The following is a 72,089-nucleotide window of genomic DNA, read 5'->3' as shown; positions in this document are numbered from 1 at the left end:
GTAAAAGTTTTTCTGTACTACGCTTCCGATACCGTTTTTTTTTCAACACTCTTCTATTCTTCACATTTTTGAAAAATTCTCGATATTGATGCATCTGGGAGCAAAAATGTTACAGACCATTGCGTTAAGGGCACAATTTGCTACAACTTTTGTAGTAAAAGTTTTTCTGTACTATGCTTCCGATACCGTTTTTTTTCAACACTCTTCTATTCTTCATATTTTTGAAAAATTCTCGATATTGATGCATCTGGAAGCAAAAATGTTACAGACCATTGCGTTAAGGGCACAATTTGCTACAACTTGTGTAGTAAAAGTTTTTCTGTACTATGCTCCGGACACCGTTTTTTTTCAACACTCTTCTATTTTTCACATTTTTGAAAAATTCTCGATATTGATGCATCTGGGAATAAAAATGTTACAAACCATAGCGTTAAGGGCACAATTTGCTACAACTTTTGTAGTAAAAGTTTTTCTCTACTATGCTTCGGATACCGTTTTTTTTTCAACACTCTTCTATTCTTCACATTTTTTAAAAATTCTCGATATTGATGCATCTGGGAGCAAAAATGTTACAGACCATTGCATTAAGGGCACAATTTGCTACAACTTTTGTAGTAAAAGTTTTTCTGTACTACGCTTCCGATACCGTTTTTTTTCAACACTCTTCTATTCTTCACATCTTTGAAAAATTCTCGATATTGATGCATCTGGGAGCAAAAATGTTACAGACCATTGCGTTAAGGGCACAATTTGCTACAACTTTTGTAGTAAAAGTTTTTCTGTACTATGCTTCCGATACCGTTTTTTTTCAACACTCTTCTATTCTTCAAATTTTTGAAAAATTCTCGATATTGATGCATCTGGGAGCAAAAATGTTACAGACCATTGCGTTAAGGGCACAATTTGCTACAACTTTTGTAGTAAAAGTTTTTCTGTACTATGCTCCGGATACCGTTTTTTTTCAACACTCTTCTATTTTTCACATTTTTGAAAAATTCTCGATATTGATGCATCTGGGAGCAAAAATGTTACAGACCATTGCGTTAAGGGCACAATTTGCTACAACTTTTGTAGTAAAAGTTTTTCTGTACTACGCTTCCGATACCGTTTTTTTTCAACACTCTTCTATTCTTCACATTTTTGAAAAATTCTCGATATTGATGCATCTGGGAGCAAAAATGTTACAGACCATTGCGTTAAGGGCACAATTTGCTACAACTTTTGTAGTAAAAGTTTTTCTGTACTACGCTTCCGATACCGTTTTTTTTCAACACTCTTCTATTCTTCACATTTTTGAAAAATTCTCGATATTGATGCATCTGGGAGCAAAAATGTTACAGACCATTGCGTTAAGGGCACAATTTGCCACATCTTTTGTAATAAAAGTTTTTCTGTACTATGCTCCGGATACCGTTTTTTTTCAACACTCTTCTATTCTTCACATTTTTGAAAAATTCTCGATATTGATGCATCTGGGAGCAAAAATGTTACAGACCATTGCGTTAAGGGCACAATTTGCTACAACTTTTGTAGTAAAAGTTTTTCTGTACTACGCTTCCGATACCGTTTTTTTTCAACACTCTTCTATTCTTCACATTTTTGAAAAATTCTCGATATTGATGCATCTGGGAATAAAAATGTTACAAACCATTGCGTTAAGGGCACAATTTGCTACAACTTTTGTAGTAAAAGTTTTTCTCTACTATGCTTCCAATACCGTTTTTTTTTCAACACTCTTCTATTCTTCACATTTTTGAAAAATTCTCGATATTGATGCATCTGGGAGCAAAAATGTTACAGACCATTGCGTTAAGGGCACAATTTGCTACAACTTTTGTAGTAAAAGTTTTTCTCTACTATGCTTCCGATACCGTTTTTTTTCAACACTCTTCTATTCTTCACATTTTTGAAAAATTCTCGATATTGATGCATCTGGGAGTAAAAATGTTACAAACCATTGCGTTAAGGGCACAATTTGCTACAACTTTTGTAGTAAAAGTTTTTCTGTACTATGCTTCCGATACCGTTTTTTTTCAACACTCTTCTATTCTTCACATTTTTGAAAAATTCTCGATATTGATGCATCTGGGAGCAAAAATGTTACAGACCATTGCGTTAAGGGCACAATTTGCTACAACTTTTGTAGTAAAAGTTTTTCTGTACTATGCTTCCGATACCGTTTTTTTTTCAACACTCTTCTATTCTTCACATTTTTTAAAAATTCTCGATATTGATGCATCTGGGAGCAAAAATGTTACAGACCATTGCGTTAAGGGCACAATTTGCTACAACTTTTGTAGTAAAAGTTTTTCTGTACTATGCTTCCGATACCGTTTTTTTTCAACACTCTTCTATTCTTCACATTTTTGAAAAATTCTCGATATTGATGCATCTGGAAGCAAAAATGTTACAGACCATTGCGTTAAGGGCACAATTTGCTACAACTTGTGTAGTAAAAGTTTTTCTGTACTATGCTCCGGACACCGTTTTTTTTCAACACTCTTCTATTTTTCACATTTTTGAAAAATTCTCGATATTGATGCATCTGGGAATAAAAATGTTACAAACCATAGCGTTAAGGGCACAATTTGCTACAACTTTTGTAGTAAAAGTTTTTCTCTACTATGCTTCGGATACCGTTTTTTTTTCAACACTCTTCTATTCTTCACATTTTTGAAAAATTCTCGATATTGATGCATCTGGGAGTAAAAATGTTACAGACTATTGCGTTAAGGGCACAATTTGCCACAACTTTTGTAATAAAAGTTTTTCTGTACTATGCTCCGGATACCGTTTTTTTTCAACACTCTTCTATTTTTCACATTTTTGAAAAATTCTCGATATTGATGCATCTGGGAGCAAAAATGTTACAGACCATTGCGTTAAGGGCACAATTTGCTACAACTTTTGTAGTAAAAGTTTTTCTGTACTACGCTTCCGATACCGTTTTTTTTCAACACTCTTCTATTCTTCACATTTTTGAAAAATTCTCGATATTGATGCATCTGGGAGCAAAAATGTTACAGACCATTGCGTTAAGGGCACAATTTGCCACATCTTTTGTAATAAAAGTTTTTCTGTACTATGCTCCGGATACCGTTTTTTTTCAACACTCTTCTATTCTTCACATTTTTGAAAAATTCTCGATATTGATGCATCTGGGAGCAAAAATGTTACAAACCATTGCGTTAAGGGCACAATTTGCTACAACTTTTGTAGTAAAAGTTTTTCTGTACTACGCTTCCGATACCGTTTTTTTTTCAACACTCTTCTATTCTTCACATTTTTGAAAAATTCTCGATATTGATGCATCTGGGAGCAAAAATGTTACAGACCATTGCGTTAAGGGCACAATTTGCTACAACTTTTGTAGTAAAAGTTTTTCTGTACTATGCTTCCGATACCGTTTTTTTTCAACACTCTTCTATTCTTCACATTTTTGAAAAATTCTCGATATTGATGCATCTGGAAGCAAAAATGTTACAGACCATTGCGTTAAGGGCACAATTTGCTACAACTTGTGTAGTAAAAGTTTTTCTGTACTATGCTCCGGACACCGTTTTTTTTCAACACTCTTCTATTTTTCACATTTTTGAAAAATTCTCGATATTGATGCATCTGGGAATAAAAATGTTACAAACCATAGCGTTAAGGGCACAATTTGCTACAACTTTTGTAGTAAAAGTTTTTCTCTACTATGCTTCGGATACCGTTTTTTTTTCAACACTCTTCTATTCTTCACATTTTTTAAAAATTCTCGATATTGATGCATCTGGGAGCAAAAATGTTACAGACCATTGCATTAAGGGCACAATTTGCTACAACTTTTGTAGTAAAAGTTTTTCTGTACTACGCTTCCGATACCGTTTTTTTTCAACACTCTTCTATTCTTCACATCTTTGAAAAATTCTCGATATTGATGCATCTGGGAGCAAAAATGTTACAGACCATTGCGTTAAGGGCACAATTTGCTACAACTTTTGTAGTAAAAGTTTTTCTGTACTATGCTTCCGATACCGTTTTTTTTCAACACTCTTCTATTCTTCAAATTTTTGAAAAATTCTCGATATTGATGCATCTGGGAGCAAAAATGTTACAGACCATTGCGTTAAGGGCACAATTTGCTACAACTTTTGTAGTAAAAGTTTTTCTGTACTATGCTCCGGATACCGTTTTTTTTCAACACTCTTCTATTTTTCACATTTTTGAAAAATTCTCGATATTGATGCATCTGGGAGCAAAAATGTTACAGACCATTGCGTTAAGGGCACAATTTGCTACAACTTTTGTAGTAAAAGTTTTTCTGTACTACGCTTCCGATACCGTTTTTTTTCAACACTCTTCTATTCTTCACATTTTTGAAAAATTCTCGATATTGATGCATCTGGGAGCAAAAATGTTACAGACCATTGCGTTAAGGGCACAATTTGCTACAACTTTTGTAGTAAAAGTTTTTCTGTACTACGCTTCCGATACCGTTTTTTTTCAACACTCTTCTATTCTTCACATTTTTGAAAAATTCTCGATATTGATGCATCTGGGAGCAAAAATGTTACAGACCATTGCGTTAAGGGCACAATTTGCCACATCTTTTGTAATAAAAGTTTTTCTGTACTATGCTCCGGATACCGTTTTTTTTCAACACTCTTCTATTCTTCACATTTTTGAAAAATTCTCGATATTGATGCATCTGGGAGCAAAAATGTTACAGACCATTGCGTTAAGGGCACAATTTGCTACAACTTTTGTAGTAAAAGTTTTTCTGTACTACGCTTCCGATACCGTTTTTTTTCAACACTCTTCTATTCTTCACATTTTTGAAAAATTCTCGATATTGATGCATCTGGGAATAAAAATGTTACAAACCATTGCGTTAAGGGCACAATTTGCTACAACTTTTGTAGTAAAAGTTTTTCTCTACTATGCTTCCAATACCGTTTTTTTTTTCAACACTCTTCTATTCTTCACATTTTTGAAAAATTCTCGATATTGATGCATCTGGGAGCAAAAATGTTACAGACCATTGCGTTAAGGGCACAATTTGCTACAACTTTTGTAGTAAAAGTTTTTCTCTACTATGCTTCCGATACCGTTTTTTTTCAACACTCTTCTATTCTTCACATTTTTGAAAAATTCTCGATATTGATGCATCTGGGAGTAAAAATGTTACAAACCATTGCGTTAAGGGCACAATTTGCTACAACTTTTGTAGTAAAAGTTTTTCTGTACTATGCTTCCGATACCGTTTTTTTTCAACACTCTTCTATTCTTCACATTTTTGAAAAATTCTCGATATTGATGCATCTGGGAGCAAAAATGTTACAGACCATTGCGTTAAGGGCACAATTTGCTACAACTTTTGTAGTAAAAGTTTTTCTGTACTACGCTTCCGATACCGTTTTTTTTCAACACTCTTCTATTCTTCACAATTTTGAAAAATTCTCGATATTGATGCATCTGGGAGCAAAAATGTTACAGACCATTGCGTTAAGGGCACAATTTGCCACATCTTTTGTAATAAAAGTTTTTCTGTACTATGCTCCGGATACCGTTTTTTTTCAACACTCTTCTATTCTTCACATTTTTGAAAAATTCTCGATATTGATGCATCTGGGAGCAAAAATGTTACAAACCATTGCGTTAAGGGCACAATTTGCTACAACTTTTGTAGTAAAAGTTTTTCTGTACTACGCTTCCGATACCGTTTTTTTTTCAACACTCTTCTATTCTTCACATTTTTGAAAAATTCTCGATATTGATGCATCTGGGAGCAAAAATGTTACAGACCATTGCGTTAAGGGCACAATTTGCTACAACTTTTGTAGTAAAAGTTTTTCTGTACTATGCTTCCGATACCGTTTTTTTTCAACACTCTTCTATTCTTCACATTTTTGAAAAATTCTCGATATTGATGCATCTGGAAGCAAAAATGTTACAGACCATTGCGTTAAGGGCACAATTTGCTACAACTTGTGTAGTAAAAGTTTTTCTGTACTATGCTCCGGATACCGTTTTTTTTCAACACTCTTCTATTTTTCACATTTTTGAAAAATTCTCGATATTGATGCATCTGGGAATAAAAATGTTACAAACCATAGCGTTAAGGGCACAATTTGCTACAACTTTTGTAGTAAAAGTTTTTCTCTACTATGCTTCCGATACCGTTTTTTTTTTCAACACTCTTCTATTCTTCACATTTTTTAAAAATTCTCGATATTGATGCATCTGGGAGCAAAAATGTTACAGACCATTGCGTTAAGGGCACAATTTCAACTTTTGTAGTAAAAGTTTTTCTCTAGTATGCTTCCGATACCGTTTTTTTTCAACACTCTTCTATTCTTCACATTTTTGAAAAATTCACGGTATTGATGCATCTGGCAGCAAAAATGTTACAGACCATTGCGTTAAGGGCACAATTTGCTACAACTTTTGTAGTAATAGTTTTTCTGTACTACGCTTCCGATACCGTTTTTTTTCAACACTCTTCTATTCTTCACATTTTTGAAAAATTCTCGATATTGATGCATCTGGGAGTAAAAATGTTACAGACTATTGCGTTAAGGGCACAATTTGCCACAACTTTTGTAATAAAAGTTTTTCTGTACTATGCTCCGGATACCGTTTTTTTTCAACACTCTTCTATTTTTCACATTTTTGAAAAATTCTCGATATTGATGCATCTGGGAATAAAAATGTTACAGACCATTGCGTTAAGGGCACAATTTGCTACAACTTTTGTAATAAAAGTTTTTCTGTACTATGCTCCGGATACCGTTTTTTTTCAACACTCTTCTATTCTTCACATTTTTGAAAAATTCTCGATATTGATGCATCTGGGAGCAAAAATGTTACAGACCATTGCGTTAAGGGCACAATTTGCCACATCTTTTGTAATAAAAGTTTTTCTGTACTATGCTCCGGATACCGTTTTTTTTCAACACTCTTCTATTCTTCACATTTTTGAAAAATTCTCGATATTGATGCATCTGGGAGCAAAAATGTTACAGACCATTGCGTTAAGGGCACAATTTGCTACAACTTGTGTAGTAAAAGTTTTTCTGTACTATGCTCCGGATACCGTTTTTTTTCAACACTCTTCTATTTTTCACATTTTTGAAAAATTCTCGATATTGATGCATCTGGGAATAAAAATGTTACAAACCATTGCGTTAAGGGCACAATTTGCTACAACTTTTGTAGTAAAAGTTTTTCTCTACTATGCTTCCGATACCGTTTTTTTTTTCAACACTCTTCTATTCTTCACATTTTTGAAAAATTCTCGATATTGATGCATCTGGGAGCAAAAATGTTACAGACCATTGCGTTAAGGGCACAATTTGCTACAACTTTTGTAGTAAAAGTTTTTCTCCAGTATGCTTCCGATACCGTTTTTTTTCAACACTCTTCAATTCTTCGCATTTTTGAAAAATTCACGATATTGATGCATCTGGGAGCAAAAATGTTACAGACCATTGCGTTAAGGGCACAATTTGCTACAACTTTTGTAGTAAAAGTTTTTCTGTACTACGCTTCCGATACCGCTTTTTTTCAACACTCTTCTATTCTTCACATTTTTGAAAAATTCTCGATATTGATGCATCTGGGAGTAAAAATGTTACAGACTATTGCGTTAAGGGCACAATTTGCCACATCTTTTGTAATAAAAGTTTTTCTGTACTATGCTCCGGATACCGTTTTTTTTTCAACACTCTTCTATTCTTCACATTTTTGAAAAATTCTCGATATTGATGCATCTGGGAGCAAAAATGTTACAAACCATTGCGTTAAGGGCACAATTTGCTACAACTTTTGTAGTAAAAGTTTTTCTGTACTACGCTTCCGATACCGTTTTTTTTTCAACACTCTTCTATTCTTCACATTTTTGAAAAATTCTCGATATTGATGCATCTGGGAGCAAAAATGTTACAGACCATTGCGTTAAGGGCACAATTTGCTACAACTTTTGTAGTAATAGTTTTTCTGTACTATGCTTCCGATACCGTTTTTTTTCAACACTCTTCTATTCTTCACATTTTTGAAAAATTCTCGATATTGATGCATCTGGAAGCAAAAATGTTACAGACCATTGCGTTAAGGGCACAATTTGCTACAACTTGTGTAGTAAAAGTTTTTCTGTACTATGCTCCGGATACCGTTTTTTTTCAACACTCTTCTATTTTTCACATTTTTGAAAAATTCTCGATATTGATGCATCTGGGAATAAAAATGTTACAAACCATAGCGTTAAGGGCACAATTTGCTACAACTTTTGTAGTAAAAGTTTTTCTCTACTATGCTTCCGATACCGTTTTTTTTTTCAACACTCTTCTATTCTTCACATTTTTTAAAAATTCTCGATATTGATGCATCTGGGAGCAAAAATGTTACAGACCATTGCGTTAAGGGCACAATTTCAACTTTTGTAGTAAAAGTTTTTCTCTAGTATGCTTCCGATACCGTTTTTTTTCAACACTCTTCTATTCTTCACATTTTTGAAAAATTCACGGTATTGATGCATCTGGGAGCAAAAATGTTACAGACCATTGCGTTAAGGGCACAATTTGCTACAACTTTTGTAGTAATAGTTTTTCTGTACTACGCTTCCGATACCGTTTTTTTTCAACACTCTTCTATTCTTCACATTTTTGAAAAATTCTCGATATTGATGCATCTGGGAGTAAAAATGTTACAGACTATTGCGTTAAGGGCACAATTTGCCACAACTTTTGTAATAAAAGTTTTTCTGTACTATGCTCCGGATACCGTTTTTTTTCAACACTCTTCTATTTTTCACATTTTTGAAAAATTCTCGATATTGATGCGTCTGGGAATAAAAATGTTACAGACCATTGCGTTAAGGGCACAATTTGCTACAACTTGTGTAGTAAAAGTTTTTCTGTACTATGCTCCGGATACCGTTTTTTTTCAACACTCTTCTATTTTTCACATTTTTGAAAAATTCTCGATATTGATGCATCTGGGAATAAAAATGTTACAAACCATTGCGTTAAGGGCACAATTTGCTACAACTTTTGTAGTAAAAGTTTTTCTCTACTATGCTTCCGATACCGTTTTTTTTTTCAACACTCTTCTATTCTTCACATTTTTGAAAAATTCTCGATATTGATGCATCTGGGAGCAAAAATGTTACAGACCATTGCGTTAAGGGCACAATTTGCTACAACTTTTGTAGTAAAAGTTTTTCTCCAGTATGCTTCCGATACCGTTTTTTTTCAACACTCTTCAATTCTTCGCATTTTTGAAAAATTCACGATATTGATGCATCTGGGAGCAAAAATGTTACAGACCATTGCGTTAAGGGCACAATTTGCTACAACTTTTGTAGTAAAAGTTTTTCTGTACTACGCTTCCGATACCGCTTTTTTTCAACACTCTTCTATTCTTCACATTTTTGAAAAATTCTCGATATTGATGCATCTGGGAGTAAAAATGTTACAGACTATTGCGTTAAGGGCACAATTTGCCACAACTTTTGTAATAAAAGTTTTTCTGTACTATGCTCCGGATACCGTTTTTTTTCAACACTCTTCTATTTTTCACTATTTTGAAAAATTCTCGATATTGATGCATCTGGGAATAAAAATGTTACAGACCATTGCGTTAAGGGCACAATTTGCTACAACTTTTGTAATAAAAGTTTTTCTGTACTATGCTCCGGATACCGTTTTTTTTCAACACTCTTCTATTCTTCACATTTTTGAAAAATTCTCGATATTGATGCATCTGGGAGCAAAAATGTTACAGACCATTGCGTTAAGGGCACAATTTGCTACAACTTTTGTAGTAAAAGTTTTTCTGTACTATGCTTCCGATACCGTTTTTTTTCAACACTCTTCTATTCTTCACATTTTTGAAAAATTCTCGATATTGATGCATCTGGAAGCAAAAATGTTACAGACCATTGCGTTAAGGGCACAATTTGCTACAACTTGTGTAGTAAAAGTTTTTCTGTACTATGCTCCGGATACCGTTTTTTTTCAACACTCTTCTATTTTTCACATTTTTGAAAAATTCTCGATATTGATGCATCTGGGAATAAAAATGTTACAAACCATTGCGTTAAGGGCACAATTTGCTACAACTTTTGTAGTAAAAGTTTTTCTCTACTATGCTTCCGATACCGTTTTTCTTTTCAACACTCTTCTATTCTTCACATTTTTGAAAAATTCTCGATATTGATGCATCTGGGAGCAAAAATGTTACAGACCATTGCGTTAAGGGCACAATTTGCTACAACTTTTGTAGTAAAAGTTTTTCTCCAGTATGCTTCCGATACCGTTTTTTTTCAACACTCTTCAATTCTTCGCATTTTTGAAAAATTCACGATATTGATGCATCTGGGAGCAAAAATGTTACAGACCATTGCGTTAAGGGCACAATTTGCTACAACTTTTGTAGTAAAAGTTTTTCTGTACTACGCTTCCGATACCGTTTTTTTTCAACACTCTTCTATTCTTCACATTTTTGAAAAATTCTCGATATTGATGCATCTGGGAGTAAAAATGTTACAGACTATTGCGTTAAGGGCACAATTTGCCACAACTTTTGTAATAAAAGTTTTTCTGTACTATGCTCCGGATACCGTTTTTTTTCAACACTCTTCTATTTTTCACATTTTTGAAAAATTCTCGATATTGATGCATCTGGGAATAAAAATGTTACAGATCATTGCGTTAAGGGCACAATTTGCTACAACTTTTGTAATAAAAGTTTTTCTGTACTATGCTTCCGATACCGTTTTTTTTCAATACTCTTCTATTCTTCACATTTTTGAAAAATTCTCGATATTGATGCATCTGGGAGCAAAAATGTTACAAACCATTGCGTTAAGGGCACAATTTGCTACAACTTGTGTAGTAAAAGTTTTTCTGTACTATGCTCCGGATACCGTTTTTTTTCAACACTCTTCTATTTTTCACATTTTTGAAAAATTCTCGATATTGATGCATCTGGGAATAAAAATGTTACAAACCATTGCGTTAAGGGCACAATTTGCTACAACTTTTGTAGTAAAAGTTTTTCTGTACTACGCTTCCGATACCGTTTTTTTTTCAACACTCTTCTATTCTTCACATTTTTGAAAAATTCTCGATATTGATGCATCTGGGAGCAAAAATGTTACAGACCATTGCGTTAAGGGCACAATTTGCTACAGTTTTTGTGGTAAAAGTTTTTCTGTACTATGCTTCCGATACCGTTTTTTTTCAACACTCTTCTATTCTTCACATTTTTGAAAAATTCTCGATATTGATGCATCTGGGAGCAAAAATGTTATAGACCATTGCGTTAAGGGCACAATTTGCTACAACTTTTGTAGTAAAAGTTTTTCTGTACTATGCTTCCGATACCGTTTTTTTTCGACACTCTTCTATTCTTCACATTTTTGAAAAATTCTCGATATTGATGCATCTGGGAATAAAAATGTTACAGACCATTCCGTTAAGGGCACAATTTGCTACAACTTTTGTAATAAAAGTTTTTCTGTACTATGCTCCGGATACCGTTTTTTTTCAACACTCTTCTATTCTTCACATTTTTGAAAAATTCTCGATATTGATGCATCTGGGAGCAAAAATGTTACAGACCATTGCATTAAGGGCACAATTTGCTACAACTTTTGTAGTAAAAGTTTTTCTGTACTACGCTTCCGATACCGTTTTTTTTCAACACTCTTCTATTCTTCACATCTTTGAAAAATTCTCGATATTGATGCATCTGGGAGCAAAAATGTTACAGGCCATTGCGTTAAGGGCACAATTTGCTACAACTTTTGTAGTAAAAGTTTTTCTGTACTACGCTTCCGATACCGTTTTTTTTCAACACTCTTCTATTCTTCACATCTTTGAAAAATTCTCGATATTGATGCATCTGGGAGCAAAAATGTTACAGACCATTGCGTTAAGGGCACAATTTGCCACATCTTTTGTAATAAAAGTTTTTCTGTACTATGCTTCCGATACCGTTTTTTTTCAACACTCTTCTATTCTTCACATTTTTGGAAAATTCTCGATATTGATGCATCTGGGAGCAAAAATGTTACAGACCATTGCGTTAAGGGCACAATTTGCTACAACTTTTGCAGTAAAAGTTTTTCTGTACTATGCTTCCGATACCGTTTTTTTTCAACACTCTTCTATTCTTCACATTTTTGAAAAATTCTCGATATTGATGCATCTGGGAGCAAAAATGTTACAGACCATTGCATTAAGGGCACAATTTGCTACAACTTTTGTAGTAAAAGTTTTTCTGTACTATGCTTCCGATACCGTTTTTTTTCAACACTCTTCTATTCTTCACATTTTTGGAAAATTCTCGATATTGATGCATCTGGGAGCAAAAATGTTACAGACCATTGCGTTAAGGGCACAATTTGCTACAACTTTTGTAGTAAAAGTTTTTCTGTACTATGCTTCCGATACCGTTTTTTTTCAACACTCTTCTATTCTTCACATTTTTGAAAAATTCTCGATATTGATGCATCTGGGAGCAAAAATGTTACAGACCATTGCGTTAAGGGCACAATTTGCTACAGTTTTTGTGGTAAAAGTTTTTCTGTACTATGCTTCCGATACCGTTTTTTTTCAACACTCTTCTATTCTTCACATTTTTGAAAAATTCTCGATATTGATGCATCTGGGAGCAAAAATGTTATAGACCATTGCGTTAAGGGCACAATTTGCTACAACTTTTGTAGTAAAAGTTTTTCTGTACTATGCTTCCGATACCGTTTTTTTTCGACACTCTTCTATTCTTCACATTTTTGAAAAATTCTCGATATTGATGCATCTGGGAATAAAAATGTTACAGACCATTCCGTTAAGGGCACAATTTGCTACAACTTTTGTAATAAAAGTTTTTCTGTACTATGCTCCGGATACCGTTTTTTTTCAACACTCTTCTATTCTTCACATTTTTGAAAAATTCTCGATATTGATGCATCTGGGAGCAAAAATGTTACAGACCATTGCATTAAGGGCACAATTTGCTACAACTTTTGTAGTAAAAGTTTTTCTGTACTACGCTTCCGATACCGTTTTTTTTCAACACTCTTCTATTCTTCACATCTTTGAAAAATTCTCGATATTGATGCATCTGGGAGCAAAAATGTTACAGACCATTGCGTTAAGGGCACAATTTGCTACAACTTTTGTAGTAAAAGTTTTTCTGTACTACGCTTCCGATACCGTTTTTTTTCAACACTCTTCTATTCTTCACATTTTTGAAAAATTCTCGATATTGATGCATCTGGGAGCAAAAATGTTACAGACCATTGCGTTAAGGGCACAATTTGCCACATCTTTTGTAATAAAAGTTTTTCTGTACTATGCTTCCGATACCGTTTTTTTTCAACACTCTTCTATTCTTCACATTTTTGGAAAATTCTCGATATTGATGCATCTGGGAGCAAAAATGTTACAGACCATTGCGTTAAGGGCACAATTTGCTACAACTTTTGCAGTAAAAGTTTTTCTGTACTATGCTTCCGATACCGTTTTTTTTCAACACTCTTCTATTCTTCACATTTTTGAAAAATTCTCGATATTGATGCATCTGGGAGCAAAAATGTTACAGACCATTGCATTAAGGGCACAATTTGCTACAACTTTTGTAGTAAAAGTTTTTCTGTACTATGCTTCCGATACCGTTTTTTTTCAACACTCTTCTATTCTTCACATTTTTGGAAAATTCTCGATATTGATGCATCTGGGAGCAAAAATGTTACAGACCATTGCGTTAAGGGCACAATTTGCTACAACTTTTGTAGTAAAAGTTTTTCTGTACTATGCTTCCGATACCGTTTTTTTTCAACACTCTTCTATTCTTCACATTTTTGAAAAATTCTCGATATTGATGCATCTGGGAGCAAAAATGTTACAGACCATTGCATTAAGGGCACAATTTGCTACAACTTTTGTAGTAAAAGTTTTTCTGTACTATGCTTCCGATACCGTTTTTTTTCAACACTCTTCTATTCTTCACATTTTTGAAAAATTCTCGATATTGATGCATCTGGGAGCAAAAATGTTACAGACCATTGCGTTAAGGGCACAATTTGCTACAACTTGTGTAGTAAAAGTTTTTCTGTACTATGCTCCGGATACCGTTTTTTTTCAACACTCTTCTATTTTTCACATTTTTGAAAAATTCTCGATATTGATGCATCTGGGAATAAAAATGTTACAAACCATTGCGTTAAGGGCACAATTTGCTACAACTTTTGTAGTAAAAGTTTTTCGGTACTACGCTTCCGATACCGTTTTTTTTTCAACACTCTTCTATTCTTCACATTTTTGAAAAATTCTCGATATTGATGCATCTGGGAGCAAAAATGTTACAGACCATTGCGTTAAGGGCACAATTTGCTACAACTTGTGTAGTAAAAGTTTTTCTGTACTATGCTCCGGATACCGTTTTTTTTCAACACTCTTCTATTTTTCACATTTTTGAAAAATTCTCGATATTGATGCATCTGGGAATAAAAATGTTACAAACCATTGCGTTAAGGGCACAATTTGCTACAACTTTTGTAGTAAAAGTTTTTCGGTACTACGCTTCCGATACCGTTTTTTTTTTCAACACTCTTCTATTCTTCACATTTTTGAAAAATTCTCGATATTGATGCATCTGGGAGCAAAAATGTTACAGACCATTGCGTTAAGGGCACAATTTGCTACAACTTTTGTAGTAAAAGTTTTTCTGTACTATGCTTCCGATACCGTTTTTTTTCAACACTCTTCTATTTTTCACATTTTTGAAAAATTCTCGATATTGATGCATCTGGGAGCAAAAATGTTATAGACCATTGCGTTAAGGGCACAATTTGCTACAACTTTTGTAGTAAAAGTTTTTCTGTACTACGCTTCCGATACCGTTTTTTTTCAACACTCTTCTATTCTTCACATTTTTGAAAAATTCTCGATATTGATGCATCTGGGAGCAAAAATGTTACAGACCATTGCGTTAAGGGCACAATTTGCTACAACTTGTGTAGTAAAAGTTTTTCTGTACTATGCTCCGGATACCGTTTTTTTTCAACACTCTTCTATTTTTCACATTTTTGAAAAATTCTCGATATTGATGCATCTGGGAATAAAAATGTTACAAACCATTGCGTTAAGGGCATAATTTGCTACAACTTTTGTAGTAAAAGTTTTTCGGTACTACGCTTCCGATACCGTTTTTTTTTCAACACTCTTCTATTCTTCACATTTTTGAAAAATTCTCGATATTGATGCATCTGGGAGCAAAAATGTTACAGACCATTGCGTTAAGGGCACAATTTGCTACAACTTGTGTAGTAAAAGTTTTTCTGTACTATGCTCCGGATACCGTTTTTTTTCAACACTCTTCTATTTTTCACATTTTTGAAAAATTCTCGATATTGATGCATCTGGGAATAAAAATGTTACAAACCATTGCGTTAAGGGCACAATTTGCTACAACTTTTGTAGTAAAAGTTTTTCGGTACTACGCTTCCGATACCGTTTTTTTTTCAACACTCTTCTATTCTTCACATCTTTGAAAAATTCTCGATATTGATGCATTTGGGAGCAAAAATGTTACAGACCATTGCGTTAAGGGCACAATTTGCTACAACTTTTGTAGTAAAGGTTTTTCGGTACTACGCTTCCGATACCGTTTTTTTTTCAACACTCTTCTATTCTTCACATTTTTGAAAAATTCTCGATATTGATGCATCTGGGAGCAAAAATGTTATAGACCATTGCGTTAAGGGCACAATTTGCTACAACTTTTGTAGTAAAAGTTTTTCTGTACTATGCTTCCGATACCGTTTTTTTTCAACACTCTTCTATTCTTCACATTTTTGGAAAATTCTCGATATTGATGCATCTGGGAGCAAAAATGTTACAGACCATTGCGTTAAGGGCACAATTTGCTACAACTTTTGTAGTAAAAGTTTTTCTGTACTACGCTTCCGATACCGTTTTTTTTCAACACTCTTCTATTCTTCACATCTTTGAAAAATTCTCGATATTGATGCATCTGGGAGCAAAAATGTTATAGACCATTGCGTTAAGGGCACAATTTGCTACAACTTGTGTAGTAAAAGTTTTTCTGTACTATGCTCCGGATACCGTTTTTTTTCAACACTCTTCTATTTTTCAAATTTTTGAAAAATTCTCGATATTGATGCATCTGGGAATAAAAATGTTACAAACCATTGCGTTAAGGGCACAATTTGCTACAACTTTTGTAGTAAAAGTTTTTTTGTACTACGCTTCCGATACCGTTTTTTTTTCAACACTCTTCTATTCTTCACATTTTTGAAAAATTCTCGATATTGATGCATCTGGGAGCAAAAATGTTACAGACCATTGCGTTAAGGGCACAATTTGCTACAACTTTTGTAGTAAAAGTTTTTCTGTACTATGCTTCCGATACCGTTTTTTTTCAACACTCTTCTATTCTTCACATTTTTGAAAAATTCTCGATATTGATGCATCTGGGAGCAAAAATGTTATAGACCATTGCGTTAAGGGCACAATTTGCTACAACTTTTGTAGTAAAAGTTTTTCTGTACTATGCTTCCGATACCGTTTTTTTTCAACACTCTTCTATTCTTCACATTTTTGGAAAATTCTCGATATTGATGCATCTGGGAGCAAAAATGTTACAGACCATTGCGTTAAGGGCACAATTTGCTACAACTTTTGTAGTAAAAGTTTTTCTGTACTATGCTTCCGATACCGTTTTTTTTCAACACTCTTCTATTCTTCACATTTTTGAAAAATTCTCGATATTGATGCATCTGGGAGCAAAAATGTTACAGACCATTGCATTAAGGGCACAATTTGCTACAACTTTTGTAGTAAAAGTTTTTCTGTACTATGCTTCCGATACCGTTTTTTTTCAACACTCTTCTATTCTTCACATTTTTGAAAAATTCTCGATATTGATGCATCTGGGAGCAAAAATGTTACAGACCATTGCGTTAAGGGCACAATTTGCTACAACTTGTGTAGTAAAAGTTTTTCTGTACTATGCTCCGGATACCGTTTTTTTTCAACACTCTTCTATTTTTCACATTTTTGAAAAATTCTCGATATTGATGCATCTGGGAATAAAAATGTTACAAACCATTGCGTTAAGGGCACAATTTGCTACAACTTTTGTAGTAAAAGTTTTTCGGTACTACGCTTCCGATACCGTTTTTTTTCAACACTCTTCTATTCTTCACATTTTTGAAAAATTCTCGATATTGATGCATCTGGGAGCAAAAATGTTACAGACCATTGCGTTAAGGGCACAATTTGCTACAACTTTTGTAGTAAAAGTTTTTCTGTACTATGCTTCCGATACCGTTTTTTTTCAACACTCTTCTATTTTTCACATTTTTGAAAAATTCTCGATATTGATGCATCTGGGAGCAAAAATGTTATAGACCATTGCGTTAAGGGCACAATTTGCTACAACTTTTGTAGTAAAAGTTTTTCTGTACTACGCTTCCGATACCGTTTTTTTTCAACACTCTTCTATTCTTCACATTTTTGAAAAATTCTCGATATTGATGCATCTGGGAGCAAAAATGTTACAGACCATTGCGTTAAGGGCACAATTTGCTACAACTTGTGTAGTAAAAGTTTTTCTGTACTATGCTCCGGATACCGTTTTTTTTCAACACTCTTCTATTTTTCACATTTTTGAAAAATTCTCGATATTGATGCATCTGGGAATAAAAATGTTACAAACCATTGCGTTAAGGGCACAATTTGCTACAACTTTTGTAGTAAAAGTTTTTCGGTACTACGCTTCCGATACCGTTTTTTTTTCAACAATCTTCTATTCTTCACATTTTTGAAAAATTCTCGATATTGATGCATCTGGGAGCAAAAATGTTACAGACCATTGCGTTAAGGGCACAATTTGCTACAACTTGTGTAGTAAAAGTTTTTCTGTACTATGCTCCGGATACCGTTTTTTTTCAACACTCTTCTATTTTTCACATTTTTGAAAAATTCTCGATATTGATGCATCTGGGAATAAAAATGTTACAAACCATTGCGTTAAGGGCACAATTTGCTACAACTTTTGTAGTAAAAGTTTTTCGGTACTACGCTTCCGATACCGTTTTTTTTTCAACACTCTTCTATTCTTCACATTTTTGAAAAATTCTCGATATTGATGCATCTGGGAGGAAAAAATGTTATAGACCATTGCGTTAAGGGCACAATTTGCTACAACTTTTGTAGTAAAAGTTTTTCTGTACTACGCTTCCGATACCGTTTTTTTTCAACACTCTTCTATTCTTCACATCTTTGAAAAATTCTCGATATTGATGCATCTGGGAATAAAAATGTTACAAACCATTGCGTTAAGGGCACAATTTGCTACAACTTGTGTAGTAAAAGTTTTTCTGTACTATGCTCCGAATACCGTTTTTTTTCAACACTCTTCTATTTTTCACATTTTTGAAAAATTCTCGATATTGATGCATCTGGGAATAAAAATGTTACAAACCATTGCGTTAAGGGCACAATTTGCTACAACTTTTGTAGTAAAAGTTTTTCGGTACTACGCTTCCGATACCGTTTTTTTTTCAACACTCTTCTATTCTTCACATTTTTGAAAAATTCTCGATATTGATGCATCTGGGAGCAAAAATGTTACAGACCATAGCGTTAAGGGCACAATTTGCTACAACTTTTGTAGTAAAAGTTTTTCTGTACTATGCTTCCGATACCGTTTTTTTTCAACACTCTTCTATTTTTCACATTTTTGAAAAATTCTCGATATTGATGCATCTGGGAGCAAAAATGTTATAGACCATTGCGTTAAGGGCACAATTTGCTACAACTTTTGTAGTAAAAGTTTTTCTGTACTACGCTTCCGATACCGTTTTTTTTCAACACTCTTCTATTCTTCACATCTTTGAAAAATTCTCGATATTGATGCATCTGGGAGCAAAAATGTTACAGACCATTGCGTTAAGGGCACAATTTGCTACAACTTGTGTAGTAAAAGTTTTTCTGTACTATGCTCCGGATACCGTTTTTTTTCAACACTCTTCTATTTTTCAAATTTTTGAAAAATTCTCGATATTGATGCATCTGGGAATAAAAATGTTACAAACCATTGCGTTAAGGGCACAATTTGCTACAACTTTTGTAGTAAAAGTTTTTCGGTACTACGCTTCCGATACCGTTTTTTTTTCAACACTCTTCTATTCTTCACATTTTTGAAAAATTCTCGATATTGATGCATCTGGGAGCAAAAATTTTACAGACCATTGCGTTAAGGGCACAATTTGCTACAATTTTTGTGGTAAAAGTTTTTCTGTACTATGCTTCCGATACCGTTTTTTTTCAACACTCTTCTATTCTTCACATTTTTGAAAAATTCTCGATATTGATGCATCTGGGAGCAAAAATGTTATAGACCATTGCGTTAAGGGCACAATTTGCTACAACTTTTGTAGTAAAAGTTTTTCTGTACTATGCTTCCGATACCGTTTTTTTTCAACACTCTTCTATTCTTCACATTTTTGAAAAATTCTCGATATTGATGCATCTGGGAGCAAAAATGTTACAGACCATTGCATTAAGGGCACAATTTGCTACAACTTTTGTAGTAAAAGTTTTTCGGTACTACGCTTCCGATACCGTTTTTTTTCAACACACTTCTATTCTTCACATCTTTGAAAAATTCTCGATATTGATGCATCTGGGAGCAAAAATGTTACAGACCATTGCGTTAAGGGCACAATTTGCTACAACTTTTGTAGTAAAGGTTTTTCGGTACTACGCTTCGGATACCGTTTTTTTTTCAACACTCTTCTATTCTTCACATTTTTGAAAAATTCTCGATATTGATGCATCTGGGAGCAAAAATGTTATAGACCATTGCGTTAAGGGCACAATTTGCTACAACTTTTGTAGTAAAAGTTTTTCTGTACTATGCTTCCGATACCGTTTTTTTTCAACACTCTTCTATTCTTCACATTTTTGGAAAATTCTCGATATTGATGCATCTGGGAGCAAAAATGTTACAGACCATTGCGTTAAGGGCACAATTTGCTACAACTTTTGTAGTAAAAGTTTTTCTGTACTATGCTTCCGTTACCGGTTTTTTTCAACACTCTTCTATTCTTCACATTTTTGGAAAATTCTCGATATTGATGCATCTGGGAGCAAAAATGTTACAGACCATTGCATTAAGGGCACAATTTGCTACAACTTTTGTAGTAAATGTTTTTCTGTACTACGCTTCCGATACCGTTTTTTTTCAACACTCTTCTATTCTTCACATCTTTGAAAAATTCTCGATATTGATGCATCTGGGAGCAAAAATGTTATAGACCATTGCGTTAAGGGCACAATTTGCTACAACTTTTGTAGTAAAAGTTTTTCTGTACTATGCTTCCGATACCGTTTTTTTTCAACACTCTTCTATTCTTCACATCTTTGAAAAATTCTCGATATTGATGCATCTGGGAGCAAAAATGTTACAGACCATTGCGTTAAGGGTACAATTTGCTACAACTTTTGTAGTAAAAGTTTTTCTGTACTATGCTTCCGATACCGTTTTTTTTTCAACACTCTTCTATTTTTCACATTTTTGAAAAATTCTCGATATTGATGCATCTGGGAGCAAAAATGTTATAGACCATTGCGTTAAGGGCACAATTTGCTACAACTTTTGTAGTAAAAGTTTTTCTGTACTACGCTTCCGATACCGTTTTTTTTCAACACTCTTCTATTCTTCACATCTTTGAAAAATTCTCGATATTGATGCATCTGGGAGCAAAAATGTTACAGACCATTGCGTTAAGGGCACAATTTGCTACAACTTGTGTAGTAAAAGTTTTTCTGTACTATGCTCCGGATACCGTTTTTTTTCAACACTCTTCTATTTTTCACATTTTTGAAAAATTCTCGATATTGATGCATCTGGGAATAAAAATGTTACAAACCATTGCGTTAAGGGCACAATTTGCTACAACTTTTGTAGTAAAAGTTTTTCGGTACTACGCTTCCGATACCGTTTTTTTTTCAACACTCTTCTATTCTTCACATTTTTGAAAAATTCTCGATATTGATGCATCTGGGAGCAAAAATGTTACAGACCATTGCGTTAAGGGCACAATTTGCTACAACTTGTGTAGTAAAAGTTTTTCTGTACTATGCTCCGGATACCGTTTTTTTTCAACACTCTTCTATTTTTCACATTTTTGAAAAATTCTCGATATTGATGCATCTGGGAATAAAAATGTTACAAACCATTGCGTTAAGGGCACAATTTGCTACAACTTTTGTAGTAAAAGTTTTTCGGTACTACGCTTCCGATACCGTTTTTTTTTCAACACTCTTCTATTCTTCACATTTTTGAAAAATTCTCGATATTGATGCATCTGGGAGCAAAAATGTTACAGACCATTGCGTTAAGGGCACAATTTGCTACAACTTTTGTAGTAAAAGTTTTTCTGTACTATGCTTCCGATACCGTTTTTTTTCAACACTCTTCTATTTTTCACATTTTTGAAAAATTCTCGATATTGATGCATCTGGGAGCAAAAATGTTATAGACCATTGCGTTAAGGGCACAATTTGCTACAACTTTTGTAGTAAAAGTTTTTCTGTACTACGCTTCCGATACCGTTTTTTTTCAACACTCTTCTATTCTTCACATTTTTGAAAAATTCTCGATATTGATGCATCTGGGAGCAAAAATGTTACAGACCATTGCGTTAAGGGCACAATTTGCTACAACTTGTGTAGTAAAAGTTTTTCTGTACTATGCTCCGGATACCGTTTTTTTTCAACACTCTTCTATTTTTCACATTTTTGAAAAATTCTCGATATTGATGCATCTGGGAATAAAAATGTTACAAACCATTGCGTTAAGGGCATAATTTGCTACAACTTTTGTAGTAAAAGTTTTTCGGTACTACGCTTCCGATACCGTTTTTTTTTCAACACTCTTCTATTCTTCACATTTTTGAAAAATTCTCGATATTGATGCATCTGGGAGCAAAAATGTTACAGACCATTGCGTTAAGGGCACAATTTGCTACAACTTGTGTAGTAAAAGTTTTTCTGTACTATGCTCCGGATACCGTTTTTTTTCAACACTCTTCTATTTTTCACATTTTTGAAAAATTCTCGATATTGATGCATCTGGGAATAAAAATGTTACAAACCATTGCGTTAAGGGCACAATTTGCTACAACTTTTGTAGTAAAAGTTTTTCGGTACTACGCTTCCGATACCGTTTTTTTTTCAACACTCTTCTATTCTTCACATCTTTGAAAAATTCTCGATATTGATGCATTTGGGAGCAAAAATGTTACAGACCATTGCGTTAAGGGCACAATTTGCTACAACTTTTGTAGTAAAGGTTTTTCGGTACTACGCTTCCGATACCGTTTTTTTTTCAACACTCTTCTATTCTTCACATTTTTGAAAAATTCTCGATATTGATGCATCTGGGAGCAAAAATGTTATAGACCATTGCGTTAAGGGCACAATTTGCTACAACTTTTGTAGTAAAAGTTTTTCTGTACTATGCTTCCGATACCGTTTTTTTTCAACACTCTTCTATTCTTCACATTTTTGGAAAATTCTCGATATTGATGCATCTGGGAGCAAAAATGTTACAGACCATTGCGTTAAGGGCACAATTTGCTACAACTTTTGTAGTAAAAGTTTTTCTGTACTACGCTTCCGATACCGTTTTTTTTCAACACTCTTCTATTCTTCACATCTTTGAAAAATTCTCGATATTGATGCATCTGGGAGCAAAAATGTTATAGACCATTGCGTTAAGGGCACAATTTGCTACAACTTGTGTAGTAAAAGTTTTTCTGTACTATGCTCCGGATACCGTTTTTTTTCAACACTCTTCTATTTTTCAAATTTTTGAAAAATTCTCGATATTGATGCATCTGGGAATAAAAATGTTACAAACCATTGCGTTAAGGGCACAATTTGCTACAACTTTTGTAGTAAAAGTTTTTTTGTACTACGCTTCCGATACCGTTTTTTTTTCAACACTCTTCTATTCTTCACATTTTTGAAAAATTCTCGATATTGATGCATCTGGGAGCAAAAATGTTACAGACCATTGCGTTAAGGGCACAATTTGCTACAACTTTTGTAGTAAAAGTTTTTCTGTACTATGCTTCCGATACCGTTTTTTTTCAACACTCTTCTATTCTTCACATTTTTGAAAAATTCTCGATATTGATGCATCTGGGAGCAAAAATGTTATAGACCATTGCGTTAAGGGCACAATTTGCTACAACTTTTGTAGTAAAAGTTTTTCTGTACTATGCTTCCGATACCGTTTTTTTTCAACACTCTTCTATTCTTCACATTTTTGGAAAATTCTCGATATTGATGCATCTGGGAGCAAAAATGTTACAGACCATTGCGTTAAGGGCACAATTTGCTACAACTTTTGTAGTAAAAGTTTTTCTGTACTATGCTTCCGATACCGTTTTTTTTCAACACTCTTCTATTCTTCACATTTTTGAAAAATTCTCGATATTGATGCATCTGGGAGCAAAAATGTTACAGACCATTGCATTAAGGGCACAATTTGCTACAACTTTTGTAGTAAAAGTTTTTCTGTACTATGCTTCCGATACCGTTTTTTTTCAACACTCTTCTATTCTTCACATTTTTGAAAAATTCTCGATATTGATGCATCTGGGAGCAAAAATGTTACAAACCATTGCGTTAAGGGCACAATTTGCTACAACTTGTGTAGTAAAAGTTTTTCTGTACTATGCTCCGGATACCGTTTTTTTTCAACACTCTTCTATTTTTCACATTTTTGAAAAATTCTCGATATTGATGCATCTGGGAATAAAAATGTTACAAACCATTGCGTTAAGGGCACAATTTGCTACAACTTTTGTAGTAAAAGTTTTTCGGTACTACGCTTCCGATACCGTTTTTTTTTCAACACTCTTCTATTCTTCACATTTTTGAAAAATTCTCGATATTGATGCATCTGGGAGCAAAAATGTTACAGACCATTGCGTTAAGGGCACAATTTGCTACAACTTGTGTAGTAAAAGTTTTTCTGTACTATGCTCCGGATACCGTTTTTTTTCAACACTCTTCTATTTTTCACATTTTTGAAAAATTCTCGATATTGATGCATCTGGGAATAAAAATGTTACAAACCATTGCATTAAGGGCACAATTTGCTACAACTTTTGTAGTAAAAGTTTTTCGGTACTACGCTTCCGATACCGTTTTTTTTTCAACACTCTTCTATTCTTCACATTTTTGAAAAATTCTCGATATTGATGCATCTGGGAGCAAAAATGTTACAGACCATTGCGTTAAGGGCACAATTTGCTACAACTTTTGTAGTAAAAGTTTTTCTGTACTATGCTTCCGATACCGTTTTTTTTCAACACTCTTCTATTCTTCACATTTTTGGAAAATTCTCGATATTGATGCATCTGGGAGCAAAAATGTTACAGACCATTGCGTTAAGGGCACAATTTGCTACAACTTTTGTAGTAAAAGTTTTTCTGTACTATGCTTCCGATACCGTTTTTTTTCAACACTCTTCTATTCTTCACATTTTTGAAAAATTCTCGATATTGATGCATCTGGGAGCAAAAATGTTACAGACCATTGCATTAAGGGCACAATTTGCTACAACTTTTGTAGTAAAAGTTTTTCTGTACTATGCTTCCGATACCGTTTTTTTTCAACACTCTTCTATTCTTCACATTTTTGAAAAATTCTCGATATTGATGCATCTGGGAGCAAAAATGTTACAGACCATTGCGTTAAGGGCACAATTTGCTACAACTTGTGTAGTAAAAGTTTTTCTGTACTATGCTCCGGATACCGTTTTTTTTCAACACTCTTCTATTTTTCACATTTTTGAAAAATTCTCGATATTGATGCATCTGGGAATAAAAATGTTACAAACCATTGCGTTAAGGGCACAATTTGCTACAACTTTTGTAGTAAAAGTTTTTCGGTACTACGCTTCCGATACCGTTTTTTTTTCAACACTCTTCTATTCTTCACATTTTTGAAAAATTCTCGATATTGATGCATCTGGGAGCAAAAATGTTACAGACCATTGCGTTAAGGGCACAATTTGCTACAACTTGTGTAGTAAAAGTTTTTCTGTACTATGCTCCGGATACCGTTTTTTTTCAACACTCTTCTATTTTTCACATTTTTGAAAAATTCTCGATATTGATGCATCTGGGAATAAAAATGTTACAAACCATTGCATTAAGGGCACAATTTGCTACAACTTTTGTAGTAAAAGTTTTTCGGTACTACGCTTCCGATACCGTTTTTTTTTCAACACTCTTCTATTCTTCACATTTTTGAAAAATTCTCGATATTGATGCATCTGGGAGCAAAAATGTTACAGACCATTGCGTTAAGGGCACAATTTGCTACAACTTTTGTAGTAAAAGTTTTTCTGTACTATGCTTCCGATACCGTTTTTTTTCAACACTCTTCTATTTTTCACATTTTTGAAAAATTCTCGATATTGATGCATCTGGGAGCAAAAATGTTATAGACCATTGCGTTAAGGGCACAATTTGCTACAACTTTTGTAGTAAAAGTTTTTCTGTACTACGCTTCCGATACCGTTTTTTTTCAACACTCTTCTATTCTTCACATTTTTGAAAAATTCTCGATATTGATGCATCTGGGAGCAAAAATGTTACAGACCATTGCGTTAAGGGCACAATTTGCTACAACTTGTGTAGTAAAAGTTTTTCTGTACTATGCTCCGGATACCGTTTTTTTTCAACACTCTTCTATTTTTCACATTTTTGAAAAATTCTCGATATTGATGCATCTGGGAATAAAAATGTTACAAACCATTGCGTTAAGGGCACAATTTGCTACAACTTTTGTAGTAAAAGTTTTTCGGTACTACGCTTCCGATACCGTTTTTTTTTCAACAATCTTCTATTCTTCACATTTTTGAAAAATTCTCGATATTGATGCATCTGGGAGCAAAAATGTTACAGACCATTGCGTTAAGGGCACAATTTGCTACAACTTGTGTAGTAAAAGTTTTTCTGTACTATGCTCCGGATACCGTTTTTTTTCAACACTCTTCTATTTTTCACATTTTTGAAAAATTCTCGATATTGATGCATCTGGGAATAAAAATGTTACAAACCATTGCGTTAAGGGCACAATTTGCTACAACTTTTGTAGTAAAAGTTTTTCGGTACTACGCTTCCGATACCGTTTTTTTTTCAACACTCTTCTATTCTTCACATTTTTGAAAAATTCTCGATATTGATGCATCTGGGAGGAAAAAATGTTATAGACCATTGCGTTAAGGGCACAATTTGCTACAACTTTTGTAGTAAAAGTTTTTCTGTACTACGCTTCCGATACCGTTTTTTTTCAACACTCTTCTATTCTTCACATCTTTGAAAAATTCTCGATATTGATGCATCTGGGAATAAAAATGTTACAAACCATTGCGTTAAGGGCACAATTTGCTACAACTTGTGTAGTAAAAGTTTTTCTGTACTATGCTCCGGATACCGTTTTTTTTCAACACTCTTCTATTTTTCACATTTTTGAAAAATTCTCGATATTGATGCATCTGGGAATAAAAATGTTACAAACCATTGCGTTAAGGGCACAATTTGCTACAACTTTTGTAGTAAAAGTTTTTCGGTACTACGCTTCCGATACCGTTTTTTTTTCAACACTCTTCTATTCTTCACATTTTTGAAAAATTCTCGATATTGATGCATCTGGGAGCAAAAATGTTACAGACCATAGCGTTAAGGGCACAATTTGCTACAACTTTTGTAGTAAAAGTTTTTCTGTACTATGCTTCCGATACCGTTTTTTTTCAACACTCTTCTATTTTTCACATTTTTGAAAAATTCTCGATATTGATGCATCTGGGAGCAAAAATGTTATAGACCATTGCGTTAAGGGCACAATTTGCTACAACTTTTGTAGTAAAAGTTTTTCTGTACTACGCTTCCGATACCGTTTTTTTTCAACACTCTTCTATTCTTCACATCTTTGAAAAATTCTCGATATTGATGCATCTGGGAGCAAAAATGTTACAGACCATTGCGTTAAGGGTACAATTTGCTACAACTTTTGTAGTAAAAGTTTTTCTGTACTATGCTTCCGATACCGTTTTTTTTTCAACACTCTTCTATTTTTCACATTTTTGAAAAATTCTCGATATTGATGCATCTGGGAGCAAAAATGTTATAGACCATTGCGTTAAGGGCACAATTTGCTACAACTTTTGTAGTAAAAGTTTTTCTGTACTACGCTTCCGATACCGTTTTTTTTCAACACTCTTCTATTCTTCACATCTTTGAAAAATTCTCTGTTGGGGATGGTTTACCCAACGTAGATTTTGGGATGCTGACGAGGTTTTTTTTGAAAGTATGGACAGAACTAACGCTCCACAGTTTATTGACGTGCTTACTTCTTATTACATTAACAACTTGCTTACAACTAACTTAAAATTACCTAAATTCGTAATTGCGAAATAGAGACAAGGAATAAAAGAAAGAAAGGAAAGATAGGATTGTCGACCAATATTGCTAAGTAAGGAAAAGAATCATGTTACACAATTTTGGTTAATTAATAGAAAAGAAAATGACTGAGTTTAAAATAAAGAGAAAAGAATAACATTAAGAGAAAAGAATAACATTAAGAGAAAAGAATAACATTAAGAGAGGAGAATAACATAATTATAATTATACACTCGCAACACGTCCCCCCTTAATTAGGAAATTTGTAGGAAGGGTTGCTGCAAATTTCTATTGTATCTACGGATTCGGCAGAATTTTGAGTAGGCTGTACTACGTCTACAGGTTTTTCTTTTTTTAATTTTCGCAATACTATTATTACAATGGTAACAATTATAAAAATTATCAATAATACATAAATGGATACATAATGATGTACATCGTGAACATTTGGAACTAATTCTTTTTGCTTATCTTTTAAATGACTTAAACTAACACTAAATTTACTTAAACTTATTAAGTTATTTGACATTAACGAATAATTGTACTTGGGAACATTAGCAAAATTTATCTTTGACTTCCAAAACGCTTCAGTCATATTAATTTTTGGAATAAAAGGAGTAATAAAATTTGTAATTTGCTTAATTTCGTTAAATGATTGTAAAATTACATTGTCAGCATAAGCTACACATTTTGGTTGTAGATTTAAAATTCCTGTGTTATTTAATTCAATCGACGATTTACTAAATTTACAATTTATTTGTAGGGATGTCGCCTTAGGGGCTGCAAAAATCCAAGAATTTGGAGCTTCATTTTTTACGAATAAAGGGTGTAATAAATGTATTAATCGTTTGTCGCATGATTCTGATATTTTACTTTTACTATAAATTGATATTTCGCAGTTCTCACTGGCAGCTACGAAATGTAAAGGTTCTTTTTGTTCACAAAGTAATTTTTCATTTAAAGTAATACATGACTTAACATAATCTATATCAGTTTGAAAAAATTGTTGCTTATTATTATCTATTACTAAATACGATTTCGATGGCACAATAAAACTAAATAAATCTTTATCTAAACGCACTGGGAGACTTGTCACTTTTACTAAATCGTAAACGTCGCGGTTGGTTAATGGTACACGCACTATGAAATATATTATTTCTCCATTTCGATATACTGACAGTTTCAAAAGTTTGTACAATTCATGAGAATTTGCTAAAATGAGAGTGACTGGAAAGGTCGAATCTGTGGGAATTAAATTTTGAATTTTCTGCAGTTCCGAAACTAATTTTGCTGGGCTTAATAACAAAGGGTGGATAATTCCTTGATGGGCATTTATAAGGATTTCTAGTAAATTACCTTGATATTGACTAAAATGATTTGCAAGTAAATCGAAAAGTAGTACACTTTCGTCAATAGTTTGATAAAGCTTTATTTTTGCGGTGGCATTATTAACAGAATTTGATATTTTTTCGATATAATCTGTAATATGTTCTAATTTAGTTTGTAATTTCCGGTAAATAGGATTATTCTTAGTAGTGTTCAAGGCATTCATGGCACTTTCGAAAGTCGACACTTGATATTTTGATAACTCAATGAGTTTATTTTGATTTTCCTCTAAATAATTAATCTTTTTATTGAACATAGCACCGTCTTCAGCATCCAATGTACCGAAAAGCAATTTGGCTGCTCCGCCAATAATATTAACTGCACCCCGTTTGTTTCTTACATTATTATTAGTAGTGGCTAAAAGGTCAGCTACAAGAAGATCATTCTGTTTTAATCTTTCAAGAGTCGCATTCATTACAGAAGTGAATGTGTAACAAAATTGATCAGGAAGTACCTCTCTATTACTATTACAAATTTCATTGGTTTTTAAGGAACTAACAGTGACTAGTTGATACAGTTCTTTATAACTTCTAAGATCTATTGAGTTATACAGTTTCCAAACAGTGTTGTAAAGAGATAAGGCGTGTATTTGTTCAAAATAGAGGCCAGGATTTGATTCTATTCGATTTATCTCAAATCCCTGCTCCGGCGTGGCGACCACTATAGAGATTAGGATTAGTATCAGCATCTGAAATGATTATCTTTGATTAATAGTTTGAAACAATTTTAATCTGTTATTATGCACTTTAACTTTTTTGTTACCAATTTGTATAGTTGAATTTTCTGGAGAGTTAATTTCGATGACATTATAAGGACCGTTATATAATTTGTCAAGTTTATTTTTCCGTTTTTCGTTACGTAACAAAACTTTGTCACCTAATTTTACCGTCAATGGGTTTACTGATTTATCGTAAAGTGTTTTAGATATTTCTTTATTTTTTATCATATTTTCTCTCGCTAATTCATGACAGTGCTGCAATCTAGCTTTTAATTCATTTTGGTACAAATCGTAATTGTAACATATTTCGGGTATTTTCTTTAAGGAAGAGGGAATTTCTGCTTCATGACCAAATAATAAATGAAACGGTGTAAAATTCGTAGCAGAATGTACGGAAGTATTGTATGTAAATAATGCATAAGGAAGCCATGTATCCCAGTTGTTTTTATCCTTGTCAACAAAATTTCTTAAATATTCTGTTAAATTTCGGTGCGAACGTTCGAGACTGCCGTTTGACTGTGGGTGGTATGCTGTTGTTTGGATTTTAGTAATCTTTAAAATTTTACATGTCTCCTTAAATATTGAACTTAAAAAATTTGCACCCTGATCTGTTAATACGCAGTTTGGCGTTCCAAATTTACAAATTATTGATGTAACAAATGCTTCCGCAATAGCGTAACTTTCCTGATTTGGAAGGGGAATTGCTTCACAAAATTTCGTTAAATCATCTTCGAATGTCAAAATATATTTGTTTCGCGCTTCCGTTTCCGGGTAAGGACCCATGATGTCTAAGAAAACCTTTTCAAAAGGTTTAGTAGATGTTGTTGTTATCGCTAAAGGCATTCTCGTATGTTTACCTGATTTATTTTGCTGACATTTACCGCATGATTTAATAAAGTTCTTTATATCTTTTAACATTTTGGGCCATTTGTAATGTTTTCTAATGCGTTTATAAGTCTTTGCGATACCTTGATGTCCTCCTAAAGGGTTAGTATGGTATTCTTTAAAAATTATTAGTTTCTCTTCCTCTGTCCCGATGTCACTGACATTATTGTGATAAATTGTTAAAGTTACGCTAGTTATCGTTTGAAAGATATACCGTAACATTGATCGTATGATATTGATTTTAAAATTATTATAAGGTGGATACTTAGTGAAGTTTACCAAGGCTAAATTAATTAAATTATTTCTTTGAACGTAATCCGCAAGAATTTTGACTGAATCAAACATTTCTTCGTTAGTAAGTTTTTCTTTTGTCGTTATTAATAGGAATTCAATATCCTTCATGTTGACTCGAGTTACGGATTGTTGTACTACAGTTGTAGAATTAAACTTATCAATCGTTTCTGCATCGAGTTGCATTTTCTCGAACATGATACCGTTTACACGAGGATTAGTTGTTATGAAATGTACCCGTACACAAGACGCAGAAGCGGATTCAATATTTTCATGACTGTCTTTTATTTTCTCGTTTAAAATTAATCTGTTATTTGATTTAGAAATAAAATCTTCGTAGTTGGGTTTTGATTGACTCCGTGTAATGGCATTAATAAGAGTTGGAATACGGCTAAGGGCATCGGCGTTTGTGTTTTGTTTCCCCGGTTTATGTATAATTTCATACTCGTATTCCTCAAGTTTCAACCTGAATTTTAAAAGTCTACTCCCTGGATCTTTTACGGAAAATAACCACGTTAAAGGTTTATGATCGGTAATGACACAAAACTTTTTTCCAATAAGGTACGGCCTGAAATGCTTTACAGCCCAACAGATTGCCAACAATTCACGTTCCGTTGTACTGTAATTTCTCTCTGCTCTAGCCAGTGTACGAGAAGCATATGCTATAGGTAAGTCTTTCCCAATTTTTCCCTGGGAAAGAATTGCGCCCACAGCAAAATTACTGGCATCAGTAGTAAGGAGAAATTCACGCGAAAAGTCCGGGTATTGTAGAAGAGGAGCTGTACTTAATTTTTCTTTAAGTGTTACAAAAGCTTCTAAACAAGAGGGTGACCAATTGAATTCAACATTTTTCTTGAGCAATTCTGTTAATGGCAAAGAAATTTTAGCGAAATTTTGTATGTAACGCCTATAATAACCTGCTAATCCCAAAAACGATTTTATTTCTTTGGAGTTTTGTGGTACAGGATAATTCTTAACGCAATCAATTTTAGTCGGATCCGGGTACGTACCATTTTCGGTTATTATATGGCCTAAATAAATTAACTCTGGCCGCAGGAATTCACACTTTTCCGGTTTTAAACGTAAATTACTTTTTTTTAATCGTTCGAATACTTCAGTTAATTTTTGGTTGTGTTCTTGAAGTGTTTTCCCATAGATAATTATATCATCTAAGAATACAAAACATTTGATTCCTTGTAACCCTACTAATACAGAATTCATCAATCTTTGAAAAGTAGCTGGTGCTCCCTTGAGTCCAAATGGCATACGATTAAATTCATAATGGCCATATGCCGTGGAAAAAGCGGTTTTATGTTTATCCGAAGGTGACATGCGCACTTGGTGATATCCGGAAGCCAAATCCAATGAACTGAAAAATTTTGAATTTCCGAGTTGATCCAAAATCTCGGTGATGTTTGGTAACGGATGAACTGAGGATATTGTTTTTTCATTCAGCTTTCGAAAATCTACCACTACTCGCCACTGTTTATTACCATGAAGATCATTCTTCTTGGGAACTACCAAAAGAGGAGAATTATATGGTGACTGGGATTCAGTGATTATGTTATTTTGTAACATGGAATCAATTTGCGTTTTTATTTGTTCTTGTTGATGATGAGGCAATCGATAGGGTCTAATATTTACTGGAATTTCATCTTGAGTCGGTATAGAATGATTAACTAAACTCGTATATGGAAGAGAATCACCTTCTAAAAGAAAAATACTATGAAATTGTTTACAGATTTTTAGAATGCTTTCACATTCTTCAGGAGTCATATGATCTGTTCGAATAGAATTTTTTAAGATTTGTAGCCTTTCGCAGGTAGTATCAGAGGAATTAAAACTTAGTATGTCAAACTGAGTAAGATCGATAAATTCAATATTAGGATTTCCAATTTGAACTTCGTGTTCATTACTGTTTACAATTGGAACATAACAATAACCGTTTTCTGGTTTGATTATGCAGTTTCCGATGAAACATCCATTTTTAATTTCATTTGAAAGACATAGAGATTCAGATGTTGCACTTGTTTTGACGTGAACTATCGACTCAGTTCTTGCCGGTAACTTTACCACATTATTCGATGCCACTTCTACCATAGGTAGGGAGATAGTTTGAACGGAAATCTTAAAATCTACCTGTCTTCGTTCGTAGTCGATTTTTGCTTTATATTTCATAAAAAAATCTTTTCCCAATATTCCGCAAGACGTAATAGGGAAATCGTCAGGGACTAAATGAATTGTATGAGGGACGATTTCGTTTCCAATGAAGAATTTTGCATGGCATATGCCGTAGGAGAATATAGGGTTATCACCTATGCCTCTTAATTCCGATTTGTATTTTAGATGGCATACAGTGTCTTCCTTTACACAGCACCTTTTTATGATTGTAACTTGACTACCACTGTCAATTAAGAATTTTAAAGGTTTAGGAGTGATATCTGCACAGAGTTCTATTTCATCTAAGGTTGTTTTCGTTACAATATTAATTTTATAAGAAGGAATAGAAGAATTCTGAATTAATGACGTCGGATAGGCTTCTAATAATGTGGACGGCTCGGATTGCCTAAAGCTCCGGCCGTCGCCATCAAGTTTCCCGAATTCGAATTAGAATCTGTTTCAACCGTGTTTACGCGTGGTTGTTGACGTTTGAATTCGTCAGCGCGTTTCTTTTTATAACATTCGCGAATGTGATGACCGGGTTTTTTGCAATATGCACAAGTGATCGTGTTTACCGTAGTTTCTTGTTTTATTTCGCGCTTGTAAGGAATGCTAGGAATTTGTGCATGCGCACCTTGAGTTTGATTACGTTTAATAAAACAATCCTTTTCTAGGTGACCTAGTTTTGAACAAAAATGACATTTGGATCTTCCCGTGGATTTATTCTCAGTTTTTTTATGACCCAATACATTATTGAGACGTTCCTCCTCAACTGCGGCCGAAATTGCTTCAGTGAGGGTAGTGAATCGCGAAGCTTTAATAAGAACTTTGTATTGGTAATTAAGACCTTGTGTGAATGCTTGATAAGCGGATTTTTGATTTAAATTTTGAATAAGAGTTGCGGATTCTGGCCCTTGGCTCGCTATACATGCGTCATTTAAGTCGTTAAGTAATTGTTCAATTTTGTTCGCAAAATCTCTAACGCTTTCGTTATTGCCTTGTCGACAATTCAATAATTCCAATTGAAGTTGTGCAATTGACCTGGACTCTAAAAATTGTTCTTGTAGCAGTACCTTTAAATCGGCCCATTTAGTAACAGATTTGTATTTAATCAAGTGATAAGCTGGACCCGAAAGTTTTGTAATTATGATTTTTGCAAGTAACGCCTTGTCGGCATCGGATGTTAAAGATGTACTCATAATATCACAACATGACACAAATTTATGAAATTCCGATCGATTACCACTGAATTCGGGTATTATTTTAAGAGCCATATTAATGTCGAGTTTCGATTCGGTCATATTGTCATCTAAATTATTTGAATTCGGAGGAGAATAAACCCTTGAAACAATATGTGAGTTTTGATTTAAATTTTGAGATACTGGTGGAAAATTCAACTTTTTTGTTTGGCTTCGCAAATTCATCAAAATATTCTCATGAAAGTACAACAATTGACTTACTGTTGGTGTTGCGCGCGTCTCTCGGTATTGACGTTCACAGTAGGCGGCGCTGATGATGGCTGGAATTGATGAAGTTATGCTAGGTGGCGCTGATGATGGCGTCGTTGATGAGTTGGCAGCAACTTCCGGTAATAATGCGTCCTGGGCGTTGATGATGACGTGGATGATTTTTACGAGTCCCCTCGTAGTTCTGGTCCTCCTTTTGGTGTACTCGGATACCCTTCGCTTTTCCTTGCTTTAGGTTGTCCCACCAAATTTTCCACACTCCAATAAGAGTTTGATTAGTATACCTCGTATCACCTCTTATATTTTGCACACCCCACACCTGACACCAAAATATGTTGGGGATGGTTTACCCAACGTAGATTTTGGGATGCTGACGAGGTTTTTTTTGAAAGTATGGACAGAACTAACGCTCCACAGTTTATTGACGTGCTTACTTCTTATTACATTAACAACTTGCTTACAACTAACTTAAAATTACCTAAATTCGTAATTGCGAAATAGAGACAAGGAATAAAAGAAAGAAAGGAAAGATAGGATTGTCGACCAATATTGCTAAGTAAGGAAAAGAATCATGTTACACAATTTTGGTTAATTAATAGAAAAGAAAATGACTGAGTTTAAAATAAAGAGAAAAGAATAACATTAAGAGAAAAGAATAACATTAAGAGAAAAGAATAACATTAAGAGAGGAGAATAACATAATTATAATTATACACTCGCAACATCTCGATATTGATGCATCTGGGAGCAAAAATGTTACAGACCATTGCGTTAAGGGCACAATTTGCTACAACTTGTGTAGTAAAAGTTTTTCTGTACTATGCTCCGGATACCGTTTTTTTTCAACACTCTTCTATTTTTCAAATTTTTGAAAAATTCTCGATATTGATGCATCTGGGAATAAAAATGTTACAAACCATTGCGTTAAGGGCACAATTTGCTACAACTTTTGTAGTAAAAGTTTTTCGGTACTACGCTTCCGATACCGTTTTTTTTTCAACACTCTTCTATTCTTCACATTTTTGAAAAATTCTCGATATTGATGCATCTGGGAGCAAAAATGTTACAGACCATTGCGTTAAGGGCACAATTTGCTACAACTTTTGTAGTAAAAGTTTTTCTGTACTATGCTTCCGATACCGTTTTTTTTCAACACTCTTCTATTCTTCACATTTTTGAAAAATTCTCGATATTGATGCATCTGGGAGCAAAAATGTTACAGACCATTGCATTAAGGGCACAATTTGCTACAACTTTTGTAGTAAAAGTTTTTCGGTACTACGCTTCCGATACCGTTTTTTTTCAACACACTTCTATTCTTCACATCTTTGAAAAATTCTCGATATTGATGCATCTGGGAGCAAAAATGTTACAGACCATTGCGTTAAGGGCACAATTTGCTACAACTTTTGTAGTAAAGGTTTTTCGGTACTACGCTTCCGATACCGTTTTTTCTTCAACACTCTTCTATTCTTCACATTTTTGAAAAATTCTCGATATTGATGCATCTGGGAGCAAAAATGTTACAGACCATTGCGTTAAGGGCACAATTTGCTACAACTTTTGTAGTAAAAGTTTTTCTGTACTATGCTTCCGTTACCGGTTTTTTTCAACACTCTTCTATTCTTCACATTTTTGGAAAATTCTCGATATTGATGCATCTGGGAGCAAAAATGTTATAGACCATTGCATTAAGGGCACAATTTGCTACAACTTTTGTAGTAAATGTTTTTCTGTACTACGCTTCCGATACCGTTTTTTTTCAACACTCTTCTATTCTTCACATCTTTGAAAAATTCTCGATATTGATGCATCTGGGAGCAAAAATGTTATAGACCATTGCGTTAAGGGCACAATTTGCTACAACTTTTGTAGTAAAAGTTTTTCTGTACTATGCTTCCGATACCGTTTTTTTTCAACACTCTTCTATTCTTCACATTTTTGGAAAATTCTCGATATTGATGCATCTGGGAGCAAAAATGTTACAGACCATTGCGTTAAGGGCACAATTTGCTACAACTTTTGTAGTAAAAGTTTTTCGGTACTACGCTTCCGATACCGTTTTTTTTCAACACACTTCTATTCTTCACATCTTTGAAAAATTCTCGATATTGATGCATCTGGGAGCAAAAATGTTACAGACCATTGCGTTAAGGGCACAATTTGCTACAACTTTTGTAGTAAAGGTTTTTCGGTACTACGCTTCCGATACCGTTTTTTCTTCAACACTCTTCTATTCTTCACATTTTTGAAAAATTCTCGATATTGATGCATCTGGGAGCAAAAATGTTACAGACCATTGCGTTAAGGGCACAATTTGCTACAACTTTTGTAGTAAAAGTTTTTCTGTACTATGCTTCCGTTACCGGTTTTTTTCAACACTCTTCTATTCTTCACATTTTTGGAAAATTCTCGATATTGATGCATCTGGGAGCAAAAATGTTATAGACCATTGCGTTAAGGGCACAATTTGCTACAACTTTTGTAGTAAAAGTTTTTCTGTACTATGCTTCCGATACCGTTTTTTTCAACACTCTTCTATTCTTCACATTTTTGGAAAATTCTCGATATTGATGCATCTGGGAGCAAAAATGTTACAGACCATTGCGTTAAGGGCACAATTTGCTACAACTTTTGTAGTAAAAGTTTTTCTGTACTATGCTTCCGTTACCGGTTTTTTTCAACACTCTTCTATTCTTCACATTTTTGGAAAATTCTCGATATTGATGCATCTGGGAGCAAAAATGTTACAGACCATTGCATTAAGGGCACAATTTGCTACAACTTTTGTAGTAAATGTTTTTCTGTACTACGCTTCCGATACCGTTTTTTTTCAACACTCTTCTATTCTTCACATCTTTGAAAAATTCTCGATATTGATGCATCTGGGAGCAAAAATGTTACAGACCATTGCGTTAAGGGCACAATTTGCTACAACTTTTGTAGTAAAAGTTTTTCTGTACTACGCTTCCGATACCGTTTTTTTTTCAACACTCTTCTATTCTTCACATTTTTGAAAAATTCTCGATATTAATAATAATAATAATAATAATAATAATAATGTTTATTAATCGGATAAGATATAATATATGTACAAATAGAAAAAATTATAAAAAGGCAGTTCCGATTAAAGAGGGTCATGTCAGGTCGACCAAGTGACCAAGGCCCCTTTGTCGCACTGTTTTTCAATGACCCTCAGCAAAATAATAAGACAAAAATTGAAAAATAAAATTTAAATGAAGTCAAGCCGATTATAAGCGCAAAAAAAAAATTAACAAACTTAAAATACCCAATAAGAAGCATACTTACATATAACAAGCATACATATATAAATCTCAATCTCTGTCAGCCCCCAATCCTCCCCCCGGCTATGAAACCATTTCAAAATAAACAAAGAAGAAGAGTGCTCAGTCAACTTGCCGCTCACTTAAATAAGCCCTAACCCTTGCCTTAAAGGAAATCAGAGAAAGACTCTTGAAGGAATCAGGCAGCCAATTGTATAAGTTAGGCATACAATACGTAAAGCTGCGTTTGAAAATTTCTAAGCGGTGGTGAGGTATCGTTAGCGTATGCTTATGCCTAATATTAATATTATGGATATCTGTGCGAAATCTAATTTTATCATAGAGGTAAGGCGGATTTTTGTGTAAGATAATTTTGTGGTAGAGACATAAGCAGTGAAGAGTCCTTCGCCGTGTCATGCTCAACCAACCAGCCCATGCCAGCGTATGTGATATGCGCTCCCTTCTACGGATACCATATATAAATCGCAGACAAGAGTTTTGTAACTTTTGAATTTTAGCAATGTGAACGCTGTCAAGGCAGGAGTGATATATTACGTCACCGTAATTGAAGATGGACAACACCAAGGCATCACACAGATGCGTTCTAAGGTTCTGGTTCAAAATGTATCTGTTGTTGTAAAGCAACCTTAATGTAGAGTAAGCTCGCCGTAGAAGGGACCGAACATGCCCATCAAAGCGAATATTGATGCATCTGGGAGTAAAAATGTTACAGACTATTGCGTTAAGGGCACAATTTGCCACAACTTTTGTATTAAAAGTTTTTCTGTACTATGCACCGGATACCGTTTTTTTTCAACACTCTTCTATTTTTCACATTTTTGAAAAATTCTCGATATTGATGCATCTGGGAATAAAAATGTTACAGACCATTGCGTTAAGGGCACAATTTGCTACAACTTTTGTAATAAAAGTTTTTCTGTACTATGCTCCGGATACCGTTTTTTTTCAACATTCTTCTATTCTTCACATTTTTGAAAAATTCTCGATATTGATGCATCTGGGAGCAAAAATGTTACAAACCATTGCGTTAAGGGCACAATTTGCTACAATTTTTGTGGTAAAAGTTTTTCTGTACTATGCTTCCGATACCGTTTTTTTTCAACACTCTTCTATTCTTCACATTTTTGAAAAATTCTCGATATTGATGCATCTGGGAGCAAAAATGTTATAGACCATTGCGTTAAGGGCACAATTTGCTACAACTTTTGTAGTAAAAGTTTTTCTGTACTATGCTTCCGATACCGTTTTTTTTCAACACTCTTCTATTCTTCACATTTTTGGAAAATTCTCGATATTGATGCATCTGGGAGCAAAAATGTTACAAACTATTGCGTTAAGGGCACAATTTGCCACAACTTTTGTAATAAAAGTTTTTCTGTACTATGCTCCGGATACCGTTTTTTTTCAACACTCTTCTATTTTTCACATTTTTGAAAAATTCTCGATATTGATGCATCTGGGAATAAAAATGTTACAAACCATTGCGTTAAGGGCACAATTTGCTACAACTTTTGTAGTAAAAGTTTTTCGGTACTACGCTTCCGATACCGTTTTTTTTTCAACACTCTTCTATTCTTCACATTTTTGAAAAATTCTCGATATTGATGCATCTGGGAGCAAAAATGTTACAGACCATTGCGTTAAGGGCACAATTTGCTACAACTTGTGTAGTAAAAGTTTTTCTGTACTATGCTCCGGATACCGTTTTTTTTCAACACTCTTCTATTTTTCACATTTTTGAAAAATTCTCGATATTGATGCATCTGGGAATAAAAATGTTACAAACCATTGCGTTAAGGGCACAATTTGCTACAACTTTTGTAGTAAAGGTTTTTCGGTACTACGCTTCCGATACCGTTTTTTTTTCAACACTCTTCTATTTTTCACATTTTTGAAAAATTCTCGATATTGATGCATCTGGGAATAAAAATGTTACAAACCATTGCGTTAAGGGCACAATTTGCTACAACTTTTGTAGTAAAGGTTTTTCGGTACTACGCTTCCGATACCGTTTTTTTTTCAACACTCTTCTATTCTTCACATTTTTGAAAAATTCTCGATATTGATGCATCTGGGAGCAAAAATGTTACAGACCATTGCGTTAAGGGCACAATTTGCTACAACTTTTGTAGTAAAAGTTTTTCTGTACTATGCTTCCGATACCGTTTTTTTTCAACACTCTTCTATTCTTCACATTTTTGAAAAATTCTCGATATTGATGCATCTGGGAGCAAAAATGTTATAGACCATTGCGTTAAGGGCACAATTTGCTACAACTTTTGTAGTAAAAGTTTTTCTGTACTATGCTTCCGATACCGTTTTTTTTCAACACTCTTCTATTCTTCACATTTTTGGAAAATTCTCGATATTGATGCATCTGGGAGCAAAAATGTTACAGACCATTGCGTTAAGGGCACAATTTGCTACAACTTTTGTAGTAAAAGTTTTTCTGTACTATGCTTCCGATACCGTTTTTTTTCAACACTCTTCTATTCTTCACATTTTTGAAAAATTCTCGATATTGATGCATCTGGGAGCAAAAATGTTACAGACCATTGCGTTAAGGGCACAATTTGCTACAACTTTTGTAGTAAAAGTTTTTCTGTACTACGCTTCCGATACCGTTTTTTTTCAACACTCTTCTATTCTTCACATTTTTGAAAAATTCTCGATATTGATGCATCTGGGAGTAAAAATGTTACAGACTATTGCGTTAAGGGCACAATTTGCCACAACTTTTGTAATAAAAGTTATTCTGTACTATGCTCCGGATACCGTTTTCTTTCAACACTCTTCCATTTTTCACATTTTTGAAAAATTCTCGATATTGATGCATCTGGGAATAAAAATGTTACAGACCATTGCGTTAAGGGCACAATTTGCTACAACTTTTGTAATAAAAGTTTTTCTGTACTATGCTCCGGATACCGTTTTTTTTCAACATTCTTCTATTCTTCACATTTTTGAAAAATTCTCGATATTGATGCATCTGGGAGCAAAAATGTTACAAACCATTGCGTTAAGGGCACAATTTGCTACAACTTTTGTAGTAAAGGTTTTTCGGTACTACGCTTCCGATACCGTTTTTTTTTCAACACTCTTCTATTCTTCACATTTTTGAAAAATTCTCGATATTGATGCATCTGGGAGCAAAAATGTTACAGACCATTGCGTTAAGGGCACAATTTGCTACAACTTTTGTAGTAAAAGTTTTTCTGTACTATGCTTCCGATACCGTTTTTTTTCAACACTCTTCTATTCTTCACATTTTTGAAAAATTCTCGATATTGATGCATCTGGGAGCAAAAATGTTATAGACCATTGCGTTAAGGGCACAATTTGCTACAACTTTTGTAGTAAAAGTTTTTCTGTACTATGCTTCCGATACCGTTTTTTTTCAACACTCTTCTATTCTTCACATTTTTGGAAAATTCTCGATATTGATGCATCTGGGAGCAAAAATGTTACAGACCATTGCGTTAAGGGCACAATTTGCTACAACTTTTGTAGTAAATGTTTTTCTGTACTACGCTTCCGATACCGTTTTTTTTCAACACTCTTCTATTCTTCACATCTTTGAAAAATTCTCCATATTGATGCATCTGGGAGCAAAAATGTTATAGACCATTGCGTTAAGGGCACAATTTGCTACAACTTTTGTAGTAAAAGTTTTTCTGTACTATGCTTCCGATACCGTTTTTTTTCAACACTCTTCTATTCTTCACATTTTTGGAAAATTCTCGATATTGATGCATCTGGGAGCAAAAATGTTACAGACCATTGCGTTAAGGGCACAATTTGCTACAACTTTTGTAGTAAAGGTTTTTCGGTACTACGCTTCCGATACCGTTTTTTTTTCAACACTCTTCTATTCTTCACATTTTTGAAAAATTCTCGATATTGATGCATCTGGGAGCAAAAATGTTACAGACCATTGCGTTAAGGGCACAATTTGCTACAACTTTTGTAGTAAAAGTTTTTCTGTATTATGCTTCCGATACCGTTTTTTTTCAACACTCTTCTATTCTTCACATTTTTGAAAAATTCTCGATATTGATGCATCTGGGAGCAAAAATGTTATAGACCATTGCGTTAAGGGCACAATTTGCTACAACTTTTGTAGTAAAAGTTTTTCTGTACTATGCTTCCGATACCGTTTTTTTTCAACACTCTTCTATTCTTCACATTTTTGAAAAATTCTCGATATTGATGCATCTGGGAGCAAAAATGTTATAGACCATTGCGTTAAGGGCACAATTTGCTACAACTTTTGTAGTAAAAGTTTTTCTGTACTATGCTTCCGATTCCGTTTTTTTTCAACACTCTTCTATTCTTCATATTTTTGGAAAATTCTCGATATTGATGCATCTGGGAGCAAAAATGTTACAGACCATTGCGTTAAGGGCACAATTTGCTACAACTTTTGTAGTAAAAGTTTTTCTGTACTATGCTTCCGTTACCGGTTTTTTTCAACACTCTTCTATTCTTCACATTTTTGGAAGATTCTCGATATTGATGCATCTGGGAGCAAAAATGTTACAGACCATTGCATTAAGGGCACAATTTGCTACAACTTTTGTAGTAAATGTTTTTCTGTACTACGCTTCCGATACCGTTTTTTTTCAACACTCTTCTATTCTTCACATGTTTGAAAAATTCTCGATATTGATGCATCTGGGAGCAAAAATGTTATAGACCATTGCGTTAAGGGCACAATTTGCTACAACTTTTGTAGTAAAAGTTTTTCTGTACTATGCTTCCGATACCGTTTTTTTTCAACACTCTTCTATTCTTCACATTTTTGGAAAATTCTCGATATTGATGCATCTGGGAGCAAAAATGTTACAGACCATTGCGTTAAGGGCACAATTTGCTACAACTTTTGTAGTAAAAGTTTTTCTGTACTATGCTTCCGATACCGTTTTTTTTCAACACTCTTCTATTCTTCACATTTTTGAAAAATTCTCGATATTGATGCATCTGGGAGCAAAAATGTTACAGACCATTGCGTTAAGGGCACAATTTGCTACAACTTTTGTAGTAAAAGTTTTTCTGTACTACGCTTCCGATACCGTTTTTTTTCAACACTCTTCTATTCTTCACATTTTTGGAAAATTCTCGATATTGATGCATCTGGGAGCAAAAATGTTACAGACCATTGCGTTAAGGGCACAATTTGCTACAACTTTTGTAGTAAAGGTTTTTCGGTACTACGCTTCCGATACCGTTTTTTTTTCAACACTCTTCTATTCTTCACATTTTTGAAAAATTCTCGATATTGATGCATCTGGGAGCAAAAATGTTACAGACCATTGCGTTAAGGGCACAATTTGCTACAACTTTTGTAGTAAAGGTTTTTCGGTACTACGCTTCCGATACCGTTTTTTTTTCAACACTCTTCTATTCTTCACATTTTTGAAAAATTCTCGATATTGATGCATCTGGGAGCAAAAATGTTACAGACCATTGCGTTAAGGGCACAATTTGCTACAACTTTTGTAGTAAAAGTTTTTCTGTACTATGCTTCCGATACCGTTTTTTTTCAACACTCTTCTATTCTTCACATTTTTGAAAAATTCTCGATATTGATGCATCTGGGAGCAAAAATGTTATAGACCATTGCGTTAAGGGCACAATTTGCTACAACTTTTGTAGTAAAAGTTTTTCTGTACTATGCTTCCGATACCGTTTTTTTTCAACACTCTTCTATTCTTCACATTTTTGAAAAATTCTCGATATTGATGCATCTGGGAGCAAAAATGTTATAGACCATTGCGTTAAGGGCACAATTTGCTACAACTTTTGTAGTAAAAGTTTTTCTGTACTATGCTTCCGATTCCGTTTTTTTTCAACACTCTTCTATTCTTCACATTTTTGGAAAATTCTCGATATTGATGCATCTAGGAGCAAAAATGTTACAGACCATTGCGTTAAGGGCACAATTTGCTACAACTTTTGTAGTAAAAGTTTTTCTGTACTATGCTTCCGTTACCGGTTTTTTTCAACACTCTTCTATTCTTCACATTTTTGGAAGATTCTCGATATTGATGCATCTGGGAGCAAAAATGTTACAGACCATTGCATTAAGGGCACAATTTGCTACAACTTTTGTAGTAAATGTTTTTCTGTACTACGCTTCCGATACCGTTTTTTTTCAACACTCTTCTATTCTTCACATGTTTGAAAAATTCTCGATATTGATGCATCTGGGAGCAAAAATGTTATAGACCATTGCGTTAAGGGCACAATTTGCTACAACTTTTGTAGTAAAAGTTTTTCTGTACTATGCTTCCGATACCGTTTTTTTTCAACACTCTTCTATTCTTCACATTTTTGGAAAATTCTCGATATTGATGCATCTGGGAGCAAAAATGTTACAGACCATTGCGTTAAGGGCACAATTTGCTACAACTTTTGTTGTAAAAGTTTTTCTGTACTATGCTTCCGATACCGTTTTTTTTCAACACTCTTCTATTCTTCACATTTTTGAAAAATTCTCGATATTGATGCATCTGGGAGCAAAAATGTTACAGACCATTGCGTTAAGGGCACAATTTGCTACAACTTTTGTAGTAAAAGTTTTTCTGTACTATGCTTCCGTTACCGGTTTTTTTCAACACTCTTCTATTCTTCACATTTTTGGAAGATTCTCGATATTGATGCATCTGGGAGCAAAAATGTTACAGACCATTGCATTAAGGGCACAATTTGCTACAACTTTTGTAGTAAATGTTTTTCTGTACTACGCTTCCGATACCGTTTTTTTTCAACACTCTTCTATTCTTCACATGTTTGAAAAATTCTCGATATTGATGCATCTGGGAGCAAAAATGTTATAGACCATTGCGTTAAGGGCACAATTTGCTACAACTTTTGTAGTAAAGGTTTTTCGGTACTACGCTTCCGATACCGTTTTTTTTTCAACACTCTTCTATTCTTCACATTTTTGAAAAATTCTCGATATTGATGCATCTGGGAGCAAAAATGTTACAGACCATTGCGTTAAGGGCACAATTTGCTACAACTTTTGTAGTAAAAGTTTTTCTGTACTATGCTTCCGATACCGTTTTTTTTCAACACTCTTCTATTCTTCACATTTTTGAAAAATTCTCGATATTGATGCATCTGGGAGCAAAAATGTTATAGACCATTGCGTTAAGGGCACAATTTGCTACAACTTTTGTAGTAAAAGTTTTTCTGTACTATGCTTCCGATACCGTTTTTTTTCAACACTCTTCTATTCTTCACATTTTTGGAAAATTCTCGATATTGATGCATCTGGGAGCAAAAATGTTACAGACCATTGCGTTAAGGGCACAATTTGCTACAACTTTTGTAGTAAAAGTTTTTCTGTACTATGCTTCCGATACCGTTTTTTTTCAACACTCTTCTATTCTTCACATTTTTGAAAAATTCTCGATATTGATGCATCTGGGAGCAAAAATGTTACAGACCATTGCGTTAAGGGCACAATTTGCTACAACTTTTGTAGTAAAAGTTTTTCTGTACTACGCTTCCGATACCGTTTTTTTTCAACACTCTTCTATTCTTCACATTTTTGAAAAATTCTCGATATTGATGCATCTGGGAGTAAAAATGTTACAGACTATTGCGTTAAGGGCACAATTTGCCACAACTTTTGTAATAAAAGTTTTTCTGTACTATGCTCCGGATACCGTTTTCTTTCAACACTCTTCCATTTTTCACATTTTTGAAAAATTCTCGATATTGATGCATCTGGGAATAAAAATGTTACAGACCATTGCGTTAAGGGCACAATTTGCTACAACTTTTGTAATAAAAGTTTTTCTGTACTATGCTCCGGATACCGTTTTTTTTCAACATTCTTCTATTCTTCACATTTTTGAAAAATTCTCGATATTGATGCATCTGGGAGCAAAAATGTTACAAACCATTGCGTTAAGGGCACAATTTGCTACAACTTTTGTAGTAAAGGTTTTTCGGTACTACGCTTCCGATACCGTTTTTTTTTCAACACTCTTCTATTCTTCACATTTTTGAAAAATTCTCGATATTGATGCATCTGGGAGCAAAAATGTTACAGACCATTGCGTTAAGGGCACAATTTGCTACAACTTTTGTAGTAAAAGTTTTTCTGTACTATGCTTCCGATACCGTTTTTTTTCAACACTCTTCTATTCTTCACATTTTTGAAAAATTCTCGATATTGATGCATCTGGGAGCAAAAATGTTATAGACCATTGCGTTAAGGGCACAATTTGCTACAACTTTTGTAGTAAAAGTTTTTCTGTACTATGCTTCCGATACCGTTTTTTTTCAACACTCTTCTATTCTTCACATTTTTGGAAAATTCTCGATATTGATGCATCTGGGAGCAAAAATGTTACAGACCATTGCGTTAAGGGCACAATTTGCTACAACTTTTGTAGTAAATGTTTTTCTGTACTACGCTTCCGATACCGTTTTTTTTCAACACTCTTCTATTCTTCACATCTTTGAAAAATTCTCCATATTGATGCATCTGGGAGCAAAAATGTTATAGACCATTGCGTTAAGGGCACAATTTGCTACAACTTTTGTAGTAAAAGTTTTTCTGTACTATGCTTCCGATACCGTTTTTTTTCAACACTCTTCTATTCTTCACATTTTTGGAAAATTCTCGATATTGATGCATCTGGGAGCAAAAATGTTACAGACCATTGCGTTAAGGGCACAATTTGCTACAACTTTTGTAGTAAAGGTTTTTCGGTACTACGCTTCCGATACCGTTTTTTTTTCAACACTCTTCTATTCTTCACATTTTTGAAAAATTCTCGATATTGATGCATCTGGGAGCAAAAATGTTACAGACCATTGCGTTAAGGGCACAATTTGCTACAACTTTTGTAGTAAAAGTTTTTCTGTACTATGCTTCCGATACCGTTTTTTTTCAACACTCTTCTATTCTTCACATTTTTGAAAAATTCTCGATATTGATGCATCTGGGAGCAAAAATGTTATAGACCATTGCGTTAAGGGCACAATTTGCTACAACTTTTGTAGTAAAAGTTTTTCTGTACTATGCTTCCGATACCGTTTTTTTTCAACACTCTTCTATTCTTCACATTTTTGGAAAATTCTCGATATTGATGCATCTGGGAGCAAAAATGTTACAGACCATTGCGTTAAGGGCACAATTTGCTACAACTTTTGTAGTAAAAGTTTTTCTGTACTATGCTTCCGATACCGTTTTTTTTCAACACTCTTCTATTCTTCACATTTTTGAAAAATTCTCGATATTGATGCATCTGGGAGCAAAAATGTTACAGACCATTGCGTTAAGGGCACAATTTGCTACAACTTTTGTAGTAAAAGTTTTTCTGTACTACGCTTCCGATACCGTTTTTTTTCAACACTCTTCTATTCTTCACATTTTTGAAAAATTCTCGATATTGATGCATCTGGGAGTAAAAATGTTACAGACTATTGCGTTAAGGGCACAATTTGCCACAACTTTTGTAATAAAAGTTTTTCTGTACTATGCTCCGGATACCGTTTTCTTTCAACACTCTTCCATTTTTCACATTTTTGAAAAATTCTCGATATTGATGCATCTGGGAATAAAAATGTTACAGACCATTGCGTTAAGGGCACAATTTGCTACAACTTTTGTAATAAAAGTTTTTCTGTACTATGCTCCGGATACCGTTTTTTTTCAACATTCTTCTATTCTTCACATTTTTGAAAAATTCTCGATATTGATGCATCTGGGAGCAAAAATGTTACAAACCATTGCGTTAAGGGCACAATTTGCTACAACTTTTGTAGTAAAGGTTTTTCGGTACTACGCTTCCGATACCGTTTTTTTTTCAACACTCTTCTATTCTTCACATTTTTGAAAAATTCTCGATATTGATGCATCTGGGAGCAAAAATGTTACAGACCATTGCGTTAAGGGCACAATTTGCTACAACTTTTGTAGTAAAAGTTTTTCTGTACTATGCTTCCGATACCGTTTTTTTTCAACACTCTTCTATTCTTCACATTTTTGAAAAATTCTCGATATTGATGCATCTGGGAGCAAAAATGTTATAGACCATTGCGTTAAGGGCACAATTTGCTACAACTTTTGTAGTAAAAGTTTTTCTGTACTATGCTTCCGATACCGTTTTTTTTCAACACTCTTCTATTCTTCACATTTTTGGAAAATTCTCGATATTGATGCATCTGGGAGCAAAAATGTTACAGACCATTGCGTTAAGGGCACAATTTGCTACAACTTTTGTAGTAAATGTTTTTCTGTACTACGCTTCCGATACCGTTTTTTTTCAACACTCTTCTATTCTTCACATCTTTGAAAAATTCTCCATATTGATGCATCTGGGAGCAAAAATGTTATAGACCATTGCGTTAAGGGCACAATTTGCTACAACTTTTGTAGTAAAAGTTTTTCTGTACTATGCTTCCGATACCGTTTTTTTTCAACACTCTTCTATTCTTCACATTTTTGGAAAATTCTCGATATTGATGCATCTGGGAGCAAAAATGTTACAGACCATTGCGTTAAGGGCACAATTTGCTACAACTTTTGTAGTAAAGGTTTTTCGGTACTACGCTTCCGATACCGTTTTTTTTTCAACACTCTTCTATTCTTCACATTTTTGAAAAATTCTCGATATTGATGCATCTGGGAGCAAAAATGTTACAGACCATTGCGTTAAGGGCACAATTTGCTACAACTTTTGTAGTAAAAGTTTTTCTGTACTATGCTTCCGATACCGTTTTTTTTCAACACTCTTCTATTCTTCACATTTTTGAAAAATTCTCGATATTGATGCATCTGGGAGCAAAAATGTTATAGACCATTGCGTTAAGGGCACAATTTGCTACAACTTTTGTAGTAAAAGTTTTTCTGTACTATGCTTCCGATACCGTTTTTTTTCAACACTCTTCTATTCTTCACATTTTTGAAAAATTCTCGATATTGATGCATCTGGGAGCAAAAATGTTATAGACCATTGCGTTAAGGGCACAATTTGCTACAACTTTTGTAGTAAAAGTTTTTCTGTACTATGCTTCCGATTCCGTTTTTTTTCAACACTCTTCTATTCTTCACATTTTTGGAAAATTCTCGATATTGATGCATCTGGGAGCAAAAATGTTACAGACCATTGCGTTAAGGGCACAATTTGCTACAACTTTTGTAGTAAAAGTTTTTCTGTACTATGCTTCCGTTACCGGTTTTTTTCAACACTCTTCTATTCTTCACATTTTTGGAAGATTCTCGATATTGATGCATCTGGGAGCAAAAATGTTACAGACCATTGCATTAAGGGCACAATTTGCTACAACTTTTGTAGTAAATGTTTTTCTGTACTACGCTTCCGATACCGTTTTTTTTCAACACTCTTCTATTCTTCACATGTTTGAAAAATTCTCGATATTGATGCATCTGGGAGCAAAAATGTTATAGACCATTGCGTTAAGGGCACAATTTGCTACAACTTTTGTAGTAAAAGTTTTTCTGTACTATGCTTCCGATACCGTTTTTTTTCAACACTCTTCTATTCTTCACATTTTTGGAAAATTCTCGATATTGATGCATCTGGGAGCAAAAATGTTACAGACCATTGCGTTAAGGGCACAATTTGCTACAACTTTTGTAGTAAAAGTTTTTCTGTACTATGCTTCCGATACCGTTTTTTTTCAACACTCTTCTATTCTTCACATTTTTGAAAAATTCTCGATATTGATGCATCTGGGAGCAAAAATGTTACAGACCATTGCGTTAAGGGCACAATTTGCTACAACTTTTGTAGTAAAAGTTTTTCTGTACTACGCTTCCGATACCGTTTTTTTTCAACACTCTTCTATTCTTCACATTTTTGGAAAATTCTCGATATTGATGCATCTGGGAGCAAAAATGTTACAGACCATTGCGTTAAGGGCACAATTTGCTACAACTTTTGTAGTAAAGGTTTTTCGGTACTACGCTTCCGATACCGTTTTTTTTTCAACACTCTTCTATTCTTCACATTTTTGAAAAATTCTCGATATTGATGCATCTGGGAGCAAAAATGTTACAGACCATTGCGTTAAGGGCACAATTTGCTACAACTTTTGTAGTAAAGGTTTTTCGGTACTACGCTTCCGATACCGTTTTTTTTTCAACACTCTTCTATTCTTCACATTTTTGAAAAATTCTCGATATTGATGCATCTGGGAGCAAAAATGTTACAGACCATTGCGTTAAGGGCACAATTTGCTACAACTTTTGTAGTAAAAGTTTTTCTGTACTATGCTTCCGATACCGTTTTTTTTCAACACTCTTCTATTCTTCACATTTTTGAAAAATTCTCGATATTGATGCATCTGGGAGCAAAAATGTTATAGACCATTGCGTTAAGGGCACAATTTGCTACAACTTTTGTAGTAAAAGTTTTTCTGTACTATGCTTCCGATACCGTTTTTTTTCAACACTCTTCTATTCTTCACATTTTTGAAAAATTCTCGATATTGATGCATCTGGGAGCAAAAATGTTATAGACCATTGCGTTAAGGGCACAATTTGCTACAACTTTTGTAGTAAAAGTTTTTCTGTACTATGCTTCCGATTCCGTTTTTTTTCAACACTCTTCTATTCTTCACATTTTTGGAAAATTCTCGATATTGATGCATCTAGGAGCAAAAATGTTACAGACCATTGCGTTAAGGGCACAATTTGCTACAACTTTTGTAGTAAAAGTTTTTCTGTACTATGCTTCCGATACCGTTTTTTTTCAACACTCTTCTATTCTTCACATTTTTGAAAAATTCTCGATATTGATGCATCTGGGAGCAAAAATGTTACAGACCATTGCGTTAAGGGCACAATTTGCTACAACTTTTGTAGTAAAAGTTTTTCTGTACTACGCTTCCGATACCGTTTTTTTTCAACACTCTTCTATTCTTCACATTTTTGAAAAATTCTCGATATTGATGCATCTGGGAGTAAAAATGTTACAGACTATTGCGTTAAGGGCACAATTTGCCACAACTTTTGTAATAAAAGTTTTTCTGTACTATGCTCCGGATACCGTTTTCTTTCAACACTCTTCTATTTTTCACATTTTTGAAAAATTCTCGATATTGATGCATCTGGGAATAAAAATGTTACAGACCATTGCGTTAAGGGCACAATTTGCTACAACTTTTGTAATAAAAGTTTTTCTGTACTATGCTCCGGATACCGTTTTTTTTCAACATTCTTCTATTCTTCACATTTTTGAAAAATTCTCGATATTGATGCATCTGGGAGCAAAAATGTTACAAACCATTGCGTTAAGGGCACAATTTGCTACAACTTTTGTAGTAAAGGTTTTTCGGTACTACGCTTCCGATACCGTTTTTTTTTCAACACTCTTCTATTCTTCACATTTTTGAAAAATTCTCGATATTGATGCATCTGGGAGCAAAAATTTTACAGACCATTGCGTTAAGGGCACAATTTGCTACAATTTTTGTGGTAAAAGTTTTTCTGTACTATGCTTCCGATACCGTTTTTTTTCAACACTCTTCTATTCTTCACATTTTTGAAAAATTCTCGATATTGATGCATCTGGGAGCAAAAATGTTATAGACCATTGCGTTAAGGGCACAATTTGCTACAACTTTTGTAGTAAAAGTTTTTCTGTACTACGCTTCCGATACCGTTTTTTTTCAACACTCTTCTATTCTTCACATCTTTGAAAAATTCTCGATATTGATGCATCTGGGAGCAAAAATGTTACAGACCATTGCGTTAAGGGCACAATTTGCTACAACTTTTGTAGTAAAAGTTTTTCTGTACTACGCTTCCGATACCGTTTTTTTTCAACACTCTTCTATTCTTCACATTTTTGAAAAATTCTCGATATTGATGCATCTGGGAGCAAAAATGTTACAGACCATTGCGTTAAGGGCACAATTTGCCACATCTTTTGTAATAGAAGTTTTTCTGTACTATGCTTCCGATACCGTTTTTTTTCAACACTCTTCTATTCTTCACATTTTTGGAAAATTCTCGATATTGATGCATCTGGGAGCAAAAATGTTACAGACCATTGCGTTAAGGGCACAATTTGCTACAACTTGTGTAGTAAAAGTTTTTCTGTACTATGCTCCGGATACCGTTTTTTTTCAACACTCTTCTATTTTTCACATTTTTGAAAAATTCTCGATATTGATGCATCTGGGAATAAAAATGTTACAAACCATTGCGTTAAGGGCACAATTTGCTACAACTTGTGTAGTAAAAGTTTTTCTGTACTATGCTCCGGATACCGTTTTTTTTCAACACTCTTCTATTTTTCACATTTTTGAAAAATTCTCGATATTGATGCATCTGGGAATAAAAATGTTACAAACCATTGCGTTAAGGGCACAATTTGCTACAACTTGTGTAGTAAAAGTTTTTCTGTACTATGCTTCCGATACCGTTTTTTTTCAACACTCTTCTATTCTTCACATTTTTGGAAAATTCTCGATATTGATGCATCTGGGAGCAAAAATGTTACAGACCATTGCGTTAAGGGCACAATTTGCTACAACTTTTGTAGTAAAAGTTTTTCTGTACTATGCTTCCGATACCGTTTTTTTTCAACACTCTTCTATTCTTCACATTTTTGAAAAATTCTCGATATTGATGCATCTGGGAGCAAAAATGTTACAGACCATTGCGTTAAGGGCACAATTTGCTACAACTTTTGTAGTAAAAGTTTTTCTGTACTACGCTTCCGATACCGTTTTTTTTCAACACTCTTCTATTCTTCACATTTTTGAAAAATTCTCGATATTGATGCATCTGGGAGTAAAAATGTTACAGACTATTGCGTTAAGGGCACAATTTGCCACAACTTTTGTAATAAAAGTTTTTCTGTACTATGCTCCGGATACCGTTTTCTTTCAACACTCTTCTATTTTTCACATTTTTGAAAAATTCTCGATATTGATGCATCTGGGAATAAAAATGTTACAGACCATTGCGTTAAGGGCACAATTTGCTACAACTTTTGTAATAAAAGTTTTTCTGTACTATGCTCCGGATACCGTTTTTTTTCAACATTCTTCTATTCTTCACATTTTTGAAAAATTCTCGATATTGATGCATCTGGGAGCAAAAATGTTACAAACCATTGCGTTAAGGGCACAATTTGCTACAACTTTTGTAGTAAAGGTTTTTCGGTACTACGCTTCCGATACCGTTTTTTTTCAACACTCTTCTATTCTTCACATTTTTGAAAAATTCTCGATATTGATGCATCTGGGAGCAAAAATTTTACAGACCATTGCGTTAAGGGCACAATTTGCTACAATTTTTGTGGTAAAAGTTTTTCTGTACTATGCTTCCGATACCGTTTTTTTTCAACACTCTTCTATTCTTCACATTTTTGAAAAATTCTCGATATTGATGCATCTGGGAGCAAAAATGTTATAGACCATTGCGTTAAGGGCACAATTTGCTACAACTTTTGTAGTAAAAGTTTTTCTGTACTACGCTTCCGATACCGTTTTTTTTCAACACTCTTCTATTCTTCACATCTTTGAAAAATTCTCGATATTGATGCATCTGGGAGCAAAAATGTTACAGACCATTGCGTTAAGGGCACAATTTGCTACAACTTTTGTAGTAAAAGTTTTTCTGTACTACGCTTCCGATACCGTTTTTTTTCAACACTCTTCTATTCTTCACATTTTTGAAAAATTCTCGATATTGATGCATCTGGGAGCAAAAATGTTACAGACCATTGCGTTAAGGGCACAATTTGCCACATCTTTTGTAATAGAAGTTTTTCTGTACTATGCTTCCGATACCGTTTTTTTTCAACACTCTTCTATTCTTCACATTTTTGGAAAATTCTCGATATTGATGCATCTGGGAGCAAAAATGTTACAGACCATTGCGTTAAGGGCACAATTTGCTACAACTTGTGTAGTAAAAGTTTTTCTGTACTATGCTCCGGATACCGTTTTTTTTCAACACTCTTCTATTTTTCACATTTTTGAAAAATTCTCGATATTGATGCATCTGGGAATAAAAATGTTACAAACCATTGCGTTAAGGGCACAATTTGCTACAACTTGTGTAGTAAAAGTTTTTCTGTACTATGCTCCGGATACCGTTTTTTTTCAACACTCTTCTATTTTTCACATTTTTGAAAAATTCTCGATATTGATGCATCTGGGAATAAAAATGTTACAAACCATTGCGTTAAGGGCACAATTTGCTACAACTTGTGTAGTAAAAGTTTTTCTGTACTATGCTTCCGATACCGTTTTTTTTCAACACTCTTCTATTCTTCACATTTTTGGAAAATTCTCGATATTGATGCATCTGGGAGCAAAAATGTTACAGACCATTGCGTTAAGGGCACAATTTGCTACAACTTTTGTAGTAAAAGTTTTTCTGTACTATGCTTCCGATACCGTTTTTTTTCAACACTCTTCTATTCTTCACATTTTTGGAAAATTCTCGATATTGATGCATCTGGGAGCAAAAATGTTACAGACCATTGCGTTAAGGGCACAATTTGCTACAACTTGTGTAGTAAAAGTTTTTCTGTACTATGCTCCGGATACCGTTTTTTTTCAACACTCTTCTATTTTTCACATTTTTGAAAAATTCTCGATGTTGATGCATCTGGGAATAAAAATGTTACAAACCATTGCGTTAAGGGCACAATTTGCTACAACTTGTGTAGTAAAAGTTTTTCTGTACTATGCTCCGGATACCGTTTTTTTTCAACACTCTTCTATTTTTCACATTTTTGAAAAATTCTCGATATTGATGCATCTGGGAATAAAAATGTTACAAACCATTGCGTTAAGGGCACAATTTGCCACAACTTTTGTAGTAAAAGTTTTTCTGTACTATGCTCCGGATACCGTTTTTTTTCAACACTCTTCTATTTTTCACATTTTTGAAAAATTCTCGATATTGATGCATCTGGGAATAAAAATGTTACAAACCATTGCGTTAAGGGCACAATTTGCTACAACTTTTGTAGTAAAAGTTTTTCGGTACTACGCTTCCGATACCGTTTTTTTTTCAACACTCTTCTATTCTTCACATTTTTGAAAAATTCTCGATATTGATGCATCTGGGAGCAAAAATGTTACAGACCATTGCGTTAAGGGCACAATTTGCTACAACTTTTGTAGTAAAAGTTTTTCTGTACTATGCTTCCGATACCGTTTTTTTTCAACACTCTTCTATTCTTCACATTTTTGAAAAATTCTCGATATTGATGCATCTGGGAGCAAAAATGTTACAGACCATTGCGTTAAGGGCACAATTTGCTACAACTTTTGTAGTAAAAGTTTTTCTGTACTATGCTTCCGATACCGTTTTTTTTCAACACTCTTCTATTCTTCACATTTTTGGAAAATTCTCGATATTGATGCATCTGGGAGCAAAAATGTTAGAGACCATTGCATTAAGGGCACAATTTGCCACAACTTTTGTAATAAAAGTTTTTCTGTACTATGCTCCGGATACCGTTTTTTTTCAACACTCTTCTATTTTTCACATTTTTGAAAAATTCTCGATATTGATGCATCTGGGAATAAAAATGTTACAAACCATTGCGTTAAGGGCACAATTTGCTACAACTTGTGTAGTAAAAGTTTTTCTGTACTATGCTTCCGATACCGTTTTTTTTCAACACTCTTCTATTCTTCACATTTTTGGAAAATTCTCGATATTGATGCATCTGGGAGCAAAAATGTTACAGACTATTGCGTTAAGGGCACAATTTGCCACAACTTTTGTAATAAAAGTTTTTCTGTACTATGCTCCGGATACCGTTTTTTTTCAACACTCTTCTATTTTTCACATTTTTGAAAAATTCTCGATATTGATGCATCTGGGAATAAAAATGTTACAAACCATTGCGTTAAGGGCACAATTTGCCACAACTTTTGTAGTAAAAGTTTTTCTGTACTATGCTCCGGATACCGTTTTTTTTCAACACTCTTCTATTTTTCACATTTTTGAAAAATTCTCGATATTGATGCATCTGGGAATAAAAATGTTACAAACCATTGCGTTAAGGGCACAATTTGCTACAACTTTTGTAGTAAAAGTTTTTCGGTACTACGCTTCCGATACCGGTTTTTTTTCAACACTCTTCTATTCTTCACATTTTTGAAAAATTCTCGATATTGATGCATCTGGGAATAAAAATGTTACAAACCATTGCGTTAAGGGCACAATTTGCCACAACTTTTGTAGTAAAAGTTTTTCTGTACTATGCTCCGGATACCGTTTTTTTTCAACACTCTTCTATTTTTCACATTTTTGAAAAATTCTCGATATTGATGCATCTGGGAATAAAAATGTTACAAACCATTGCGTTAAGGGCACAATTTGCTACAACTTTTGTAGTAAAAGTTTTTCGGTACTACGCTTCCGATACCGGTTTTTTTTCAACACTCTTCTATTCTTCACATTTTTGAAAAATTCTCGATATTGATGCATCTGGGAGCAAAAATGTTACAGACCATTGCGTTAAGGGCACAATTTGCTACAACTTGTGTAGTAAAAGTTTTTCTGTACTATGCTCCGGATACCGTTTTTTTTCAACACTCTTCTATTTTTCACATTTTTGAAAAATTCTCGATATTGATGCATCTGGGAATAAAAATGTTACAAACCATTGCGTTAAGGGCACAATTTGCTACAACTTTTGTAGTAAAAGTTTTTCGGTACTACGCTTCCGATACCGTTTTTTTTTCAACACTCTTCTATTCTTCACATTTTTGAAAAATTCTCGATATTGATGCATCTGGGAGCAAAAATGTTACAGACCATTGCGTTAAGGGCACAATTTGCTACAACTTTTGTAGTAAAAGTTTTTCTGTACTACGCTTCCGATACCGTTTTTTTTCAACACTCTTCTATTTTTCACATTTTTGAAATATTCTCGATATTGATGCATCTGGGAGCAAAAATGTTACAGACCATTGCGTTAAGGGCACAATTTGCTACAACTTGTGTAGTAAAAGTTTTTCTGTACTATGCTCCGGATACCGTTTTTTTTCAACACTCTTCTATTTTTCACATTTTTGAAAAATTCTCGATATTGATGCATCTGGGAGCAAAAATGTTACAGACCATTGCGTTAAGGGCACAATTTGCTACAACTTTTCTAGTAAAAGTTTTTCTGTACTATGCTTCCGATACCGTTTTTTTTCAACACTCTTCTATTCTTCACATTTTTGAAAAATTCTCGATATTGATGCATCTGGGAGCAAAAATGTTACAGACTATTGCGTTAAGGGCACAATTTGCTACAACTTTTGTAGTAAAAGTTTTTCTGTACTACGCTTCCGATACCGTTTTTTTTCAACACTCTTCTATTCTTCACATTTTTGGAAAATTCTCGATATTGATGCATCTGGGAGCAAAAATGTTACAGACTATTGCGTTAAGGGCACAATTTGCCACAACTTTTGTAATAAAAGTTTTTCTGTACTATGCTCCGGATACCGTTTTTTTTCAACACTCTTCTATTTTTCACATTTTTGAAAAATTCTCGATATTGATGCATCTGGGAATAAAAATGTTACAAACCATTGCGTTAAGGGCACAATTTGCTACAACTTGTGTAGTAAAAGTTTTTCTGTACTATGCTCCGGATACCGTTTTTTTTCAACACTCTTCTATTTTTCACATTTTTGAAAAATTCTCGATGTTGATGCATCTGGGAATAAAAATGTTACAAACCATTGCGTTAAGGGCACAATTTGCTACAACTTGTGTAGTAAAAGTTTTTCTGTACTATGCTCCGGATACCGTTTTCTTTCAACACTCTTCTATTTTTCACATTTTTGAAAAATTCTCGATATTGATGCATCTGGGAATAAAAATGTTACAAACCATTGCGTTAAGGGCACAATTTGCCACAACTTTTGTAGTAAAAGTTTTTCTGTACTATGCTCCGGATACCGTTTTTTTTCAACACTCTTCTATTTTTCACATTTTTGAAAAATTCTCGATATTGATGCATCTGGGAATAAAAATGTTACAAACCATTGCGTTAAGGGCACAATTTGCTACAACTTTTGTAGTAAAAGTTTTTCGGTACTACGCTTCCGATACCGGTTTTTTTTCAACACTCTTCTATTCTTCACATTTTTGAAAAATTCTCGATATTGATGCATCTGGGAGCAAAAATGTTACAGACCATTGCGTTAAGGGCACAATTTGCTACAACTTGTGTAGTAAAAGTTTTTCTGTACTATGCTCCGGATACCGTTTTTTTTCAACACTCTTCTATTTTTCACATTTTTGAAAAATTCTCGATATTGATGCATCTGGGAATAAAAATGTTACAAACCATTGCGTTAAGGGCACAATTTGCTACAACTTTTGTAGTAAAAGTTTTTCGGTACTACGCTTCCGATACCGTTTTTTTTCAACACTCTTCTATTCTTCACATTTTTGAAAAATTCTCGATATTGATGCATCTGGGAGCAAAAATGTTACAGACCATTGCGTTAAGGGCACAATTTGCTACAACTTTTGTAGTAAAAGTTTTTCTGTACTACGCTTCCGATACCGTTTTTTTTCAACACTCTTCTATTTTTCACATTTTTGAAATATTCTCGATATTGATGCATCTGGGAGCAAAAATGTTACAGACCATTGCGTTAAGGGCACAATTTGCTACAACTTGTGTAGTAAAAGTTTTTCTGTACTATGCTCCGGATACCGTTTTTTTTCAACACTCTTCTATTTTTCACATTTTTGAAAAATTCTCGATATTGATGCATCTGGGAGCAAAAATGTTACAGACCATTGCGTTAAGGGCACAATTTGCTACAACTTTTCTAGTAAAAGTTTTTCTGTACTATGCTTCCGATACCGTTTTTTTTCAACACTCTTCTATTCTTCACATTTTTGAAAAATTCTCGATATTGATGCATCTGGGAGCAAAAATGTTAGAGACTATTGCGTTAAGGGCACAATTTGCCACAACTTTTGTAATAAAAGTTTTTCTGTACTATGCTCCGGATACCGTTTTTTTTCAACACTCTTCTATTTTTCACATTTTTGAAAAATTCTCGATATTGATGCATCTGGGAATAAAAATGTTACAGACCATTGCGTTAAGGGCACAATTTGCTACAACTTTTGTAATAAAAGTTTTTCTGTACTACGCTTCCGATACCGTTTTTTTTCAACACTCTTCTATTCTTCACATTTTTGAAAAATTCTCGATATTGATGCATCTGGGAGCAAAAATGTTACAAACCATTGCGTTAAGGGCACAATTTGCTACAACTTGTGTAGTAAAAGTTTTTCTGTACTATGCTCCGGATACCGTTTTTTTTCAACACTCTTCTATTTTTCACATTTTTAAAAAATTCTCGATATTGATGCATCTGGGAATAAAAATGTTACAAACCATTGCGTTAAGGGCACAATTTGCTACAACTTTTGTAGTAAAAGTTTTTCTGTACTACGCTTCCGATACCGTTTTTTTTCAACACTCTTCTATTTTTCACATTTTTAAAAAATTCTCGATATTGATGCATCTGGGAGCAAAAATGTTACAGACCATTGCATTAAGGGCACAATTTGCTACAACTTTTGTAGTAAAAGTTTTTCTGTACTACGCTTCCGATACCGTTTTTTTTCAACACTCTTCTATTCTTCACATCTTTGAAAAATTCTCGATATTGATGCATCTGGGAGCAAAAATGTTACAGACCATTGCGTTAAGGGCACAATTTGCTACAACTTTTGTAGTAAAAGTTTTTCTGTACTACGCTTCCGATACCGTTTTTTTTCAACACTCTTCTATTCTTCACATTTTTGAAAAATTCTCGATAATGATGCATCTGGGAGCAAAAATGTTACAGACCATTGCGTTAAGGGCACAATTTGCTACAACTTTTGTAGTAAAAGTTTTTCTGTACTATGCTTCCGATACCGTTTTTTTTCAACACTCTTCTATTCTTCACATTTTTGAAAAATTCTCGGTATTGATGCATCTGGGAGCAAAAATGTTACAGACCATTGCATTAAGGGCACAATTTGCTACAACTTTTGTAGTAAAAGTTTTTCTGTACTACGCTTCCGATACCGTTTTTTTTCAACACTCTTCTATTCTTCACATCTTTGAAAAATTCTCGATATTGATGCATCTGGGAGCAAAAATGTTACAGACCATTGCGTTAAGGGCACAATTTGCTACACCTTTTGTAGTAAAAGTTTTTCTGTACTACGCTTCCGATACCGTTTTTTTTCAACACTCTTCTATTCTTCACATTTTTGAAAAATTCTCGATATTGATGCATCTGGGAGCAAAAATGTTACAGACCATTGCGTTAAGGGCACAATTTGCCACATCTTTTGTAATAAAAGTTTTTCTGTACTATGCTTCCGATACCGTTTTTTTTCAACACTCTTCTATTCTTCACATTTTTGGAAAATTCTCGATATTGATGCATCTGGGAGCAAAAATGTTACAGACCATTGCGTTAAGGGCACAATTTGCTACAACTTGTGTAGTAAAAGTTTTTCTGTACTATGCTCCGGATACCGTTTTTTTTCAACACTCTTCTATTTTTCACATTTTTGAAAAATTCTCGATGTTGATGCATCTGGGAATAAAAATGTTACAAACCATTGCGTTAAGGGCACAATTTGCTACAACTTGTGTAGTAAAAGTTTTTCTGTACTATGCTCCGAATACCGTTTTTTTTCAACACTCTTCTATTTTTCACATTTTTGAAAAATTCTCGATATTGATGCATCTGGGAATAAAAATGTTACAAACCATTGCGTTAAGGGCACAATTTGCCACAACTTTTGTAGTAAAAGTTTTTCGGTACTACGCTTCCGATACCGTTTTTTTTTTCAACACTCTTCTATTTTTCACATTTTTGAAAAATTCTCGATATTGATGCATCTGGGAATAAAAATGTTACAAACCATTGCGTTAAGGGCACAATTTGCTACAACTTTTGTAGTAAAAGTTTTTCGGTACTACGCTTCCGATACCGTTTTTTTTTCAACACTCTTCTATTCTTCACATTTTTGAAAAATTCTCGATATTGATGCATCTGGGAGCAAAAATGTTACAGACCATTGCGTTAAGGGCACAATTTGCTACAACTTTTGTAGTAAAAGTTTTTCGGTACTACGCTTCCGATACCGTTTTTTTTTCAACACTCTTCTATTCTTCACATTTTTGAAAAATTCTCGATATTGATGCATCTGGGAGCAAAAATGTTACAGACCATTGCGTTAAGGGCACAATTTGCTACAACTTGTGTAGTAAAAGTTTTTCTGTACTATGCTCCGGATACCGTTTTTTTTCAACACTCTTCTATTTTTCACATTTTTGAAAAATTCTCGATATTGATGCATCTGGGAATAAAAATGTTACAAACCATTGCGTTAAGGGCACAATTTGCTACAACTTTTGTAGTAAAAGTTTTTCTGTACTACGCTTCCGATACCGTTTTTTTTCAACACTCTTCTATTCTTCACATTTTTGGAAAATTCTCGATATTGATGCATCTGGGAGCAAAAATGTTACAGACCATTGCGTTAAGGGCACAATTTGCTACAACTTTTCTAGTAAAAGTTTTTCTGTACTATGCTTCCGATACCGTTTTTTTTCAACACTCTTCTATTCTTCACATTTTTGAAAAATTCTCGATATTGATGCATCTGGGAGCAAAAATGTTACAGACTATTGCGTTAAGGGCACAATTTGCCACAACTTTTGTAATAAAAGTTTTTCTGTACTATGCTCCGGATACCGTTTTTTTTCAACACTCTTCTATTTTTCACATTTTTGAAAAATTCTCGATATTGATGCATCTGGGAATAAAAATGTTACAGACCATTGCGTTAAGGGCACAATTTGCTACAACTTTTGTAATAAAAGTTTTTCTGTACTACGCTTCCGATACCGTTTTTTTTCAACACTCTTCTATTCTTCACATTTTTGAAAAATTCTCGATATTGATGCATCTGGGAGCAAAAATGTTACAAACCATTGCGTTAAGGGCACAATTTGCTACAACTTGTGTAGTAAAAGTTTTTCTGTACTATGCTCCGGATACAGTTTTTTTTCAACACTCTTCTATTTTTCACATTTTTAAAAAATTCTCGATATTGATGCATCTGGGAATAAAAATGTTACAAACCATTGCGTTAAGGGCACAATTTGCTACAACTTTTGTAGTAAAAGTTTTTCTGTACTACGCTTCCGATACCGTTTTTTTTCAACACTCTTCTATTTTTCACATTTTTAAAAAATTCTCGATATTGATGCATCTGGGAGCAAAAATGTTACAGACCATTGCATTAAGGGCACAATTTGCTACAACTTTTGTAGTAAAAGTTTTTCTGTACTACGCTTCCGATACCGTTTTTTTTCAACACTCTTCTATTCTTCACATCTTTGAAAAATTCTCGATATTGATGCATCTGGGAGCAAAAATGTTACAGACCATTGCGTTAAGGGCACAATTTGCTACAACTTTTGTAGTAAAAGTTTTTCTGTACTACGCTTCCGATACCGTTTTTTTTCAACACTCTTCTATTCTTCACATTTTTGAAAAATTCTCGATATTGATGCATCTGGGAGCAAAAATGTTACAGACCATTGCGTTAAGGGCACAATTTGCTACAACTTTTGTAGTAAAAGTTTTTCTGTACTATGCTTCCGATACCGTTTTTTTTCAACACTCTTCTATTCTTCACATTTTTGGAAAATTCTCGATATTGATGCATCTGGGAGCAAAAATGTTACAGACCATTGCGTTAAGGGCACAATTTGCTACAACTTTTCTAGTAAAAGTTTTTCTGTACTATGCTTCCGATACCGTTTTTTTTCAACACTCTTCTATTCTTCACATTTTTGAAAAATTCTCGATATTGATGCATCTGGGAGCAAAAATGTTACAGACTATTGCGTTAAGGGCACAATTTGCCACAACTTTTGTAATAAAAGTTTTTCTGTACTATGCTCCGGATACCGTTTTTTTTCAACACTCTTCTATTTTTCACATTTTTGAAAAATTCTCGATATTGATGCATCTGGGAATAAAAATGTTACAGACCATTGCGTTAAGGGCACAATTTGCTACAACTTTTGTAATAAAAGTTTTTCTGTACTACGCTTCCGATACCGTTTTTTTTCAACACTCTTCTATTCTTCACATTTTTGAAAAATTCTCGATATTGATGCATCTGGGAGCAAAAATGTTACAAACCATTGCGTTAAGGGCACAATTTGCTACAACTTGTGTAGTAAAAGTTTTTCTGTACTATGCTCCGGATACAGTTTTTTTTCAACACTCTTCTATTTTTCACATTTTTAAAAAATTCTCGATATTGATGCATCTGGGAATAAAAATGTTACAAACCATTGCGTTAAGGGCACAATTTGCTACAACTTTTGTAGTAAAAGTTTTTCTGTACTACGCTTCCGATACCGTTTTTTTTCAACACTCTTCTATTTTTCACATTTTTAAAAAATTCTCGATATTGATGCATCTGGGAGCAAAAATGTTACAGACCATTGCATTAAGGGCACAATTTGCTACAACTTTTGTAGTAAAAGTTTTTCTGTACTACGCTTCCGATACCGTTTTTTTTCAACACTCTTCTATTCTTCACATCTTTGAAAAATTCTCGATATTGATGCATCTGGGAGCAAAAATGTTACAGACCATTGCGTTAAGGGCACAATTTGCTACAACTTTTGTAGTAAAAGTTTTTCTGTACTACGCTTCCGATACCGTTTTTTTTCAACACTCTTCTATTCTTCACATTTTTGAAAAATTCTCGATATTGATGCATCTGGGAGCAAAAATGTTACAGACCATTGCGTTAAGGGCACAATTTGCTACAACTTTTGTAGTAAAAGTTTTTCTGTACTATGCTTCCGATACCGTTTTTTTTCAACACTCTTCTATTCTTCACATTTTTGAAAAATTCTCGGTATTGATGCATCTGGGAGCAAAAATGTTACAGACCATTGCATTAAGGGCACAATTTGCTACAACTTTTGTAGTAAAAGTTTTTCTGTACTACGCTTCCGATACCGTTTTTTTTCAACACTCTTCTATTCTTCACATCTTTGAAAAATTCTCGATATTGATGCATCTGGGAGCAAAAATGTTACAGACCATTGCGTTAAGGGCACAATTTGCTACACCTTTTGTAGTAAAAGTTTTTCTGTACTACGCTTCCGATACCGTTTTTTTTCAACACTCTTCTATTCTTCACATTTTTGAAAAATTCTCGATATTGATGCATCTGGGAGCAAAAATGTTACAGACCATTGCGTTAAGGGCACAATTTGCCACATCTTTTGTAATAAAAGTTTTTCTGTACTATGCTTCCGATACCGTTTTTTTTCAACACTCTTCTATTCTTCACATTTTTGGAAAATTCTCGATATTGATGCATCTGGGAGCAAAAATGTTACAGACCATTGCGTTAAGGGCACAATTTGCTACAACTTGTGTAGTAAAAGTTTTTCTGTACTATGCTCCGGATACCGTTTTTTTTCAACACACTTCTATTTTTCACATTTTTGAAAAATTCTCGATGTTGATGCATCTGGGAATAAAAATGTTACAAACCATTGCGTTAAGGGCACAATTTGCTACAACTTGTGTAGTAAAAGTTTTTCTGTACTATGCTCCGGATACCGTTTTTTTTCAACACTCTTCTATTTTTCACATTTTTGAAAAATTCTCGATATTGATGCATCTGGGAATAAAAATGTTACAAACCATTGCGTTAAGGGCACAATTTGCCACAACTTTTGTAGTAAAAGTTTTTCGGTACTACGCTTCCGATACCGTTTTTTTTTTCAACACTCTTCTATTCTTCACATTTTTGAAAAATTCTCGATATTGATGCATCTGGGAGCAAAAATGTTACAGACCATTGCGTTAAGGGCACAATTTGCTACAACTTTTGTAGTAAAAGTTTTTCTGTACTATGCTTCCGATACCGTTTTTTTTCAACACTCTTCTATTTTTCACATTTTTGAAAAATTCTCGATATTGATGCATCTGGGAATGAAAATGTTACAAACCATTGCGTTAAGGACACAATTTGCTACAACTTGTGTAGTAAAAGTTTTTCTGTACTATGCTCCGGATACCGTTTTTTTTCAACACTCTTCTATTTTTCACATTTTTGAAAAATTCTCGATATTGATGCATCTGGGAATAAAAATGTTACAAACCATTGCGTTAAGGGCACAATTTGCTACAACTTTTGTAGTAAAAGTTTTTCGGTACTACGCTTCCGATACCGTTTTTTTTTCAACACTCTTCTATTCTTCACATTTTTGAAAAATTCTCGATATTGATGCATCTGGGAGCAAAAATGTTACAGACCATTGCGTTAAGGGCACAATTTGCCACATCTTTTGTAATAAAAGTTTTTCTGTACTATGCTTCCGATACCGTTTTTTTTCAACACTCTTCTATTCTTCACATTTTTGGAAAATTCTCGATATTGATGCATCTGGGAGCAAAAATGTTACAGACCATTGCGTTAAGGGCACAATTTGCTACAACTTGTGTAGTAAAAGTTTTTCTGTACTATGCTCCGGATACCGTTTTTTTTCAACACTCTTCTATTTTTCACATTTTTGAAAAATTCTCGATGTTGATGCATCTGGGAATAAAAATGTTACAAACCATTGCGTTAAGGGCACAATTTGCTACAACTTGTGTAGTAAAAGTTTTTCTGTACTATGCTCCGGATACCGTTTTTTTTCAACACTCTTCTATTTTTCACATTTTTGAAAAATTCTCGATATTGATGCATCTGGGAATAAAAATGTTACAAACCATTGCGTTAAGGGCACAATTTGCCACAACTTTTGTAGTAAAAGTTTTTCGGTACTACGCTTCCGATACCGTTTTTTTTTTCAACACTCTTCTATTCTTCACATTTTTGAAAAATTCTCGATATTGATGCATCTGGGAGCAAAAATGTTACAGACCATTGCGTTAAGGGCACAATTTGCTACAACTTTTGTAGTAAAAGTTTTTCTGTACTATGCTTCCGATACCGTTTTTTTTCAACACTCTTCTATTTTTCACATTTTTGAAAAATTCTCGATATTGATGCATCTGGGAATAAAAATGTTACAAACCATTGCGTTAAGGGCACAATTTGCTACAACTTGTGTAGTAAAAGTTTTTCTGTACTATGCTCCGGATACCGTTTTTTTTCAACACTCTTCTATTTTTCACATTTTTGAAAAATTCTCGATATTGATGCATCTGGGAATAAAAATGTTACAAACCATTGCGTTAAGGGCACAATTTGCTACAACTTTTGTAGTAAAAGTTTTTCGGTACTACGCTTCCGATACCGTTTTTTTTTCAACACTCTTCTATTCTTCACATTTTTGAAAAATTCTCGATATTGATGCATCTGGGAGCAAAAATGTTACAGACCATTGCGTTAAGGGCACAATTTGCTACAACTTTTGTAGTAAAAGTTTTTCTGTACTATGCTTCCGATACCGTTTTTTTTCAACACTCTTCTATTCTTCACATTTTTGAAAAATTCTCGATATTGATGCATCTGGGAGCAAAAATGTTACAGACCATTGTGTTAAGGGCACAATTTCCTACAACTTTTGTAGTAAAAGTTTTTCTGTACTATGCTTCCGATACCGTTTTTTTTCAACACTCTTCTATTCTTCACATTTTTGGAAAATTCTCGATATTGATGCATCTGGGAGCAAAAATGTTACAGACCATTGCATTAAGGGCACAATTTGCTACAACTTTTGTAGTAAAAGTTTTTCTGTACTACGCTTCCGATACCGTTTTTTTTCAACACTCTTCTATTCTTCACATCTTTGAAAAATTCTCGATATTGATGCATCTGGGAGCAAAAATGTTATAGACCATTGCGTTAAGGGCACAATTTGCTACAACTTTTGTAGTAAAAGTTTTTCTGTACTATGCTTCCGTTACCGTTTTTTTTCAACACTCTTCTATTCTTCACATTTTTGAAAAATTCTCGATATTGATGCATCTGGGAGCAAAAATGTTACAGACCATTGCATTAAGGGCACAATTTGCTACAACTTTTGTAGTAAAAGTTTTTCTGTACTATGCTTCCGATACAGTTTTTTTTCAACACTCTTCTATTCTTCACATTTTTGAAAAATTCTCGATATTGATGCATCTGGGAGCAAAAATGTTATAGACCATTGCGTTAAGGGCACAATTTGCTACAACTTTTGTAGTAAAAGTTTTTCTGTACTATGCTTCCGATACCGTTTTTTTTCAACACTCTTCTATTCTTCACATTTTTGGAAAATTCTCGATATTGATGCATCTGGGAGCAAAAATGTTACAGACCATTGCATTAAGGGCACAATTTGCTACAACTTTTGTAGTAAAAGTTTTTCTGTACTACGCTTCCGATACCGTTTTTTTTCAACACTCTTCTATTCTTCACATCTTTGAAAAATTCTCGATATTGATGCATCTGGGAGCAAAAATGTTACAGACCATTGCGTTAAGGGCACAATTTGCTACAACTTGTGTAGTAAAAGTTTTTCTGTACTATGCTCCGGATACCGTTTTTTTTCAACACTCTTCTATTTTTCACATTTTTGAAAAATTCTCGATATTGATGCATCTGGGAATAAAAATGTTACAAACCATTGCGTTAAGGGCACAATTTGCTACAACTTTTGTAGTAAAAGTTTTTCGGTACTACGCTTCCGATACCGTTTTTTTTTCAACACTCTTCTATTCTTCACATTTTTGAAAAATTCTCGATATTGATGCATCTGGGAGCAAAAATGTTACAGACCATTGCGTTAAGGGCACAATTTGCTACAACTTTTGTAGTAAAAGTTTTTCTGTACTATGCTTCCGATACCGTTTTTTTTCAACACTCTTCTATTCTTCACATTTTTGGAAAATTCTCGATATTGATGCATCTGGGAGCAAAAATGTTACAGACCATTGCGTTAAGGGCACAATTTGCCACATCTTTTGTAATAAAAGTTTTTCTGTACTATGCTTCCGATACCGTTTTTTTTCAACACTCTTCTATTCTTCACATTTTTGGAAAATTCTCGATATTGATGCATCTGGGAGCAAAAATGATACAGACCATTGCGTTAAGGGCACAATTTGCTACAACTTTTGTAGTAAAAGTTTTTCTGTACTATGCTTCCGATACCGTTTTTTTTCAACACTCTTCTATTCTTCACATTTTTGAAAAATTCTCGATATTGATGCATCTGGGAATAAAAATGTTACAAACCATTGCGTTAAGGGCACAATTTGCTACAACTTTTGTAGTAAAAGTTTTTCTGTACTATGCTTCCGATACCGTTTTTTTTCAACACTCTTCTATTCTTCACATTTTTGAAAAATTCTCGATATTGATGCATCTGGGAGCAAAAATGTTATAGACCATTGCGTTAAGGGCACAATTTGCTACAACTTTTGTAGTAAAAGTTTTTCTGTACTATGCTTCCGATACCGTTTTTTTTCAACACTCTTCTATTCTTCACATTTTTGGAAAATTCTCGATATTGATGCATCTGGGAGCAAAAATGTTACAGACCATTGCGTTAAGGGCACAATTTGCTACAACTTTTGTAGCAAAAGTTTTTCTGTACTATGCTTCCGATACCGTTTTTTTTCAACACTCTTCTATTCTTCACATTTTTGAAAAATTCTTGATATTGATGCATCTGGGAGCAAAAATGTTACAGACCATTGCATTAAGGGCACAATTTGCTACAACTTTTGTAGTAAAAGTTTTTCTGTACTATGCTTCCGATACCGTTTTTTTTCAACACTCTTCTATTCTTCACATTTTTGAAAAATTCTCAATATTGATGCATCTGGGAGCAAAAATGTTACAGACCATTGCTTTAAGGGCACAATTTGCTACAACTTTTGTAGTAAAAGTTTTTCTGTACTACGCTTCCGATACCGTTTTTTTTCAACACTCTTCTATTCTTCACATTTTTGAAAAATTCTCGATATTGATGCATCTGGGAGCAAAAATGTTACAGACCATTGCGTTAAGGGCACAATTTGCTACAACTTGTGTAGTAAAAGTTTTTCTGTACTATGCTCCGGATACCGTTTTTTTTCAACACTCTTCTATTTTTCACATTTTTGAAAAATTCTCGATATTGATGCATCTGGGAATAAAAATGTTACAAACCATTGCGTTAAGGGCACAATTTGCTACAACTTTTGTAGTAAAAGTTTTTCGGTACTACGCTTCCGATACCGTTTTTTTTTCAACACTCTTCTATTCTTCACATTTTTGAAAAATTCTCGATATTGATGCATCTGGGAGCAAAAATGTTACAGACCATTGCGTTAAGGGCACAATTTGCTACAACTTGTGTAGTAAAAGTTTTTCTGTACTATGCTCCGGATACCGTTTTTTTTCAACACTCTTCTATTTTTCACATTTTTGAAAAATTCTCGATATTGATGCATCTGGGAATAAAAATGTTACAAACCATTGCGTTAAGGGCACAATTTGCTACAACTTTTGTAGTAAAAGTTTTTCGGTACTACGCTTCCGATACCGTTTTTTCTTCAACACTCTTCTATTCTTCACATTTTTGAAAAATTCTCGATATTGATGCATCTGGGAGCAAAAATGTTACAGACCATTGCGTTAAGGGCACAATTTGCTACAACTTTTGTAGTAAAAGTTTTTCTGTACTATGCTTCCGATACCGTTTTTTTTCAACACTCTTCTATTTTTCACATTTTTGAAAAATTCTCGATATTGATGCATTTGGGAGCAAAAATGTTATAGACCATTGCGTTAAGGGCACAATTTGCTACAACTTTTGTAGTAAAAGTTTTTCTGTACTACGCTTCCGATACCGTTTTTTTTCAACACTCTTCTATTCTTCACATCTTTGAAAAATTCTCGATATTGATGCATCTGGGAGCAAAAATGTTACAGACCATTGCGTTAAGGGCACAATTTGCTACAACTTGTGTAGTAAAAGTTTTTCTGTACTATGCTCCGGATACCGTTTTTTTTCAACACTCTTCTATTTTTCAAATTTTTGAAAAATTCTCGATATTGATGCATCTGGGAATAAAAATGTTACAAACCATTGCGTTAAGGGCACAATTTGCTACAACTTTTGTAGTAAAAGTTTTCGGTACTACGCTTCCGATACCGTTTTTTTTTCAACACCCTTCTATTCTTCACATTTTTGAAAAATTCTCGATATTGATGCATCTGGGAGCAAAAATGTTACAGACCATTGCGTTAAGGGCACAATTTGCTACAACTTTTGTAGTAAAAGTATTTCTGTACTATGCTTCCGATACCGTTTTTTTTCAACACTCTTCTATTCTTCACATTTTTGAAAAATTCTCGATATTGATGCATCTGGGAGCAAAAATGTTATAGACCATTGCATTAAGGGCACAATTTGCTACAACTTTTGTAGTAAAAGTTTTTCGGTACTACGCTTCCGATACCGTTTTTTTTCAACACACTTCTATTCTTCACATCTTTGAAAAATTCTCGATATTGATGCATCTGGGAGCAAAAATGTTACAGACCATTGCGTTAAGGGCACAATTTGCTACAACTTGTGTAGTAAAAGTTTTTCTGTACTATGCTCCGGATACCGTTTTTTTTCAACACTCTTCTATTTTTCACATTTTTGAAAAATTCTCGATATTGATGCATCTGGGAATAAAAATGTTACAAACCATTGCGTTAAGGGCACAATTTGCTACAACTTTTGTAGTAAAGGTTTTTCGGTACTACGCTTCCGATACCGTTTTTTTTTCAACACTCTTCTATTCTTCACATTTTTGAAAAATTCTCGATATTGATGCATCTGGGAGCAAAAATGTTACAGACCATTGCGTTAAGGGCACAATTTGCTACAACTTTTGTGGTAAAAGTTTTTCTGTACTATGCTTCCGATACCGTTTTTTTTCAACACTCTTCTATTCTTCACATTTTTGAAAAATTCTCGATATTGATGCATCTGGGAGCAAAAATGTTATAGACCATTGCGTTAAGGGCACAATTTGCTACAACTTTTGTAGTAAAAGTTTTTCTGTACTATGCTTCCGATACCGTTTTTTTTCAACACTCTTCTATTCTTCAAATTTTTGGAAAATTCTCGATATTGATGCATCTGGGAGCAAAAATGTTATAGACCATTGCGTTAAGGGCACAATTTGCTACAAATTTTGTAGTAAAAGTTTTTCTGTACTATGCTTCCGTTACCGGTTTTTTTCAACACTCTTCTATTCTTCACATTTTTGAAAAATTCTCGATATTGATGCATCTGGGAGCAAAAATGTTACAGACCATTGCGTTAAGGGCACAATTTGCTACAACTTTTGTAGTAAAAGTTTTTCTGTACTACGCTTCCGATACCTTTTTTTTCAACACTCTTCTATTCTTCACATTTTTGAAAAATTCTCGATATTGATGCATCTGGGAGTAAAAATGTTACAGACTATTGCGTTAAGGGCACAATTTGCCACAACTTTTGTAATAAAAGTTTTTCTGTACTATGCTCCGGATACCGTTTTTTTTCAACACTCTTCTATTTTTCACATTTTTGAAAAATTCTCGATATTGATGCATCTGGGAATAAAAATGTTACAGACCATTGCGTTAAGGGCACAATTTGCTACAACTTGTGTAGTAAAAGTTTTTCTGTACTATGCTCCGGATACCGTTTTTTTTCAACACTCTTCTATTTTTCAAATTTTTGAAAAATTCTCGATATTGATGCATCTGGGAATAAAAATGTTACAAACCATTGCGTTAAGGGCACAATTTGCTACAACTTTTGTAGTAAAAGTTTTCGGTACTACGCTTCCGATACCGTTTTTTTTTCAACACCCTTCTATTCTTCACATTTTTGAAAAATTCTCGATATTGATGCATCTGGGAGCAAAAATGTTACAGACCATTGCGTTAAGGGCACAATTTGCTACAACTTTTGTAGTAAAAGTATTTCTGTACTATGCTTCCGATACCGTTTTTTTTCAACACTCTTCTATTCTTCACATTTTTGAAAAATTCTCGATATTGATGCATCTGGGAGCAAAAATGTTATAGACCATTGCATTAAGGGCACAATTTGCTACAACTTTTGTAGTAAAAGTTTTTCGGTACTACGCTTCCGATACCGTTTTTTTTCAACACACTTCTATTCTTCACATCTTTGAAAAATTCTCGATATTGATGCATCTGGGAGCAAAAATGTTACAGACCATTGCGTTAAGGGCACAATTTGCTACAACTTGTGTAGTAAAAGTTTTTCTGTACTATGCTCCGGATACCGTTTTTTTTCAACACTCTTCTATTTTTCACATTTTTGAAAAATTCT

The 72,089-nt window shown here is 33.9% G+C and overlaps 1 protein-coding gene across 1 annotated transcript; it reads right to left on the bottom strand.

The window, feature by feature from the left end:
- Positions 1-27,429: 27,429 nt before the first annotated feature.
- Positions 27,430-35,132, bottom strand: LOC139431112 (uncharacterized). Its single transcript, XM_071198692.1, has 2 exons — positions 34,409-35,132; positions 27,430-29,582 (listed from the first exon to the last, which is right to left on the bottom strand). The coding sequence occupies exon 2, from the start codon at positions 29,580-29,582 to the stop codon at positions 27,759-27,761; it is 1,824 nt and encodes a 607-aa protein (XP_071054793.1). The 5' UTR covers positions 34,409-35,132; the 3' UTR covers positions 27,430-27,758.
- Positions 35,133-72,089: the final 36,957 nt, after the last annotated feature.

This window comes from Onthophagus taurus, chromosome 8 (genome assembly GCF_036711975.1).
Source record: "Onthophagus taurus isolate NC chromosome 8, IU_Otau_3.0, whole genome shotgun sequence".
NCBI lineage: Eukaryota > Metazoa > Arthropoda > Insecta > Coleoptera > Scarabaeidae > Onthophagus > Onthophagus taurus.
Note: the sequence above shows the minus strand (reverse complement) of the source record. Positions and strands in the feature narration are given on the sequence as shown.

Coding starts and splice junctions, on each gene's coding strand:
- LOC139431112 (XM_071198692.1), bottom strand. CDS start 29,582: ATGCTGATACTAATCCTAATCTCTATAGTGGTCGCCACGCCGGAGCAG.